The sequence below is a fragment of the Squalius cephalus genome (genome assembly GCF_949319135.1).
Source record: "Squalius cephalus genome assembly, chromosome: 7".
In the NCBI taxonomy this organism is placed as follows: Eukaryota; Metazoa; Chordata; class Actinopteri; order Cypriniformes; family Leuciscidae; genus Squalius; species Squalius cephalus.
In genome coordinates, this window is record NC_137128.1 from 40,495,143 (window position 1) to 40,567,231 (window position 72,089).

Genomic DNA, 72,089 nt, shown 5'->3' on the forward strand with positions numbered 1-72,089 from the left:
AGATCACTGATTGGTCAGGCAGAATCGTCACTACCAGCGTCATTGTATTTGCTACACGAGACACTAAACCCGCTAGATTTAAATAGCCAGTAGACAACTGCCAACGCTGTAGGCTAGCACCTGTTTTTAAAGTATTTGCTCGAAAAAAGAAGTAAAAAACTTCAAAAAAAGAAACGGCTGAATCGTGGTCAGTGGGCGAGAGCTGGATGGGGCAACACGGAATGAAAAATTATCCTCGTCCTTATTATTATATGTCTCATCCTTCCACAGTGTCTCCATTCCCACCTTTGTTCATCTGCCTCATCATCCACCGTATCCTACCATCATCCTCTCCCTTTATTATGACCGCCGCTAGCGTAGCTAGCGAAAGCGGTCATATAGGGATTGTCAAAGTTTTTTTTTTTTTTTTTTTTCGTCACCTTACTGAATTTTTCGTCAACGATACCAGGGACACCGAAGCACCGGGGAACATGAAATTTGGTGGGCATGTAGCCCCACTAGACTTCTAAGGAAAAATTTCGTTTGGTCCCCGGGGGCCACTCCCCCCCCCGCGCTGGGCCCCCCCAAACCCCAAAAAATGCAGTTTTTCCTAAATAACTACCTGAACCGTGGCACCGAGGATGAAGAAATTTTTATGGTATGTTGGTCTACTAGACTTTTACGGAAAAATTTCGTTTGGTCCCCGGGGGCCACTCCCCCCCCCGCGCTGGGGCCCCCTTAAATTTTTCGTCAACGATACCAGGGACACCGAAACACCGGGGAACATGAAATTTGGTGGGCATGTAGCCCCACTAGACTTCTAAGGAAAAATTTTGTTTGGTCCCCGGGGGCCACTCCCCCCCCGCACTGGGCCCCCCCAAACCCCAAAAAATGCAGTTTTTCCTAAATAACTACCTGAACCGTGGCACCGAGGATGAAGAAATTTTTATGGTATGTTGGTCTACTAGACTTTTACGGAAAAATTTCGTTTGGTCCCCGGGGGCCATTCCCCCCCCCTCGCTGGGGCCCCCTTAAATTTTTCGTCAACGATACCAGGGACACCGAAACACCGGGGAACATGAAATTTGGTGGGCATGTAGCCCCACTAGACTTCTAAGGAAAAATTTCGTTTGGTCCCCGGGGGCCACTCCCCCCCCGCACTGGGCCCCCCCAAACCCAAAAAAATGCAGTTTTTCCTAAATAACTACCTGAACCGTGGCACCGAGGATGAAGAAATTTTTATGGTATGTTGGTCTACTAGACTTTTACGGAAAAATTTCGGTTGGTCCCCGGGGGCCACTTCCCCCCCTCGCGCTGGGGCCCCCTTAAATTTTTCGTCAACGATACCAGGGACACCGAAACACCGGGGAACATGAAATTTGGTGGGCATGTAGCCCCACTAGACTTCTAAGGAAAAATTTTGTTTGGTCCCCGGGGGCCACTCCCCCCCCGCGCTGGGCCCCCCCAAACCTAAAAAAATGCAGTTTTTCCTAAATAACTACCTGAACCGTGGCACCGAGGATGAAGACATTTTTATGGTATGTTGGTCTACTAGACTTTTACGGCAAAATTTCGTTTGGTCCGCGGGGGCCACTTCCCCCCCCGCGCTGGGGCCCCCGTAAATTTTTCGTCAACGATACCAGGGACACCGAAACACCGGGGAACATGAAATTTGGTGGGCATGTAGCCCCACTAGACTTCTACGAAAAAATTTCGTTTGGTCCCCGGGGGCCACTCCCCCCCCGCGCTGGGCCCCCCCAAAACCAAAAAAATGCAGTTTTTCCTAAATAACTACCTGAACCGTGGCACCGAAGATGAAGAAATTTTTATGGTATGTTGGTCTACTAGACTTTTACGGAAAAATTTCGTTTGGTCCCCGGGGGCCACTTCCCCCCCCCGCGCTGGGGCCCCCGTAAATTTTTCGTCAACGATATCAGGGACACCGAAGCACCGGGGAACATGAAATTTGGTGGGCATGTAGCCCCACTACACTTCTACGTAAAAATTTCGTTTGGTCCCCGGGGGCCACTCCCCCCCTGCGCTGGGCCCCCCCAAACCCAAAAAATGCAGTTTTTCCTAAATAACTACCTGAACCGTGGCACCGAGGATGAAGAAATTTTTATGGTATGTTGGTCTACAAGACTTTTACGGAAAAATTTAGTTTGGTCCCCGGGGGCCACTTCCCCCCCATGCGCTGGGGCCCCGTAAATTTTTCGTCAACGATACCAGGGACACCGAAACACCGGGGAACATGAAATTTGGTGGGCATGTAGCCCCACTAGACTTCTACGTAAAAATTTCGTTTGGTCCCCGGGGGCCACCCCCCCCCCCCCAAACCCAAAAAAATGCAGTTTTTCCTAAATAACTTAACCGTGGCACCGAGGATGAAGAAATTTTTATGGTATGTTGCTCTTAAGGGCCCACATCAACCTAGCCCATAATCACTCATTTGTGATTTGCGCCCCTCCCATAAAAAATGAAAATGCAATATTATTCTGCTTTAATCGCCCCTATCTTCAGTGGAGATGTTCAGAACTGCACCATATTTCATGTGTATGATTAACTTGACATCCTCTGGGGGTATCCTCTGCTAAGTTTTGTAGAATTTCATCCATGGGGGGGTATAAAATAAATTCATTTATGTGCACATTTAGTGACTGTACACTCATCGGCCTGTAGATGGTGCTGTTGAGCGAAGGGTTGCTGGTTTAGGATGATACTGTCACACACACACATGCAGGAATACAAACAAACGCAAGCATGCACACACACTGACATCCACACGCACAGACACACACCCATACACACACATACAAATCCACATGCACAGACACACACACACAAACACACACGCGCACACATGTACGCACACATACATACACGCACAGACACACACACACACACACACACAGACACACACATACACAAACACACACACATACACACACACACACACACACACACACACACACACACACACAGACAGACATGCACATACTATTACTTTTTTTAGGTATATACATAAACACGCAATACAGCCAAATTACTCCACTCCATTTTTGTGGAAAGCCAGTGCAGGCCTGAGCGGCGGTCATATTTTGTACCGCGATGCGGTACATCTAGTTATCAATAAACTTCCTGTTAACCTTCCATCTTTCTCTCCTGTGTCTGCATTCCCTAACACCAGCTTAAGTAAGTTCAGTGATAGTTCATTTTTGTTGTAAAAAGTTTTTCTCTGGAGAAAACAGTGATTTCATCGTCCAGCTCAGTTCAGCTCTCATGTAATGGTGTCAGTGCAGGCAGATCAACAATATTGTTGAAAATGTTATAATAATATTGTACAAAATATTTTAGTTGCGTGAGGTAAAAGAAGTTAGAAGAAAAATGAAGGATAAACTGAAATGCACAGCATTTCAACACAACTTCTGCTCACATATTTAAAGGCTGCTATTGGATCATTGAGGGTGAATGTCATATTATGCAACTACGCATTACTTTACAGAGAGCTTACAACCTACTACGGTGCAACCAAATAAAATACAAAATTAGTTACAAACTAGCTAGTAGTTTCTAATCTTTTAATGGGGACTTATTTTCTTCACAACAACAATCATTTTCAATGCTAAAGACTTATTTTAGTATTTAATACCAAGTGCAGAAGTGCATACTATACTTCTAGTGTTCTCCAGTGTAATGACCTAAGAGGTTGTGGAAAAGAGAATCTGAAATGGATTGTATTGTCATTCGGCCATTGAATAGCAGCAAATAAATTGCATTAGCCAACAATATAATAAAATGTGACTACTGTCTTTTAGGATTTATGTATATTAGGATCAATCCCTAAAGTCTATGGAAAAACAAACTTTGATTATGCATGTCATGCACAATTCAAAAGCTAAGACGGATAAGCATTGTTTTTAAAAGTGTTTAAAATCTTTTTATTAGGGAATCCAACAATTTGACAATCATTGTTACATCGCTTTTTATGATTCCTCATTTTAAACATAAAAGGCAAAGAAAATAATAAAATAAAAACAAAAAGCAAAACACAATAAACAAAAAAGAAAGAACAGTTCCCATTACCACCCACCCCCACCCTAGGGACATAAGACATAATAACACTATATAACACTATATAACACTTTGTGAATACAGAATCCACTGTAGAAGGAATAAATGATGGATTCCCTCCAATTGGTATAAGAAGAGATAAGGACTTTATTACAAATTTTGCTTTAATCTGCTTCCAAATGCAAATAGTACTATGGATTATACAATTATAACTGTAAGCCAATTTCTTTGTTTTTAAAAGTTATGCATACTCATTTTTGGAGGCAGTAAATAAGATGTAAAACTTTATTTATATAGCATCTTTTAAAACATAGTGTTTACAAAGTGCTTTACAGTAGCACTGTAACTGTACGTATGGAAGAAGAAAAATAAAATCTTCACAAAATGTTTTAGGTGATGTGCATCTAGATGATCTTTCTGTGTGATGAATAGAGATAAAAAAATAAAAATAAAAATCCCATTACAGTTTTTTCAATTGCTAACATTTTTTTTGTCCAATCTGTAGTCACATTTTCAAATATCTAAACTCAATTAGTACGACATCTGTCTGTTGTAACCATGCTAGTAACACAATTAATGTTGTTTTTACACAATACAGTCAATTAACATGTTTCTAAAATACTTCAAAAAAAATTTTTATTACCAAATACCCAATACCAAAATCTTCTTATTTACAAATGCTTAAATACAGCATAACAGAAATGAAGACCTAATGTTCCAAACCTTAAATATATTTTGAAACCTCTACTTCTGCAACAGCATCAGTTCAAAAGTACTGAAACAATATATATATATATATAAAATATTTAAACAACTGAAATGCATTTTTAGGTAAGAGATTACTGAAATATTGAGAAGTAGCTGATTCCTATCTCAGCTGGAGGCATAGTCAGGTGTTGAAGTTCTTTCCATCACTTGGACATACACAGTGAAATAGGACTCTTTGAGTTGGTTTTGTTCAGTGTGGATGCGGAACAACACAGAGGAGCAGAGAGAGAGAAAAATAATGTCTGGGTGAGGGAGAGAAAGAGTTGATGGAGGGAGAGGATTAGTTGGATCAGGAAGAGGGAGAAGAAGAGGTAGAGGAGAGGAGGAAGAGTGTGTGCTGGACTGCATCTTTGTTTTTCCCCCTGCATGTGGAACCTATAAAAGCTTATTTCTGCCATGGAATAGAAAATAAAAAAGGTAATTGTGACTTTTTATCTCACAATTCGGACTTTTTTTCTCTCTCTAGTTTATATCACAATTCTGAGATAAAAAGTCACAATTACCCTTTTACACTTTTTTTATTCTGTTGGGAAAAAAGTTTCCAAATGGCATCAATTTCATATTTTCATTTCAGTAAAACACACCTCCCCCAGAAAGAGATTTCAACTGAAGTTCTGGGTAGGGGACGCATTTGACCAGTGGCTGCCCTGAGCAAATCTGTTACTTTCTTCTTTCTTTCTTTCTTTTTTTACTGTACACTCTATAAAGTAATGCTCATTTACTTTTAGATTGCACACATTCAACATTCAAACAACAATATAGAATGGCTTACAGTAAAAGGAAACAATGGATAACAATGGTAAAAAAAACAATGGATTACATATTGTCTGCAGGTAGAACTCAAACATGACAAGTAATGCAGTTTTCACAATGCCATCAATTGTTAGTATTTTGAAAGTTGTTCTGCAATGATTGACAATATGTTCATGTTGGATAGAAAACCTGTGCTAGTGTTTTGACAGAATGATTACATTTTGAGTCAGGTTTGCTGTGATTTGATAGAGTTAGCATATAGAAAAAAGTTTTTAGCATTTTGAAATGTAGAGTTTGTATTTATTTAACAAAATGTGGTTTTGGCAAGAAAATTAACTATTTGTCCAATTGTGATGTTGCTGTGTTTCTGTGTTAAGAGTTTAGAAAAAGTACTTTAAGTATTGGTAAACGCTTGTTAGCAATTGTAGAACATAAAAACCCATAGCCATCAGATCTTTTTACTGTCATCTTTTTGTGCATTTTGCTTCTCTATGTGAATTCTTTTCCTTTCTTCTTCTTCTTTACATCTGTTCTCCATGTCGATTTTCTTCTTCTCTTCTTCTTTCAATCTCTGTATGTTTCTCTCATTTTCTATTTTATCATATTGTTCCTGGAGTGCTCGTTTTTCTGCTTCACTTCTGTTGCGCTCCTCCGCTGCTTTTCTCTCCTCTCTCAATCTCTCTAATTCACTTTCTTGTCTTAGTCTGTGAAGTTCTGCCGCCATACTCGAATTTTCCGCTTCAGCTCTGGAGCGTTGATACTCTGCTGTTTCAGCTCTACTACGTTGCTTATTTTCACTAGAGTGATCGCTTCCCATTTTCAAAGTTTTGAAGATGGAAATCTGTTATGCAAGATTAGTGAGAGAGAGAGAGAGAGAGATAGAGAGAGAGAGAGAGAGAGAGAGAGAGAGAAAGAAAAAGAAAGTATATTAAAGAATTAGAAATATACAAAGTAAATTCATCACAAATGTCCTGTTAATATGCTGTATGTAAGGGGTGTAAAATATTTACTATGATGACATTTCAGTAACGATTATGAAATTTGGTCAAGATTCGCAGACACTTTGTCATGGAAGCTATGCTAACTTCATAGATTTTCTTAATTTAAAAATTCTACTTATATTCCACAATACCAGAAAATTGTATTTGTTTTTTTGTAGAAATATTGAATGTATTTAAAACTTTCAGTCTTTATCTTGCACTCACAGGCATATATTTTATTGTGGTCAATAGAATTGTTATCCGTCAACACAAGAAACAAAACTGCATTTAAGACATTTCATTTGTGCATATTTTACTGTTCCACGTATCTCGTGAAAGTGAGCATATAATCTGAGATTGTCACTGCAGCACTTTTTTTTTTCTTTTTCTTTTTGCATTGCAAAATCTATAGATTTAGCAATGTCTGAGTTTTCATTGTCAGATTGATGCATACGAAAAACATTTTTTTTCATATTTTCAGAACAGAGAAAGTCTATAAAAAGCATGTTGGGGTTCTTTGTACTATAAGTTGCAAATTGTATAATAAAATCCATTATAAAAAAATCTATTAGAGCATAAGTTCTAAATGTAAAAAAAAAAAAATAATAATAATTGCAGAACTCTGTAAATAACATACCTATATTTTTTCTAGATTCTTCAGTAGTTTTTGTGTCTTAGCCCGTCCAGTTCTCAGGTACAGCTGCTGTGTGTAAACTATACTAGAGTACTACAGTTTTATAGAGGGTTGAGGTGGGTGTGGCAATGCTGTGATTGGACAGATCTGTCACGGATCAGCCAATGAGAAAATTGCCTCAATCTTTCACTTGTATGTCAAACACTCATATTTTGTTGTTTCAGATTCACATTAATAGTGTAATCAAGTCAAGTCTTCTTTTTATTTAGAGCATTATATAATGCAGACTGTTTCAAAGCAGCTTTACAGGGATAAACAGGAAAATAATGATCAATGATGCAAACTGAGTTCAATTCTAAAAAAGTCAATAGTGTCATTATTCAGCTGAAATCTGTTCAGTGTTGATTCAGTTTGGTTCAAGAATAGTTCATCATGGAATGAGTTTAATTCAGCTATAATCAGCTCTGCAGAAAACAGTGATATCAACATCGTCAATTCAGTTCTCATCTAATAATGTAAAATACTGCTGAATATAAAGTTTCCCAGCTAAGCAAGCCAAAGGCGACAGTGGCAAAGAAAGAACCAAACTCTTGGCAGAAATGGAGAAGGAAAGAAAAACAGATTGGACAGATTTTATTTTTTTTAGATGTGTAGGTTCCTCTGATCTTAATGTTAAAAGTTAGTATTAGTTAATGAATAATTTGAAACCACTGTGCATTTGTGGTATTTTCCACTTAGTTGATTTTGGCCAAATATTAGTCTAGTGCTAATTCTCCAGCTACTAGAGGGTCATGTTTAAAAAAGGTTGAAGCGTTGAAAGACTTTGGGCCACTAAAGGGTGCCAGTTCCAACTGGAAAATCGATTGTTCCCTTTCGTGGTCACTACGAGTTACGTCAGTGACGACGAATGGGGTTTCGCTTAGAAAGCCTATCACCTTCGAGTATATAAAATGAGCCAATGGCAATGAAATGCCATGGGTCTGCAGAATTTGCATATCGTAACCAAGGTTATTATAGTTTTGCTTTTTTAAATTAGTTTTTATTTTAATATCGTTTTCAATTTTGCTTTAAATTTTAGTTTAGTTTTAGTTAGTTTCATTAATGGTTTTGTTAGTTTAAGTTTAGTTTTTATTTTGCAAACACATTTCTATTTAGTTTTTATTTTATTTAGTTTCAGTTTTAGTTTTAGTAATTATAGTTTAGCAGAGCAAACAGAACACTTCCAAAGCGAGACGCAGAGTGACGCTTTTTTCAGAGTGACACTGGTACATACAACAAAAAAACAGCTAAATTAATCTGACAACCTGCTGTGAAGCCAGTGTGATTAAATAATGAAGTATCTATGCAGTGTGTGAGTGTGTACATGTTTTTCTAACGTGGTGGGGACTTACACCTGAATGCACAAACACTCATGGGGACTTGTGTCACTGTGGGCCTAAATTAAATCCCACAGAATGAGTTTTTTTGAAAATGTGTGTGATGGGTCGGGTTAGTGTGTGTGTGTGTGTGTGATGGGTCAGTTTAGGGGTCGGGTTAGTGTGTGTGTGTGTGTGTGATGGGTCGGTTTAGGGGTCGGGTTAGTGTGTGTGTGTGTGTGTGTGATGGGTCGGGTTAGTGTGTGTGTGTGCGCGTGTGTGTGATGGGTCGGTTTAGTGTGTGTGTGTGTGCGTGTGTGTGTGTGATGGGTCGGTTTAGAGGTCGGGTTAGTGTGTGTGTGTGTGTGCGTGTGTGTGTGTGTGTGTGATGGGTCGGGTTAGTGTGTGTGTGTGTGTGTGATGGGTCGGTTTAGGGGTCGGGTTAGTGTGTGTGTGTGTGTGTGTGTGTGATGGGTCGGGTTAGTGTGTGTGTGTGTGTGTGTGTGTGTGTGATGGGTCGGTTTAGGGGTCGGGTTAGTGTGTGTGTGTGTGTGTGTGTGTGTGTGTGATGGGTCGGGTTAGTGTGTGTGTGTGTGCGCGTGTGTGTGATGGGTCGGGTTAGTGTGTGTGTGTGTGTGTGTGATGGGTCGGTTTAGGGGTCGGGTTAGTGTGTGTGTGTGTGTGATAGGTCGGTTTAGGGGTCGGGTTAGTGTGTGTGTGTGTGTGTGTGTGATGGGTCGGGTTAGTGTGTGTGTGTGTGTGTGTGTGTGTGTGTGTGTGTGTGTGTGTGTGATGGGTCAGTTTAGGGGTTGGGTTAGTGTGTGTGTGTGTGTGTGTGTGATGGGTCAGGTTAGTGTGTGTGTGTGTGTGTGTGCGCGTGTGTGATGGGTCGGTTTAGAGGTCGGGTTAGTGTGTGTGTGTGTGTGTGTGTGTGTGTGATGGCTCGGGTTAGTGTGTGTGTGTGTGTGTGTGTGTGTGTGTGTGTGTGTGTGTGTGTGTGATGGGTATGTTTAGGGGTCGGTTTAGTGTAAGGAGACAGAATATACAGTTTGTACAATATAACAACCATTACATCTATGGAGAATCCCAACAAAGATAGTGAGAGAGAGAGAGAGAGAGAGAGAGAGAGAGCGAGAGAGAGAGAGTGTGTGTGTGAGTGGACATGTCTCCACATGGATAACAATATTATTAGCAGAAAATCTTTTGTAAAAACAAAGATAACAGCACCTTTCAGCCTGTCAACCTTCATGAAAGCATGACATCACAACATTAAAGGTATTTTTGTGCTTGACGGACTTGTTTTGCTGTTGCACCCGCGTCTCGCACGCAAATGAAAGGACATTCTAAAAACGCTTTGCTCAAGTTAAAAGAAGTTCAACTTGCGTCTCATTACCTTGAGTTATTATTTCCCATTCCACTGCCACGGACGCATCCTTTAAGAACAGCCACTTAAGACTAGTGATGTGTTCGCTGGTCCTTCATTGAGCGCGTCACAGGACAGCGGTTAATCGCCTCAGCAACTTCACGTGTGTGAAGCGCCATTACAGGCATTTCCCTAAACAGCCACAGGTCAGACTTTCCACCAAAGTAAAGAGCTTATTAAATACGAAAACGATTATTTATTTTTGCTAATTCTTATTTTATTTCAGTTAGTTTTTCAGTAACTGTTGTTAGTTTCGTTTAGTTTTAGTTTTTCATTTATTATTAATTTCTAATTTTATTTCAGTTTACGAAAATGTTTTTTGACCAATAGTTTTAGTCTTAGTTTCAGTTTTCGTTTACGAAAATAACCTTGATCGTAACTCCGCCCCACCTCGTGGGTATATAAGGAAGTACGCCGGCAACATGCAGATATGTTTTCGCTTCGGAGCCGAGAGCTTTTCTTCACTCCACAAAGCCAAAGCCTGAGTTTACTCTTTCTCTACATTCGCTTCGAGATGAGCGACTCTCCGGTGTTGGTGTGATGGCGATCTCCAGCAAGTGCACATTGCCTGCTGATCTGTGCAGTGATCTGCCAGTAAGTGTGTTTCTCCCTGGTTGCTTCAACATCCGCAGAGTTTTCCTCTCACAAAAAGAGCTTGCACGTCTTTTCAAAGATGCCTCGCCCGTGCACTTCTGGTTGAGGTCGCAATGTATCTAATTCTGATGGGCACAATCGCTGCTTTGTGTGTTTGGGCATTGATCACGCTAAAGCAGCGCTTGTGCGTTGTTCATGTTCTCATTGTGGGAACATGACCATCTCAACGCTACGGTCAAGACTCAATGAGCTCATTTGAGCGAGAGTCCCCTCATCCACACCCCGATCTCCCCGAGAGGCTGTACTTCGGCTGGTGGCCAGGGTGACCTGAGGGTGACGGTGTGGAACAAAATACCGTCGATTCGTCCGTGGTCTACACCCCCCTCTCCAGTGTTGTTACCCGAGAGTGTTCAGATTGAGACCGCTGGTCCCTCTACGGAGGCGTGTCTCTTTCGGCGCTCCAAAAGAGGATGCAATGTCGATCGCAGCATCACAAGGTGGGCAGGAGTCCTCGGGAAGTGACGATTCGGCTGTGCTGCCACCTTCGGGTGTTCCAGCATTGCCCGAGTCAGATCTCGAGTTGACGGCCATGCTTTCCCGGGCAGCCGCGGCCATTGGGCTAGAGTGGTCCCCGCCACCCGACCCTATGTGCTCGCGGCTGGACGATTGGTTTTTGGGCGCAGCCGCTGACCCCCGTCGGCGTCCAACCCCAATACCATTCTTCCCGGATGTGCATGAGGAGGTCACGAGGTCCTGGAAGACTCCCCTGTCTTCCCATGATCGTTCGTCGGCCTCCTCCGCCTTTCCTCCCCTCGATGAGGCCGCTGCCCACGGGTACACTGGGGTTCCCCCGGTGGAACGCTCTGTCGCGATGCAGCTGTGTCCGGCGAGTGCTTCCTCTCGTGTTGACCCTAAGCACCCATCCAAAGCCTGTAGATTTAGCGCCCCTGAGACGGGCTGCTCAGGGTTGGCAACCAGTTTTTCTCAGGAGATGGTAGCAGGGCCACTCCTTCCTCCGGTGGAGAGCCGGGGGAGAATCTTTTCCACTTTTCCACTCTTCTCCACTCCCCGCTGCTCGTCCCACGACGAGCAGTACCCTAATGTGGTCAAAGAAAGAACTGGTTCCCCCAACCCTGAGCACACAGAGTTCTCGGACGATAGTGCGCGCCACCCACGGGTCCAGCCACTATCATCCCCCCTGTCACAGAGGTCTCGGATGACAGTGTGCGCCGCCCACGGGCCACGCCGCTCTCGTCCCCCTCTGTCGCCAGACCCCTGCCAGAGCACGCCCCTGTGGGATGCTGGTCCTCCCCTGGACTCCTCTGGCAGGACGCGGCTAATGACCGTACCCCCGCACCGGGCCGCTATGCCACCCACGTCTGGGCCGGTCATTCCGCCTCGCTGCACCACCGACGGTACGTCTGTGGTTCGCATGACCCCGCTGGCACAGTTTCTGGGAGCCTGGCTAGAGCTTCCCAGGCTGTAGGAGAAAATAGTATAGGCAAAAAGTCATTTACTAACATATTGAGAGTGAAAAAATATGAATATCAAGGAAAGACAGTTATGTTAGAGATTTCGTGCACTGAAAAAAGAAACAGCAAGTGACATTGAATTAAGTTTAATGAAATTTTGAAGTAAAAAATGAAATGGTGTTTTGTATTTTGAAAGTGTGTGTGTGTATACAGTATGTTTACAGGGTGGGTCTCCATGCTGTTAGTATCAGATTTACAAATATTAATATTACATATCTCTGTCAGGCAATGCAAAGGCAGACAAATCAACATTATAGTGTTCCGACCTAATGTTTCTGAGTGGCACAGTGACTGCAGGGCCAATTCTGTAAACCATTATAGAGAACAAGACTGTAAAACCCCCCCGGTAATGGCAGAAAAAAACTGAAAATAATAAACGAAAAAAATACAGTAATTTTCCTTTCCTAAAATACAGTTTATAACTGTAATTTTACATAAAGTCTTGTTTTTTTTCTTTAGCTTTTTATTGTTTAATGAAGGATCATATTTACTTGCATAAAGACAATAACATTTTCTATAAATAAGGTTAAACACTGCTATATACAAATAAACAGCCTCTTAATTGCAAAATACTGTTTATTAGTTTTTATTTAATAAAAACAGTATAACAGTTTTAAAACTAATAATGGTTTAAAAACAATTGCAGCAGTATATTTAATTATAACAATACAACAATTGGTTAAAAAAACACACACACACAGTTGAATAATAATTAAACAATTATTAAGTGGATGGAGGGAGATTGGACTCTCTTCTGAAGAATGTTCTCCATGTATGCCTTCTATTCATAGTCTGTCATTTTGGTTCAGAGTGAAAGAACCTTTCGAACACATGAGTCAAACTTAGGGTTGAAGCCAAACTCTGTTGGACAGTGGCCCTCCAGAAACTAATTAAACACACCTGAACCAGCTAATCAATGTCTTCAGGATTGCTAGAAACTTCCAGGCAGGTGTTTTGAAGCTGGTTGGAGCTACACTTTGCAGGACAGTGGACCCCAGAAGCGTAGTTTGACACACATGACCGTCAGCTGCTTTCTTGAAGTGCTCTTCTCCACTTTCATTCTCTTGGGTTTTATCTTGAAAAGGCATATGTCAAACAAGCAACAAACTTAAAGAAACAGACTCTACTATATAACTATTTGAATAAATGAAAAGTAAAAATATCAGAATAGTGGAAATTGGCACAGAGCATGTTTGTGGAGGGAATTTGCAAGAGAGATACAAGAGAATGTTATGAGTGAGTGCTAGTGTGTATGCGACAGGGGCTATGTCTACACTAATTCAGATACTTTTGAAACAGATTTTTTTTAATTTTTTTTTATGTTTTGGCCTTCCTTCCATGCAGATTTTTTTTTGTTCTGAGAAAACATAGCTATTTCCCGTCTCTCTGTATCATCACTACCAGCTTTTATTACATTTTATAGCATGCGCAGGAAGATGAATTAAGAGTTTTGTGTGAATGAGATTGTGAAACTTTTGGAAAATGCAGAAAAGATAGTGTGGTCTGAGAACATCTTAAAATTAAAGCAATGTTTTCAAATGTGTCTGAATTAATGTAGATGTAGCTAGAGAGTGTTTCATTACTGTATCACTGTGCTGCTCCATTCACCTTGTGCTCAGAAGAGACTGTTGCACCGGGCAGGAATTTCTTCAGTTTGAATATTTGAATTCTTCATAGTTTGACATGTCAGCGACATTTCAACAAAGAATGTATGATATTATGATATGATATTATGAGAAGAAATTTGTTACGAAACGAAACATTGAACCTAGCAGAACTACTTTGAAAAAGCAGAACAGTCAGAGTATGGGAAGTAAAAAAAAAACGTTTTTTTTTTAGTTTGTATACAATATAACACTAACTAGATGGTCTACAGATAGATACAGTGGGGAAAATAATTATTTGATCCCCTGCTGATTTTGTAAGTTTGCTCACTTCTTCTAATGATTCAGAGAAGAAGGTTTTGGAGAAAGTGCTGTGGTCAAATGAGACCAAAATTGAGCTCTTTGGCATCAACTCAACTCGCCGTGTTTGGAGGGAGAGAAATTTTGACTACGACCCCAAGAACACCATCCCTACAGTCAAGCACTGAGGTGGAAATATAATGCTTTTGGGCTGTTTTCTGGATGACTTCACTGTATTGAGGGGCCGATGGACGGGGCCATGTACCGTCAAATCTTGTACGAGAACCTCCTTCCTTCAGCCAGAACACTGAAGATGGGTTGTGTATGGGGTCTTTCAGCGTGAAAATGACACACACAATTATTATTTTTTTTGAGTATTTTGAGAGTATCTGTAAAGAGGAGTGGACCAAAATCCCCCTTGAAATGTGTGCAAACCTTGTGACCAACTACAAGAAACGTCTTACCTCTGTGCTTGCCAGCAAAGGTTTCTCCACCAAGTACTAAGGCATGTTTTGCTTGGGGATCAAATTCTTATTCCACTTACTGAAATGCAAATCAATTTATAACCTTTATATAATGTGTTTTTTTCTGGAATTTTTGGTTGATATTCTGTCTCTATATGATGTTTTATTAACAAGGTTCGGGAGGAGCACGTTCAGATAATTAACACAAGTGGAAAGCACTCAGCAATCAATGGTGAGAGGTATAAATACTCAGCAGTCTCACCTCATTCCATTGACAGTTTTTGCAGCATCCCTCCACCACCCCTTCTCCACACTTCTAGTACTAAACACTTACATACGGGGGGAGTACTCTGGGTTCGGGCTAAACTCCGAGCTCGGAGCCCTCCCTCCGGACAGCACGCCATATACGCATTAAACTTACCCATTCAAATTATATGTAAGTGTGAACTCGTGAAACGTTAAAATATCCCTACCATAAAATGTATAGACCCTTCATTTCTTTGTAAGTGGGCAAACTTACAAAATCAGCAGGAGATCAAATAATTATTTTCCCCACTATACTAAGCTTTAACTGTTAAGATTGTTGTAGCAAACAAAAGTGTTTGGTCAAATGTCGCCTTTTTTGACTGTTTATTTCAATTCTTCACATGCCATTTGGTAAAAAACAAACAAATATGAAAATATGTAATGATTATTTAAATGGATTTAAATCTCACTGCTGTGTTTAAAATAGTCTAGATGCGCGATCATGTAATCATAAATGGCAAATTTGCAGTTACCATCATACCCTCACTAACGTTACTTCAGATGCACAGTTTTGTGTGCAACAACCTGTAACAACATTGGCTATCGAATCATTCGTCGTTGGTCTGAATTAACAAATTCGGACTCTCTGTGTTTTCTAAGCACATTCCTGCCCAAAACGTTCTTTGCTAAGCTTATCAGAGCTTGTAACCTCCTGACTTCGAAATTACAAATCATACGCCAGGCTCCATAAAGACTGGAACAACTTGACTTTTACGATCTAAATTGCACCTTGGAGAATAATAAAAGTCAATACATTCTCTTCACTTTGCAAAGTTCTACATTCCAAACCCCCCCTTCCCCTCTCTGGACCACAGAGAGATAACAAAACTTGAAACCTTCTACACACACACACACACACACACACACACACAAACATCCTCCTATAGAAATATAGTTTTAATGTATGTAACTCAGATTTGGGTTTGATCTTCCTGTACGCATGTTTTATTAATTCGTTTGACCATATAATTATGATTTTCTAGAGGTGTGGTTTTGAAATGTATTCTTTAATCAATAGTGTTTTAGTTAGAGAGGGTTCACTAACATTCTCTGGCAATCCCTTCCCCCCTGTGTGGAACTGTGTTTTATTACCTAACGGAATGTTAGCCAGAAGAGCAGAATTAGGTGTTCATCCTAGATATGTTATATGTATAACCATTGAAGAAATATGTAAGCCTGAATGTAATTTCTCTTTTTCATGATTGTTCTTCTCTGTGATGGGTTTTTGTATTCTTGTAAACCGTAAAGGAATAATGTTGCAGATGTGCACCCTTTTTAAATCATAGATATGCCATGTGGATCTTTCTAAAGTCCAATCTTCAATGCCCACTTATCAATGTACACCACATGTTGGGTTCATTTTATTCCTAGGTTGTTAGTTTAACTTTTAAGCTTATTTTTACAGAATAATAATCTATCTCGACGTGTACCTTCGAAACATATCTAATTCGGTATCCACGTAAAGCTCTCCTTGTACTGGAACCAAATGTATGCATCAGGATCTGGTAAAATGTATGATACTATTTTTACCCTCGTTAGAGTATAACTGATCACATAATAACGCTGCCATAAAACATGCAAATTAAACTGGGAACTAAGACAAAGACATTTTTCCCGCTTCAGACCTTTGGACGTTCATTGGTCGTTCGCGCGAACAGAGGCGTCAACCCATATTGTCCATAAAAGACCGACTCAGAAAACCCTTCTCACTCTCATGCCTACGCCTCTCCTTCCTCCTCCAAAACCCAAGTCCGGACCGGCTTCGGCCTGCTTCTCTTTTCTTTTTATTTATTTCTTTTATGTTTTTCTATAGTCTAGTTTCGTTTTCCTCTTCGCCTCTGTTCATTCATGAGCTGAATGAACTTAGCCTGAATCATTCCCGGCAACTCTTTGAAGCTCCCGCGCTCGCACGCGCGCCGGAAGACAGCACGCGCACGCCTCCCCTCAGACGACTCGCGCTGCTTTTAAAGACACGCAGAACCCTGCGGTCCTACACACCTCATACAAAGAGAACCATATGCCATGCAAGTATCGATTATTGAATTGAACTTATGATGTGATTTCTTTGTTGTGTCTTAAGGGTTACTGTCTGTGATTTTGCCATAGCCAACTGCGATCTCTGATCGCAGATTTTTGCTTTCACTTCCGATCTCGTCCCCCATCCTTCTCTCCATCTCTCGCATCTTCCGATCTCTCTCTATCTATCTATCTCTCTCTCTCTCATTTTCGTTATTCGTTATCTTGTATTGTTTAACTGTATTTTATGTACATAGACATATAATCCGTGTGTATTGTGTAGTTTGATATATTCCTTAGTTCGATGTATTGGTCCAATTATTAAATTCCATATGCCCTTGACTGACTCTGATTTAATTGCCCATGTTACTTAGTCCCTGAAATGTTCGATCTTAGCTATATGCTTTATCTTGGTAGGCTACGATTTAAGTAACCTAATTTTAGTCTACAAACACCGAGAGTGTCTTTTCAAGGCCTGGAAAAGATACTCTTTCTCGTGTTTGTAAGAAGGATAATTTTCCTTGAGAGTTAAGTTAATCTTACGTATATGTTTGCTGGACAAACAGATTGTTTGATAACTAAATTAATTCCATTAAAGTTATCCCATAACTTCGAGCTGAAATAAGCACAATTGATGTATTAATGACGAACCATAACCCGTTATGGTAATCGTTCATATATCAATCTAGTTCAGCTGCGCTAAATTAATGTAACTGTAACATACAACATATTAATCATATTCATGATTAATTATTAAAATTCCCAATAGATAATTTGAGCTAATATTAATATTAATATTAATGTACAACCCATTGTTTTTACAGTTTTGGTGGAGAACGCGACGCATTTCAAACCTTGTTTATGAGCAATAGTCAGTTTCAGTCTGTTTATATGGTTATTAATAATTTTTGCGCATTATGAAATTATGAATTTGTGAGTTAAGTCGCTAACGCGAACTCACTCCTAACTGTCCAAGGCAAAAAGCCGAAGTCAGTAGGCCTAACGTACATTTTAACAAGTTGCTAAAATATGCCTAGACGATTTTAGCACTGTTAAATGCTACGTACACTGCAGTATTTAATATTACAAATGTCCTGTTAAGAGATGAAGAAATATCTCTGCAGTTGATACATTTCTAATATTTGTTTTAAATCGCTGTGAACGAAGAATTCTCACGTGCGTACTACCGGTATTAATAAATATGTTTTCTAAGCGAGACTCCTTATTAAACATAGGCTTTGCATGCATGCTATATCGTTATTGAATTCGTGGTTAGTCCAGTGATATTCAACAAAACGGTGAACTCCTGGTTAACATTGACCTAGCTAATCAATCGAAAACCTAAATACACAAATCATAAAGTGCTATTTTGATAAATGTGTAATATGGGAGTCTAGCAACAGACGGAAAATTCCTGTTGCCCACATTTGAGTATTTGCGGCAAAGAAACCCCGCCATACTCTCCTGTGCAGTATTAATAGCACCAAAAGGTCCGCCGAGACCTCTGTCCTATTTGTGAGTGTTGCAGAAATCAGCGCGTGACGCGAGCTGAAAAGCTCTTAGCGTTTGAATCACATTGAAGTTGTGTAATTCCATTTACTAAACGCCAGAGGGCGTAAGTGTTTAGCAGCCTCAAATTACCCCTTTTGCCCCCTGATTTCCGCCTGCATGAGCGCAACAACGCCATCGCGTGGCCAGTTATCAGATAACGCTCTCTTCACGGCTGAATTCATTTCCCTGTGAATTAATGTTTAAACTCTAAATAACTATTCGCATTTATAGCTTTGCTCGTGCGTTTATTATTTTGTGTTAGACAATTTTCCTGCTTTTGGACTGATACATTTACTCTGAGTTTGGTTCAAACAAGATTTGGATTAAAACTCAGATTAAATCTCAGCCATTCCCTTAGAGGAAACAACGGCACCTAGTGGCCGCCACCCGCGAGGTCGGTTCACTCAGCTCGCGTTTCTCTCTTTTCAAATCCTGTCATGAATTGTTTTATTTCTACTTTTCTCTTTTGATTATTTTTATAGTTATTAATGATACTTCACTGTTATCGTTAATTTATTATAGGATATGATTATGAGCTCCCTTTTTAGACTTTCTTTACATGCTCATTTAAATTTTATTTAAACTAGTTTTGAATTTCAAATTTAAATTGAGTTTCTATTTCAGCCACTGATATTCACTTGGAGGAAACAGCACCATCGTGTGGCCTTGTGGATACTAAGTCGGCATCACTATTTTCCTCCCTTCACTCTTTTATATCGTCTTTCTCTCCTGATTATTTTTATAAATAGGACTGATACTTTAGTGTATCTGGATTATTATAGGATATCATTCCGATTTTTTTTTTTTTGTTGTTTTTTCAGTTTTGAATTTTTAATTTGAATTAAGTTTTCGATTTGCCAGGTTGAGCACAGAGAGGGAGCACGCCCCCTTGTGGTGAAAACCCACTACTGCGGCCTGCCTCTTCTCCTGGGTTCATCCTGCCATTTCATTTTGAATTTGATTTTCAATTTTTATTTTTATTTTATTTTTCCTCCCTCTTTCGGGTTAGGGCATTTTGATAATTAACATTATCATAACTTCCTATTGTTTTATCATTATTTAGTAAAACCTTTGACTCTCCTTTCTACATACATAACTACTCAATTGGTTTTAAACAAGCAAGCCTTAATTCACTTTAAGTTTCCCTTGTTCATCCTTCTGTGTATTTATTGTAGTACTCCCTTTGTGATCTGACAGCCATCTCTGCTTGGTCTCCGGCAAGCGAGCTCACCTGTCCGACGCTACCTGACGCTGGCCGTGCGTGAGTCTCGGACACCTCCGAATCTCGTACCACCGAATGTGCCACGCCACACCAACATCAGCAATTTGGCCCGCCAAAAGGTTAAGTCAACGCCAGCGGCACACAAGGCAATTTTGAGACAATCACTCGAACTGGGGTCTGCTGAAAGGACCACTCCGAAAGGAGAGTTCCGAGGAAAACTCAATTTTTCCGTACCGTCTGATGATTGACACCTTGGCGTTGCCACTTTGTGTTTAAAGTCGTGAGTGGTTTGAGTGGGCACACCGTGGTACCGAGAGACGAGGCTGCCCGAGGGCACTGCGGTCAAGTGTTGGAGAACCGTCGGAGAGGTTGACCGAGCCACTGGTTTCCACCTGAGTGGCCTCAATTCACATCAGGTAAACTAAATGTGATAAAACCCATTCTCTTAGTATAAGCCCCAGAATATTAGATATTCCCCCGGATATATTTTAAGTGTTTTGACCCACCTTTCCTCTCCAAGCCACACCCTCTTCCTAGGCTTCCTGCCCCGATAGCCCCACTCACCTGTTGGCCCTATCCTAAACCCTAACAGTGGTAATAGCTTAGGTCTCTTTATCCTCTTGAACACGTACTGTGTTACTATTCTGTGTATTTAATTTCAGACCTAGTCATCACTAGTGTTTTGTTTTACCTCAGTCTTTTCTATCCTTTGTTCGGTTGTGATTTGTTTCTTTCATTTTCACCCAGAGACAAGTAACCTGTGAGAGCCACCAAAGAAAACTGAATAAGTAGAGCGACAACCAGAGCCGGCGTCACAACACGTGACCCGCCAGGCTACTGCCTGCCAAAATCTCTAGTTCGGGTCCTTCGACCCAAGTCAATTGGCTCCGCTAACTGTCTAACTGTGCATCAGTTAGCCCAAAATTCTCATAAACGGCATAGCCCGTATGAGTATAGCTCTTTAACCTTAGAACAAACTTGCATTGGTCTCTTTGTGTGTGTGCTGTGCTTCTCTCACCTACAGTGAGCCAGGATGTCCCATTCATCCAGTCCAGCAGTCCACGGGGGCAATCTCTCGACATTGTTGAAAGCAATGACTACCCCCTTCCTGCCCAAGGACGCCAGTGACCTGCAGCATCTGAGCCAAACGCAACTGGACACCGAGCTAGACGAGCTGATAACACACGATCCTACCCAAAGCTACAACTACAAAGACTGGGCCAGGATCGTCAGCAGCGTCACCCACAACTTCGTTGTCCAGGCGAGGCTCAGTGAACGGCGCAACATCGACCTGGAGCAGAAAGCAGCAGCGCTACAGCTTCAAGTGAAGGAGGCCCGGAAAGACCAGGCTCGAACCCAGAGTCGTCTAGATCAGCTCCTCCTCGAGACCCAGAACCAGCGTGAGAAAGAGGACGCCACAGATCCAGAGCTACAGAAAGAAGTAGAAAGAACTCAAAATGCCCTGCAAGATCTGCGCCTCGACACAGACCAAAGAGAACAGTTGGAGAGAGAAACCAGAAAAGAACTCGACGAAAAACTCCAACAAAGTGACGCTCTCCTAGAGAGAGCCGAGACTGAACTAAAAGAAGCAGAAGCAAAAGCCAGGGCCTGTGAAAAACATTTGCAAACGGCCCGAGCTAAAATCGGCGAGCTTACTCTGCAGAGAGACGAGCTCCAAGATGAACTTGACACTGTTCATGCAGAACTGAGACATTCTTACAGACTGCAGAGTGGCTGGAACGGAGAAACGCACATCACAGAGTTTCCCCTGACCAGCTGGTCCGCACCTTTCAGCCAAGAACCCAGAGCTGAAAAGGGAGATGTAAGCCCACGGCTCAAGACATCACCAGCCAGCTTTCAAGAACACCTGTCAGCAGCAAAAGGGGGAGGACCCCTTCAGACAAGCCCCGACAGAGAGTGGAACCACTCTCGACACGACACTGGTAAGCTCAAGCCTGAGCTCACATCAGATAACCACAGTGCATCCACGTCTGAGACAGCAGAGATCCTAAAGGTGCTGAAAGAGCTTCTTCACCAGAAACGTTGCAAGAAAGACAAGAAGGACGAGCCAGACATCTTATGCCTAAGCATAAGAACTGAAACCAAACCGTCTGTCCGCCATCTGACTGAGCCAAGCACCTCGAACACTGCTCATCATCCACAGACCACAGAGCTAACTGTCACATCACAAGGTGACAGCATCACCAAAGCTCCACAGCTGACAGCTGCACACCATGAACGAAACAGCACACCTCCTCACACCAGGTACCAAAATACCAAGGTACCAGAAAACGCTGTTCTGTCTAACTGCCTCCACAGCAAGCTACACGAGACCGGTCCTAACCACCCAACGACCGTCACACCTGCCATGCCAACATTCCTGGGCAACCTAATCAAAAAGGGGGTGGCCCAAAAACTCTACCTGAACATCACGTTGGAAGAGGAAGTGAGCATGGAAGCCCTGATAGACACAGGATCGGACATTACGGTGATCTCAAATCAACTGTTCCAAAGACTCCAAGTTAAAGCTAAGAGACAAGACCGAACTCTTACACCTCAAACTTGTGAACTGAACGTACAGTCATACAGTCAACATGACATCCGGCTCGAACAGGTAGCCCACATTCACCTGACGATTGGTCCTTTGAGTCTAGTCCATCCCGTGTTCATCTCAAAAATGGACACTTTTCCGTTCCTCATCGGCAGAGACCTTCTAGATCGTTTTGAACCGTTACTGGACTTGAAACAGCTCAAAGTCTGGGCTCAAGTACGAGAACTTTGCCCCCTCCAGTCACAGCCAGACGGTCAGGTCACAAAGGTCACAGAGTTCATGGGAACTCCCACAGCCAGCCAGCAAGACACAGACTCAGCACCAACTGAAGGTTCGAATCCGCTACCCTGCACCTTACAGCCCACCAAAGACTTTGACACTTGCTGCCTCAATGTCATGACTGACCTGCAGCGACATGACCTCATTCAAGCCAGTGCCAAGCCTGGTGCATTAAACAACAAGCTGTGGTCACTTTCAACCCACCCACCCACCCTAGAGGTTGAAAACCTTACACACAGCATAAGAACTTTACAAGATCAACTGCCTACTTCAGAGCCGCTTACGCTGGCTCCGCTGTTTGCAAAGACAACCATAACTGACATGCGGGTTTCTGACATCCACATAAAGACTTTAAATGCCCACCTCTCAAAACCCTCCAACCACCCTAGCATGCCGTCTGACCTCACTGACAACCAGTGCCTCAGACCACTGCATAACACAACGCACATGCTGCGCGTACAGAACAACATTATGAGTTGTGCACCGATTGACATCACAATGCCAAGGCTTGTACTGCCACGGCGCACAAAGGGGGATAAACTGCTAATGTTCGTCTATAACGCATCATGTGCTGCACAACGCAACACCAGAGACACTGACGAGACACTGAAGCAAGCGACAAGCCGACAGCAAGATGTGGCAAAACATGGGCCAAGGCGAACTAAACCCAGTCGCCGCCCACGAAGTAAAAAGACTGCCCTGTCCAATCAAAGACAACCCTTGCTGGCTTCTTCCTCCCCTTTCTCTCTCTCTCTCCCTGTTGTCTGTGCCAGGTTGCTGCTGTGGTTCGCCATGCTGTACTGTTTGCCAACCAGAGGACAGCTGCCACCGAGAGAACGACCGAGACCCCAGATCACTGACGGCAGGACCTACCCCCAGCAAGTGCATGTTCGACTCATCCAGCCCCGCCCGGTCTACAGAGCACACCACCCCAGCTCCGTAGCCCAATACATCTGGACAAGTGTCCGACGGACAGAGGACTCCCTCTCTCACGCCGAGGCCAAGGTCGAACACATGTTCAACCAACTTGAGAAAGTGACTGTTGCACAATCGGGACTCCTAAGCACCAACCACCACTCCAGCCAGTTCCTGGGAGCATTGCTCAGAACCAGAGCTGCTGCCAGAACTCTGTTTAACATTGGTGTGTCCAGTGTAAATGCAGCGAACCAGACCGCAAACTCCATGAAGCCGCAGTTTACTGTCTTACAGAGTGACTTTGTCCAGACTCAGCTGGTTACAGTGCCAACGACAGACATGCTGTGGGAGGTTAGCTCCTCCAATGACAGCATAGCCACAGGTGTAATCCCACCATACCTGATACTAAGCCTGATGCTAACTGTGCTGGTTTCCGCCATCAACACGCCAGCTGACTTTCTACAAAAACACCTGGCCTACTCTCTGGGTAGCACCATCTCACTCTGCGTCGATCCCGAGCAGAGAGAAGTGGGCCTTCTCCTAAATCCGCCTATCATCGAGTCAAGCCAAGTCTACAGACTTACAGACATTTGCAAGGTCAGGTTTTGGGAAAACAACACCCACCTCAAGATAAGCCCTCCAGACGTGGTGGCCTACCACGATGGCGACACACAACGGTACTCAGCTCCAAACCTACACCTGTGTACTATGACCAAAGACATTTGTTATCTCTGCCTTAGCAAACCCTTACTCAGAGACAACGCTGAAGAAATCTGCGGGTTGCACCCCCTGGTCAGCAAAGTCACCCACACACAAGCAGAGATAGCAGGTGAAAGGTGGCGTGCTAACGCACCTGTGCACACCGCCACTGTCACTCACGACCAGCATGACACAACCAGCCGTGTCAACATGCTCAACCAGAAAATGGGACTTCAAGTACTGAAAGGTGTCATCCTACACCTTGATGGCCTGACATGGTACCAGCTTCCCAGCAAAGAGTACCAGACAGCACTGAAACTACCATCCTCCAAAAACTTCAACGTCACCTTGAATCCAGGACTGGAACTCCGTAGTGAGAAAAGGGGGTCCCAACTCATGGACATTGCTCCTGCCAACAAAGCCCTCCGAGCACTGGCTCGACGGCCCGTTCTGAACACTTCATCTGCGGTCCGAGGCTGGAACGCCGCCGACATTGGGCTGTGCACCTTTGCAGGTTTCAGACGGAATCCCCAGAAGGGGGGTGTCAAGTCAGAGACCACGCCGAACCTCATCGAGCTGAATCCTCAGCTCCAAGCACCACCTGCCTTCCTACCGTCATGATCCACCTGCTACACGACTGTCATGATTCACCTGCCATGTGACCATTGTGATGATTGTCGTCCGACGATGTCCACACGGACTTCACCGGACGAAAAGGGGGAATGTAACAACATTGGCTATCGAATCATTCGTCGTTGGTCTGAATTAACAAATTCGGACTCTCTGTGTTTTCTAAGCACATTCCTGCCCAAAACGTTCTTTGCTAAGCTTATCAGAGCTTGTAACCTCCTGACTTCGAAATTACAAATCATACGCCAGGCTCCATAAAGACTGGAACAACTTGACTTTTACGATCTAAATTGCACCTTGGAGAATAATAAAAGTCAATACATTCTCTTCACTTTGCAAAGTTCTACATTCCAAACCCCCCCTTCCCCTCTCTGGACCACAGAGAGATAACAAAACTTGAAACCTTCTACACACACACACACACACACACACACACACACAAACATCCTCCTATAGAAATATAGTTTTAATGTATGTAACTCAGATTTGGGTTTGATCTTCCTGTACGCATGTTTTATTAATTCGTTTGACCATATAATTATGATTTTCTAGAGGTGTGGTTTTGAAATGTATTCTTTAATCAATAGTGTTTTAGTTAGAGAGGGTTCACTAACATTCTCTGGCAATCCCTTCCCCCCTGTGTGGAACTGTGTTTTATTACCTAACGGAATGTTAGCCAGAAGAGCAGAATTAGGTGTTCATCCTAGATATGTTATATGTATAACCATTGAAGAAATATGTAAGCCTGAATGTAATTTCTCTTTTTCATGATTGTTCTTCTCTGTGATGGGTTTTTGTATTCTTGTAAACCGTAAAGGAATAATGTTGCAGATGTGCACCCTTTTTAAATCATAGATATGCCATGTGGATCTTTCTAAAGTCCAATCTTCAATGCCCACTTATCAATGTACACCACATGTTGGGTTCATTTTATTCCTAGGTTGTTAGTTTAACTTTTAAGCTTATTTTTACAGAATAATAATCTATCTCGACGTGTACCTTCGAAACATATCTAATTCGGTATCCACGTAAAGCTCTCCTTGTACTGGAACCAAATGTATGCATCAGGATCTGGTAAAATGTATGATACTATTTTTACCCTCGTTAGAGTATAACTGATCACATAATAACGCTGCCATAAAACATGCAAATTAAACTGGGAACTAAGACAAAGACATTTTTCCCGCTTCAGACCTTTGGACGTTCATTGGTCGTTCGCGCGAACAGAGGCGTCAACCCATATTGTCCATAAAAGACCGACTCAGAAAACCCTTCTCACTCTCATGCCTACGCCTCTCCTTCCTCCTCCAAAACCCAAGTCCGGACCGGCTTCGGCCTGCTTCTCTTTTCTTTTTATTTATTTCTTTTATGTTTTTCTATAGTCTAGTTTCGTTTTCCTCTTCGCCTCTGTTCATTCATGAGCTGAATGAACTTAGCCTGAATCATTCCCGGCAACTCTTTGAAGCTCCCGCGCTCGCACGCGCGCCGGAAGACAGCACGCGCACGCCTCCCCTCAGACGACTCGCGCTGCTTTTAAAGACACGCAGAACCCTGCGGTCCTACACACCTCATACAAAGAGAACCATATGCCATGCAAGTATCGATTATTGAATTGAACTTATGATGTGATTTCTTTGTTGTGTCTTAAGGGTTACTGTCTGTGATTTTGCCATAGCCAACTGCGATCTCTGATCGCAGATTTTTGCTTTCACTTCCGATCTCGTCCCCCATCCTTCTCTCCATCTCTCGCATCTTCCGATCTCTCTCTATCTATCTATCTCTCTCTCTCTCATTTTCGTTATTCGTTATCTTGTATTGTTTAACTGTATTTTATGTACATAGACATATAATCCGTGTGTATTGTGTAGTTTGATATATTCCTTAGTTCGATGTATTGGTCCAATTATTAAATTCCATATGCCCTTGACTGACTCTGATTTAATTGCCCATGTTACTTAGTCCCTGAAATGTTCGATCTTAGCTATATGCTTTATCTTGGTAGGCTACGATTTAAGTAACCTAATTTTAGTCTACAAACACCGAGAGTGTCTTTTCAAGGCCTGGAAAAGATACTCTTTCTCGTGTTTGTAAGAAGGATAATTTTCCTTGAGAGTTAAGTTAATCTTACGTATATGTTTGCTGGACAAACAGATTGTTTGATAACTAAATTAATTCCATTAAAGTTATCCCATAACTTCGAGCTGAAATAAGCACAATTGATGTATTAATGACGAACCATAACCCGTTATGGTAATCGTTCATATATCAATCTAGTTCAGCTGCGCTAAATTAATGTAACTGTAACATACAACATATTAATCATATTCATGATTAATTATTAAAATTCCCAATAGATAATTTGAGCTAATATTAATATTAATATTAATGTACAACCCATTGTTTTTACAAACCCTTTGAGTCACAATTCTACAGAGTTCTTCAAGGGCTCGTAATGCTGTTTGGAATTTGCTCAGTATGTGAACAGGTGCTGGTTTGGATTTCTAACTTTCTGATAGTAGTTTGTCGCCATCTGCTAGTGTGCTTGAGGTAATACATTTCATTGAGTTCGTACTGAGCTTATGAGTCTCTCCCTTTCATAAACATGAATTTAAGAGGAAATGCTGAGTTAATCAGGTATTGATGCAATGCAGATATTCTTTCAATGTTCCTTCTTCTATAATTGGCTTCTTTGAAATCTAGGGAGGCCTGAATGGTTTCCTTGGTCAGTGTAGTTTCATCTCCTGAGGAAAACCATTTCTGTCTTTTTTTGAGGAGTCTTGATCATAACTTTAAAAGGTTAGTTCACCCTAAAATGAAATTTCTGTTGTAAGGGTGGATTCCTGCAGTGGTTCAAGCTGCAAGACTGCCGGATGACTAAAGAAACGTTATTAGCAATATGGTAGAAAACTGCACATTTCTTGTCTATTCCACCCACTGCCACTTATACCAACGACGGAAATAAGCGCAGTTACAATAGCTTAATATTTGTGGGAGAGCGTTTGTAAGCTCACGCTCGATCGGCCCAAAACCGGCATCCAACCAGCGTGGAAGGTCTTTACGTGTTACTGTCCTTTTCTCGAGGCAAAGTATTTTTTGGTTAAATGCAATACATTTGAATATGTATTCTCTCGTTATTTAATCACATGGTGAGTTCAAATGGTAATTTCCAGAGAGGTCCTTTGTCCTCGCAAGGTCTGGTCGCTCTTCAAACAGACTCTCCGGCATTTCCTAATTTCTCAATTCCAGTGTTGGGAACGTTACTTTAAAAAAGTAATTAGTTATAGTTACTCACTACTTGTTCCAAAAAGTAACTGAGTTAGTAACTGAATTACTCTATAATAAAAGTAACTCGTTACCAGGGAAAGTAACTATTTGCGTTACTGTTAAAAAAAAGAAAAAAGTTGCTATATGTCAAATAATTTGGATTTTTTTTTAGCAGTTTTCACAAGTCAGTTGTAATGAGTAGAACAGACAGGTGTTTGTACATAACTTTCGATATTTATTGCACGTCGACGGACAGCAAGAGGTTTATCCTGCACTTCAAGCATTATCTTTGTAAGAAAAGTAAACAGTTACACCATATAAAGTGCATTTAACTCTGCAAATTAAATCAACCTCTCTCAACTTTTCATTAAAAGTTTTATTAATAAAGTAAAGGCATTGAACCAGTTTATTTGTAGTGCACTGACTGTGCACATTATATAACATTATGTTTTATATAATTAGTTAAAGACAAAAAGACCTTGAGATATGTTTGGTAATTGTACCTGAATGAATTGAAAATTAATGTGCTAAATTTCAGATTAATATATTTGTTTTCCTTAAAATTTTAATTAGCAGTAACTTAAACACTTTGCAGTTTGAATGTCCTGTATAGACAAAATTACGGATTATGTTTTTATGTTTACAAATGTAAACACTTTGCGACTTTTCGATCGCGCCCGCGCCTCTCTCTCTCTCTCTCTCTCTCTCTCTCTCTCTCTCTCTCTCTCTCTCTCACACACACACACACAAATGTAAACACTTTGCAACTTTTCGATCGCTCGCGCGCGCCTCTCTCTCTCTCTCTCTCTCTCTCTCTCTCTTCAATACGAATACATGTACCGTTCCATCCCTAGTTTTGCCTTTGACCTCAATGAATTTGAAGTAGTGCTTATATCTCCACCTTGAAAATGCCAACTTTTCATCGGATTGCTCCTGACTCACCATCTCTGCTGCTTCATCGAATCTCTGTTTAGCTGTTGTGTCGTGTGTGTGTGTGTGTGTTGCGCGTGTGCTGGCATGTGTGTAAAAATACTGGCTCTGATTGGCTACCATGAAACACATGACTCTGCCTTAGCCAATCATAATCGCTTACCTTGTTATTAACCCACCTCCTCACTAGCTGTGCGGATTACACAGTTTATTCAATCAATAGTAACGCACCGCATTTAACGTCCAGTAATGTTAACGGCGTTGTAACGATGGGAAAAGTAATTAGTTAGATTACCCCGTTACTGGAAAAATAACGTCGTTACCTAACGCCGTTCTTTTAAACGGCGTTATTCCAAACACTGCTCAATTCTTACACGTTGCTATAGAGAGTGACGATATTGTATTGCAATATGTAGCACTTCAAAGTCAATACCAAATCAAGACTAGTTAGCACATTAGTTGTAATTGAAAAGGTTTAATGACAAAATATGGTTATGGTTACACTTAAAATAGTTACAAAATAGTTGTATGAGATGATAACTTATACCATTAATCTTACCCAGCATGTAAAATGTTACCTGAGAGAGAGAGAGAGAGAGAAAGAGAAGAGGAGGCAAAAGGAGAGAACCCCAAGAATAAGAAGAGACCCCCAAGAAAGGGACCCAGAGAAGAAGAGAGCCAGAGCATCAAAGAGACAGAGCAACAGTTCCAATCTTCTTTTATCCTTTCCCTGACCTTGTGACTAAAACCCAAATGTGAGACATTCAAACTGTCAAATCAGATAATTACACTGACCCCACCGTACTAAAGGTGTGACAATTCATCGACCCCCAAAGTACAAACATTGGCCTACAGGCCTAGATCACTATCAGAAACCTCTGTGCCTTTAGGAACTCCAAATCAGGGCCGGAGTGGGGCCACTTTTCAGCCCGGGAGTTTCAGGCCAAAGACCGGCCCACTTTTTCCATGGTGGAATTCCAAATTAGCACTTTTTCCAAATTGGATAAATGAAGCAACAGTTATAGTATAATGAGAGATTTATAAGCTATTTTTTGTAGGCCGGTCATTTTTGACCAGGAACACAAAAGGTGAAGGTGTTACAAGGTTTTGAACACAACCTGAGGGTTAAATAACTTTAATTCATAGTGTTTACTCTGGTATCCTCTCTACCTGTCCCTGTCATTATGGCCTCCTCATTTTCAGCGGGGGACTGGCTTATCTGTTGCTCAGAAATTACAAAAAAATTATTAAGAGGTCATTTTACTGCATACACATTACACAGAACAAGCTTGAGTTTTGTTATCAATATTAAATTGCATAATATTTGCAAAGACTATGAATCGCCATGTATTGGGTGATGCAAAAAGGCTAATATTTTAATAAAATGTTACATTTTGCTTGTGAATAGGTTGACAACGCTACAACGGTATTAGCCGAATAATTACGTTGCAGCGTTGCTAATGCTAATCATTACTAGGCCTTTCTCTCTTTACCTGTTGCCACTTGTGTTTGTCCTCTTGAAAATAAATCTGTAAGCTTGGCACATTTGGCAGCATCCTCCTCCAATGCCTTTTTTTCAACCTGGCTTTTTCAGCCCCTCCTGGCCTCTTCCTTCCATCCATCCTCCCTGACGCATACCGTTACGGTAGGGCCGTCCCAGCTATCGGTAGTAGGCGGTGCCGCGGTAGCCTACCTGAGAAAACGTTTTGGAAAAGACATGCTATGGACCCAACCAACTCTATGGGAGGGGAGGGGAGAACTCCCTAACATGGTACAAGCCATGCAGAGGCTGCGCGCTGCGGTGTCAGAATGCGGAACGTCTGTAGCCTGATGTAACTAATGGGACAAATGTGGGGAAAAAAATGGCCCAAAAGTGAGGTGGCCCACCGGGAATTCTCCCGATTCTCCCGATTACCCACCCCGGACCTGCTCCAAATGGTCCTTGTGGTGGAAAGAGGGGGTGGAAACAGTAAAGCAAATATCTTTGTTCATTTAAAATATCTTGGATTATTTTCAACCCTACACTGTCATTAATTACTTCGTTCCAAAACCATAAGACCTTTGCTTCTTTCATCCTAGGAACACAAATTAAGATATTTTTTATCAAATCTGAGAGGTTTCTAACCCCACATAGGCAGCAACGTCATTTCAACTTTCAAGGGCCAGAAAGGTAGTAAAGACATCGTTAAAATAGTCCATGTGACTACAGTGGTTCAACCTTAATGTTATGAAGCGACAAGAATACTTGTTTGCAAAACCCCCCAAAATAATGACTTTATTCAACAAATGAATGTTTTTCTTCTGGGTTTGGAACGACAGGAGGGTGGGTAATTAATAACAGAATTTTCATTTTTGGGTGAACGAACCCTTTAATTGCACTCCATTGTTACATGATTGTTTTTTCAGGTACAGTAATTCTCCAAGTCTGAAAAGTACAGTTCCAGAGTGCAAAAGCTATCACATAGTCATTGGACGCTTTCAAGACAACCTTGTAGGCCTACAAGTCATTGCTGGTTGAAAGAACAGGGAAATCTTTCAGGTAGACCGGGTACAGTTGATAGTATAGTTCGTAACCAGTAGGGGTGTAAATCGGACAGTTCATCACGATACGAAACGATATCGATTCTCTCAGCCAGCGATACGATATTTTCCGATACTTCAAAAAATTCCACGATACGATTCGATTCGATTCGAGTCAGGGCTATATCGATCGATTAATCGATATTTAGATATTATGTTCACACAACCAGTTACATTTTTATTAACTCACAAATGCAATCAAAATATATAACATGAACATTTAATTAAACTCTTTGAAAATTGCACACCCTCTCCCAATTGGGACATTTATAACAGAAGAGGTCATTTGCAAGTACCGTTCTTATTCATTTGCATAAATCATGTTTTTTATTATTATTGTGCATTCCAAGTAATATCAATCAAACTGCAGCTGGGTTGATTTGATTAATAATAATAATAATAATAATAATAATAATAACTTAAAAAATACAGGTAACGTTAAATTACAAAATTAAAGTTAATTGAAAGTAAGCTTTAATATGTTAAAAATATATATATATATATATATACATATTTTTAGCAGAGCAGATACATTCACATTTCATCTTTCTGAGTCAAACAAAACGAAGTAATTGCTATGATAAATAATACAACACTCGGTTAATCTTCATAACGTTAATCTCCTCAGCTGACATAGACGCCCGACAAACTTTGTTGTTGTGATAACGTACACGCAATACAGTGAACATTTCCCTCATAAACGAGCTGCTTTAGTAAGGGTCCGTGAAAATGTTTCAGGTTTTATTTTCCTTTTACGCCCTGAAGAAGATATCACGAGTTCATTGAAATTATCCATCCTCGATCACTTTTAGTCAGCTTTGACGAAACTCCTCTTAGCCAGCGCGTCTTTTCAAAGTGACGTCTGACTTGAATACTGCGCGCTGAGTCGCTAAAACGGATTTATCGTGTTGTGTTCCCCAACAAGGGTGCGAGTGCTTGTCTGTTTCTGCTGTAAAACATGAACTCGCGATGCCTTGACAGCGGACAATACCGGCTTTTGTGAAAAAAACTTGTTTAGGGTTCAGTCAGTCTTGTCAGGCGTCTTTTTCAGATGAGGAGATTAACGTTACACACCGGCAGGCGGTTGGTGAGTAAATGAAAATGTGCGCATTGGCGGAAGGATGTTACGTGAGAATGTGGAGAGTGTCAAAATAAAGGTGTATATCGATATTTTAAGTGTGGAATCGATGCATCGTATCGTTAGACGTTATATCGATGCATCAATCCATATCGATGTATCGTTACACCCCTAGTAACCAGTAAGTTGTAAGTTCGTAACCAGTTGTTCTGTTTTTGAAGCAATACTTCTGATATTTAAATGTCCCATAACAAGTAATCCTTTGGGCTTGAGCGTGGATCCCCTAAAACTTTTGCATGATTTGTTGTTTTACACAGATGAAAATTGCACTCCTTAATCTTGTTATGAGCACACAGTTTGAAATGACCTTGTCGTCTGCTAACTCAAACGGGCTGTTGATCATCAAGGTTGAAATTAGGTCCAGAATTGGATAAATGTATTGAGGCCTGTGCGCTGTATGTGTTTATGAGAGGAGTGCTGCTGCCTGACTCTTTAGCATGTGTCTTGGCATTATGCCTTGTACTGTGTGAATTTCTTCAAGTTTTAGTATAAAAAGCTGTTGTATTTTATTGTGCTGTGACTGTCATGGGCCGAGTATTCCCAAAAAAGTTTTTGCCAGCTGAAATTATTAACTTATAATGCCCATAATATTAACATTTCATATCACAATGTATTTTAGGTCTAATTCTTATGTCAGAGTACCTTTTATTTAGCCTGGTCCTACCAGACTCTCGTACATTTCTTTTGTACTCCCCATTGGATCTGCCCAGCATAGATATCATATAAAGGCTAGATGTCTCGTACGCGCTGCTGGCCAATGGAGGTCGACGTCCGCACACGGCGGCCATCTTGCTACAGGGAGCTCGCTCACTCGTAACATTGTGTTTTATGGTGCATGTACTTTTTAAATAACCATAACTTGCTCAATTTTCTACCGATTTTCAAACGGTTTGGTTTGTTATAAACGTCAGAGATGTAGTTATGACACTGCATACATATGAATAATTATAACAATGGACTTCCATATGAAAATATCATTGAACAGAACCAGATAGGTGCAATGAATATTACACACACAAAGTATTTATGTTAAATCAATATATAGGCTACTAAAACTAAGTGTACAGAATGGCAACATGACTATAATATATATATATATACACACACACACACTTTTGTAATATGAATATTACTATTATAATAAAATAAAATAATTTGAATTATTACATGTTTTTTCTCTCTGAACTGACCATATTTCAGCCCTCTAGGTCACTTGATATGACTTTAGAAACACAACTGAGCCCTAGCACCAGGTCTTGTGAAGCTGTGTGCAAAAGCAGATCAATATAGAATGAAAATGAGTACTTTAGACTATTATTTGCCAAGGTATGATCATGCGTATTGTAAAATGCCCTATGGAAACTCCCCATATAGGACTTTTGGTTACCCAAAATGCATACTGACAATAAAAGGCTTACTGTGTGGCAACCTCTTCGTGTAGAATCATAATGAAATGAAATCAAATGAAAGGTAACACTCTGATGTTACTTGTAGACTATTTGGATTGTATGTCAGGGGACATAGGATATAGAATATAGAATGAATACACAAAATATGGAATAATTACACAAAAGTCTCTATTTGTAAACTATTATACAAGTGTCATTTATTTGCAAAAAAAAAGCCTCCATTGTTTTTTAAAGTCAGCAGGTGGTAGCTCTGGTCCTTGATGGCAGATGCAGCATCTGTCACCAGGCTGGCACGGCAGACATCACAGGACAGCTTCGTCAGAGCCCGTCGCACAACAAATCCTGAAATTTGAGTTAATATAGTAATATCATAACTTATAACAATGATTAAGAATAAGACAATCACACTAAACAAGTTATAAAAAGGTGTGCAAAAGAAACATTCAGCGATTGTGTAAACAAACTTTAAAAAAGCTTTGGGTCAACAACAATACTATTATGTCATAGCCCCGCTGTTCCTGTGTAACAGGACCTGTATTGTACATACACCCACTAAGCAACTAACGATTATCCCAAATATAATCATAATATTGTCATATCTTACAGGTGAAAGGTGATCCCATGGGCTTCTCGTTTTGAGACTACGTTCATTGGAGCATCCGTAGGCTGCACAAAAGTCTGCCATCTTCTCTTATAAAACCAGCAATTTCCTGTATCATAATGCAAGATGTTTTTAACAAACCAACCTGATTGAAAATCATGTGCAACTTAAGTTATATTGAAAAAAAAGAAAAATTCTGCCTCTCCCACTGATGTAAAATTGCTGGGTAGCAGAAACTGTAACGTTAGCTGCTATAGGTCTCACTCAAAGCTTATTGTTAGCCAGCAACTAACTACAACCACATCCACAAATATTGTAATTTAGACAAAAGATTAATTGTCATAAAATCGTTATTGGTGTCAGTAAAACCTTTATAATCGAACAGCTCGATTGTGATCTCTGCCTTGATAACTTGCGCAAGTAGCCGTGATACACAACTATGTTGCACGATTAAGTCGCTTTTCGAAAAGAAAATCTGCAATTTCAACATGTTCCAGCATTCAGAATTATAGCTACGTTAATAACGTTTGTAAGAAACCAAACCGTTTGTAAATCCGTCAATATTTCAGCGAGATAAGAGGATTTGTGTTCGTGCTGATCACTCACCTTACTTCAGATACCACAGAGCTCGCCAGAAAGCTTCCCTGTGGCAAGATGGCCGCCGGTGATGCCGGAAGTGACTCCGTCTTAAGACCTGGGGGGCAGGGTTTCATAAAATATTGAAGCTTTCCCGGGCGCCGCCATTGATTAGCGGACCCCCACCTGCTGTTAGCATTCCATTGACTCCCATTCATTTTGGCGTCACTTTGACAGCGAATAACTTTACATCTGAGGCGTTTAAAGACTCCATTTGTCCATTATTTATTTCTAAAGAAACACGAAAATGTATAAAAGGCTCCATTGCCTTGTATCTTGCGTTATGGCCCCGTCTATGCAGTTTTTGTAAAATAGGCTAACGATTGCGTCATAACCACGCGACTCTCTGTCGCACAGTAGAGAAATTACCGTATGGACAGGAGGAGAAACTCACGGGCAATCGGGGGGACGTGGAGCCAAAATGACAAAATAATTAATCAGAATACTTAGCAAAAGTTTCTCCTGCTCCTAGCTCATGGACACCTCCTACTCACACTCTCCGTCTCTGCAAGTTTCGGAAGGGAATGATTCAGATTTCTCTTGGCACAGCCACTAGAAGACAGACGGGTTGCTCACGTCACATCTACATCGTCAAGCTCAGTTTGAGTCTGCGCACTACGCTCGACCATCAGGAAGTGAGTGCTTCTTTATGACTTCACTTGTCTCCGTTGAATCCAATGGGGTCGCTGTGTCCAGTTTATATACTGTCTATGCTTAAGACATCTAGCCTTGAGCCACTCTGGATCTGCCATAACCAATCACTAACGTTTGGTCGTGACGAAACTTCAACTCAAACTAGCGCACGACCTCAACGTCATTGTTCTCAGCCACTCCCTCTGTTCGCTGATTGGACCAGTAAAAATTGGCCTGAGAAAACCCACGAATATACCGCAAACCCAGACGACGTACTGAAGGAAAATGAAAAATGAGCGGAAGTACGTAGGAGGGCGGAGTCAGGCTACCTTTTATTAGATTTATTTTTTCTTTTCTTATAATAATTATGTAGCCTATTTAATTAATTCACCATGGAGGGTAGGCTACAGAATATCATTACCTGTCAATCTGACATACAGAGTTGTAAAGGTTGTGCCATAGTCTATTTTTATTTGTCATACTTGTTTTTACTGCACTACATTGCAATATTTCGTTTTTCTGGAATTATATATTGCAATAAAAAAAAAAAAATTGATGTACATGAATTGTTCAGGAAATCAAATGTTAAATAAAACTATAGTCTTGGCTGTATAAATTAAATATTATTAATCTTTGTTAAAGCTACAAAAGTGATCTTCTCGTTGTCTTTTGTTGTTTGATTAACATGAATGACAGACAGTCATAATGCGTAATGGCAATAATTGAGGACATTGTTTACAAGTCGCAGTCCATGTTCAGGACCTGGATTTTGCAAAACAGGCTTCAAACTAATTTAAACTTCACAAAGGTTTAAAAAAGTAAAATCATGAATTGACAATTAAGTTAAACAGTTAAGATCTTTTTATTAATTCACAGAGTTGAGAAAATTACTTTTTTTAAAAACAATATTACTACTAATAAAAATAATTATCATTTTAAAACCCATAAGTATAATTAATTATAATACAATTGCTGATAACTTTTAAACAGTAGTAAATTGTCAGGGAATTGGGAAAATTTCACATGCGCATTGCGGCAATACACTATAAGCTCTACCAAATCCATATTTCTTCATTTTAAAATGTTTTATGCCATACTAATACAACTTATAATTTCTTAAAACTCATAATTTCTTGAAAACATAAAGGAAGTGTTTGCACAGAATCCTCTGCAGGGAGGAAACAGTTGGAGTGACATGTGAAGAAGCAGTTGTTGCAATTCATGGTAAAACAGTTTACAGGGGTTCTGATTGCTTTCATCACCTCTACATCTTGCTCAAAATCCTCATTTTGCTTCATGCTGTCACTCTCATTTTCCAAACATTGTTTGAATTTTTTTATCTCACTCATTTTAGAGAGACCTGCAGTTATTTGAGGGGTCAGACTTTTCATGGCTTTCTCAAGGCGCTCTCGTTCCTCCAAGACCTTTATAGTCATCGTCAGATCTTTACTTTCAATGGCCCCCAATGCCTTGAAAAAAGCCTTCATCTGTTTAAAGGTTTTGTCCCAGACAAGCTCGGTCAGTTTATCATCTTCATCTTCATCATCGTCATCTGAATCATTGTCAGAGGTTGTAGGCTCTTCTACTTTTTTGTCTGCATACACAGATGAATTGTTGAAACTGAAATGGGTGGGTTGTCCCTTTTTATTCTTTTGACAGGGCAGATCTGCATAGATCATCAAAGATTGATGTTGTGTCACTAGTCAGACTTACTCCTGGACGACACACCGCCTTACAGTTGAAACTATATTCTTTATGTGGTTGTAACTGCTTGACTGTGACTTGATCAGAAACCCCATCAGTAAAGACATCTGTCCATTCAGTGTTCTGCGCTGACTGATATGAAATGCAGTACGAGTTCACACAACTAACACCGTGAACAGGAGGTTTCATTTGCAGATGTATGCAGTCATGCTCTGCACTCAAGAAGACTGGTTTTGGGGGTTTTGAGGGGAGCTCGTACTGTGAGCTTATGAGTCTCCCCCTTTCATAAACATGTACCGTAAAACTTCAAATAATAGCCGAGTCCCAAATAGACGCCTGTCTCTTTTAAACGCCTGGTGTGACGACAGGTTTGGGTAAATAAAGGCCGGTCTCAAATAGAGGCCTGGTCTGTTTTTTAGTATCGGGTTGTATTTGATCTTCTAAAACCCGTCAGATCGTCTGTTCTATGTTTTGATTAGATTTCACGTGACAGACGCAACAGTTCATGAACGACTCATCACTATTCGCGCGCGCGTGCGTGTGTGTGTGTGTGTGTGTGAGGGAGAAAGAGGAGATAATATATTTCATTAACTTCGGGATGTTATCCTTAGGTATGTGGCCTGACAGTAGCTTCTGATGGAAGCGTGGATCACCTTATCCATTGTTTCAAAGAGGGAGAGCCGTGCGCATCTGGGCGGGAGCTGTTAGTGCAAGCAAGGCAGGCAGAGTTAGCGGAGGCTGGAGAGGGAGTGCGAAGTGGAGAGGAGCGACGTGGAGGAGGAATTCGCCAATGAACTTGTAATTGAGGATCGCGGGGATGATGATAGTGATGAATAGAGTAATTTTCTATCACATGATTGCAGTTGTTTTACAGGGTAGCCTTCATTCTTTCTTGTTGATGTGTTTCGGTCAACAAGTTCATATGCTCGATGTATTTTAGCGGTAACTTGTGTTCTGCCCATTGCTGTCACATCGTCTCGTTTTTTATGTTTTTTTTTTATGCTGCCAATAGCCAAAGACATTTCTTACATTAAATGATTTTGTTAAACACATTCGAATTAATTATAAATAAAACATAATATAATGTGGTAACCTCCTACTGTCATGCTTGAACATCTCAAAACTAAATTAAAGGCCTGTCTCTTATAGACGCCTGTCTCAAATACAAGCTGGTGCAGTTCGGCGATTTGGCGATTTGGGTAAATAGAAGCCCGGGCTATTATTTGAAGTTTTACGGTATTGAAGTGGCAGTGATGAGTTCATCTGGGATTGATGCAATGCAGAATTCAATGTTCTTTCTTCCTTTATTGGCTTCTTTGAAATCTAGAAAGGCCTGTGTGTTTTCCCTGGTCAGTGTAGTTACATTTCCTGAGGAAAACCATTTATCTGTCTTTTTTGAGGAGTCTTGATCATAACTCACTTGCTCTCCTTTGTCACGCGATTGTTTTTTTCAGGTAATTCTCCAAGTCTGAAATGTACAGATCCTTTTCATTTAAGGAGGAAAGTGCAAAGGCTATCACATAGTTATTGGATGCTTTCAAGACAACCTTGTCCAAGTCATTGCTGGATGCAAGAACAGGGACTTCTTTCATGATTTCGAGGTAAGATCTAATGACATTCATCTCTCGCTCTCGCTCATTGAGGTACTTGTGTACCAGAGCACCCTGAAACGGGGATCTTTCTTTGTCTTTGAGAGCATCAACAAGTTCTTGTTCGTCTTTTCCTCCACCCATTATGGATGGAAGAAGCCTGCAGAGATGTTTTTGAAAAACTATTTTGTACTCTGAGCAGAGGTCCTTAAATTTTCTGATTTTAGTTTTGATTTCAGGGAATTGAATGGCAACATTGTCCCTCATCAGGTCTTGACATTGAATGTCACAATTATCCAGTTCATCCATGATCCGTTGGGCACGTCGTACTAGGCTTACACTGATCTCCCTGACTAACTGAGCAGCTGTTGAATCTAGTTTTTTCAAAGGGTAAAGCCACACAGTCATGGGCACAGCATTCTCTCCATTTTCTCCCAACAGTTTTGGCAGCTCTGAGTACACCTTGATGGCATCTACATAGGAAACTGGATTGTTTTCCAGAGCAAAATCTCCATGAAAAGTGCAGCTGAATTTGTTCATTTTCTCTTTTTTCTGATTCACTCATTTTCAAAGATGCTTCACCTTCAACTGATATTAAAGGTATCTTTTTGATTGATGCTTGGAGTTCTCCTTGTATCTCTTGATGATTTTCATTGGATGAAACTTCACGGTCAAAAATAAAGAACGCTTGAGCTCCATACAGTATAGCCGTAACAACATGTGTGGCCGAGCCCTCCTGAAATACATTGCAATGCTTTACGTTCCCTGCTCCAAGATGATCCATAGTTAACTGCTCAAAACTTGAAGTTGTCCGATATTGTAAGGTGACTCGAGATTGATGTTTGGACTTCTTTTTATCTTTTAAAAAGTCAGCTGACCCTTTCACAATAAATAATCCACACAAAAAGCTGGCTTCAAGAGATGCAGAAATATTCAAAGCTTCTACTTTGTCTTCGCTTGAATCTGAGGCAATGATTTTGAAGTCAGTGTTTGGCTGTGTCCGTACATTAATATTCTTCTGCAGCATCTCAGCATCCCAAAGAGTTATTCCTTGGAAAAGAGGAATAGAGGTAAAGCATAAAATCTAACAAAATGATAAAATAGAACATTTTAATTGTTTCCTACCCTGTGTTATCTGTTAGTGTGTCCGTATGCTTTTTATTACCTGGAATGAGGACATCTCTTCGGCAGTCATAAAGCATTCCCAACTGAAAAGGTCGGCCAAGACAAGCCAGTTCAATGGTTTCAGAGTCCGACATCTTTCTAGTGGAAAAAGTCTTGGATTGTAATTGTTTTTTGTATATATATAAGTATGTATGTGTATGTATATGTGTAGGCCTATATATAACTGTCTTCCACAGCATATCTGTATTCACTTTTGGTATCATCTGTAGCCTAATACAATTATAAAAAACAAAGGCACACTTAGTTCCATATAAAAACAAAATGGTTCTTTTCTTTGTATTTCTTTATAACTACAATATTACATTTCATTTTTTTATAAGGAGCTGTTTTTGTTTTGGTCGACGGATATTGTAATTCATTTAATTGTATAATATTACAGCATTTAAAACACATCTGACAGCTTGGCCTGACCTGACATTTATGAAAATACTTGTTTCCCAGGAACACAGTTCAATGGTGTGTTTAAAATATTCATTATTATATATTTTACTTTTGTCTTAAACCAGTGTAGTTTTATTGTGTTCACTTGTTTACCCAGCAGCCATTACAAATAATTATGATATCTGAATTTTGATTTGGAGGACAGAATTGACAAAAATATTTTAATTTAAGCAACATACCTTTTTCCCCCACTATATTACTCCAGAATGATTTGTCCCTTTCAGGTTTAGACACTGTTCATTTACATCTAAACACTGTCATTTTATAGAGTAAATCAGGGCCACTCCTTGCAACACTGTGATTGGGCAGCAACAAGTCACAGTCAGTCTACCTTCTTGCAGAGTTTAGATCTGTAAATATGCTGTAGAAGCACAGTATTGTAGTGTTTAGGATATGCAGTATGAGGTTTACGACAGTGATGTTTTACGTTATGACGCACGGGGGTACGCCTGCCGTATTACGTTGTGTAAACAACAGAGCACTAGCATTAAGCCCATGAGGGATGACGGCTGTCTGTGTAATAACTGTCTGATATCACAGTAAAGTATACTGAATGCACACGTCTGTTTTCTTGTCAAATACTCAAATGAGAACATCACATTGGCGATGAGGATAAACAAAAACAAAAAAAAGAGATGTCACTGGGAAACACCGTCGCTCTGCAAGCCTTCGATACCTAAACGGATCCGAGCTCAGTAGGACCACGCTGGACAAAATGGATACAAAGGTTTGAAAACTATATTACAGCAGTGAACATTACCGGAGATGCAAGGCAGAAGGCATTATTACTACACTTGGCGGGAGAGCGCGTGCATGACATCTATGACACGTTAGCAGCAGAGGAAGATAAGTTTGCTGATGTTAAGCTGAAGCTAAGCACGTATTTTACGCCTAAAAAGAACGTCCAGTATCAAGTGTATATATTCCGAAAGGCAGTACAGCAGCCGGGCGAGAACCTAGACACATACTGTACCAGACTACGCATGCTAGCAAAGAATTGTGAGTTTGCCGACGTAAGCCATGAAATAAAAGCACAGCTGATCCAAAGCTGCAGTTCAACCAGGCTACGTAGAAGAGCACTCAGAGAACCCGAAAACAGCCTGGATGACCTTCTCGAATACGGGAGAACTTTAGAACTGTCCGAGCAACAAGCAGCCGGCATGGAGCAGAGTGTAGCTGCATCAGTGAATGCAGTGCATCAGAATAGGTGAACAGCTACCAGCCGACCGGCCGGGAGAGCAAAGCCCAACGTCCAGTGCAGGAATTGCGGTGGAAATTATCCACATGAAGGAAACTGCCCAGCAAAAGGAAAAGACTGTAAAGCATGCGGGAAACTAAATCACTTCGCCAAGCAGTGCAGGGCAAAACAAAGAACACCTGGAAAAGACTTTGAAATAAAACACAGAGACAACAGTAAGCAACACAAAACACACAAGAAAGTGTATAACATCACCAGCACAACACAGAGTACCACACATGACTCGTCTAGTAGTGATGAAGCTTATGTATTTGCTGCCAGTAGCAACAAAAATATCACTCAACCACGCACACACATTTGGCTTAAAGGTGCTCTAAGCGATCCCGGGAGTCGAAACTTCTTGTTGACATTCGAATTGTTATCAAACAAAACGGAGGCTAGCTAGACCCTCCCTCCTCCTCATCCCGTCTCCTCCCTCCTCCTCTCCCTTCCGGCATAAAGGAAAGTCAAAGTAGCCACAAACAAAGTTAAGTTTTACTGATACTTCATTCAATGTGTAATGTCGCCAAGTTAGATAAATGCTTTTATATATTGCAGAACAGAATGCAGAAAAAGAGAAACATTATCTTAAAATCATTTCACCACCTGAGGTTATAACTATAGCTCCCATACAAGGACGCAATAATAACAAGATAACGTTAGCTTCGCGTTTCCCAGTGTGCATAAACAATGGCGGCGTCGTAAACAAATTTAGTCAAAGTTGTCAACAGCCTATAAATGAACATTCAAATTCATATCAAAACAGTGGATGAAAACAATCATTCACACAAATTGTCGCTCTACTGTGAATTTGCTTGATCATTTACAATAGAGATTGATCGCTAGCTGCTAGAAACATAACGTTATGTTGTATTAACCAAAGTTAACGCTGACTGCATGGTTCTAGCTAATTACATCCTTGTGTTGGTTTGGCGAACATGAACGTCAGTTTAGAAAGAAAGATGGATTTACCTGTTCTGCAAAAACAGAGCGACTGAATGTCGGATCGGAAGCCCTTCTGCCAGCGGAGTTCTCGCCACCTTTAAAAGGTTTGTCCGATGTAAATTCGGTATTTCGCAAGTTTCTAATCCTTGTCCCTCTTCTTTGCAATTTGTTCATCAGAACGTCGTCTCTTATTTGGTCGTGTTTCGGCCATAATTCAAACTTCCCTCTTCATGCTTCTCTCTCCTCCACACGCTCCACACCCACTTCATGTGTACGCGCACTAACCCCCAAAACCCCACCCTCAAATACCTCTTGTCGGTGATTGGCTGGAGCACTGTTTGTTGTGTTTCGTGGTGCGGGTGAGCCCAGTTTTTTTTTTTTTTTGTCGTTTGTGGAGCCTGTGGTGTCTAGAGAGACCGCGTTTTTTTTACAGTGTGTTCAGGGGACAGGCAGCTAGCGGATAGTGAGGAGATGTTTGCTGTATGTGACAAAAAATGTTTTGGCCTAAAAAACGCGTGGCATCGCTTAGAGCACCTTTAATGGTGTAAAAATTGCAGCAATGATTGATTCCGGAGCTGCAGTGAACATTATTAGTGAATCAGTCCTCCGTACACTGAGACCATGCCCACAGCTCAGCCCAGCTGATATAAAGATATTCCCATATGGCAACACTGAACCACTGCCCATAACCGGTGCATTCACATGTAGCACAGAGACGGATAATAAGAAAACCACAGCCGAGTTCTATGTAATGAAGGGTGATAGCTGTTCTCTGCTAGGCTACAACACAGCTAAAGAGCTAGGCCTCATCAAGATCATCAACACTGTGTCTGCTACAACAGGTCAAACAGTAGCTGACGAGTTGGTACAGAAACACCCAGAGCTGTTCGAGGGCATTGGCATGCTGAAAGACTTTCAGGTAAAGCTTCACATCAACACTGACATTCACCCAACCTGTCAGCCACATAGGCGAGTGCCTTTTCACATCCGACAGAAGGTCGAAGAGGAGCTGAAGCGGCTTGAGGATGACGACGTCATTGAGACAGTCACAGGCCCTACGCCATGGGTCTCCCCCATCGTGACACCACCCAAGCCAAAGGATCCGGACAAGGTTAGAGTCTGTGTCGACATGAGACAGGCCAACACCGCCATACAACGTGAACGCCACATCACTCCCACCATGGATGACGTAATTCACGAGTTGAATGGAGCTAGTCTTCTCCAAGCTTGACCTGACTGCTGGTTACCATCAGCTAGAACTCCACCCCGACAGCAGGTACATCACGACCTTTACCACACACCTTGGTTTGAGACGATACAAGCGCCTGAATTTTGGGATATCTTCAGCAGCAGAGGTGTTCCAGAATGCGATCTGCCAGACGCTTCAGGGCATCAAAGAAGTAAAGAATCTGAGTGATGACATCATTGTGTATGGTAAAACACAGAAAGACCATGACGACAGCCTCAGACCTGTGTTCCAGAGACTGAAAGACAGAGGGCTCACACTCAACAAAAAGAAATGCGAGTTTAACAAAAGTAAACTTGAATTCTTTGGATTTATTTTTTCAGCTGGTGGAATCTCAGCCGACCCGAAAAAAAATGCTGCCATTCAGCAGGCGAGTGATCCACAAGACCAGACTGAAGTCAGGAGTCTGCTGGGCATGGCGAACTACAGTGCTCATTTTATCAAAGACTTTGCTTCCATCTCTGCACCACTACGTGAGCTGACCAGAAAGACACACCATGGCACTGGACCCCTGAGCATGCCAGAGCACTACAGACGATCAAAGACAGCCTGACCAGCAACATGGTAATGTCATACTTTGATCCAGCCAAAGACACAGAGCTTGTGGTAGATGCTAGTCCAGTCGGTCTAGGCGCTGTTCTCTACCAAAAGGATGGAAAGGGAGAGAGGCATACCATTGCATACGCCAGCCGTGCTCTCAGCGACGTAGAAAGACGTTACTCACAAACGGAAAAGGAGGCACTGGCCATTGTGTGGAGCTGTGAACACTTCCACTTGTACCTGTATGGCAACCCGTTTATCCTCGTCACTGACCACAAAGCTCTAGAGGTCATATGGAACAACCCTCGTTCAAAACCACCTGCATGGATCGAGAGATGGGGACTGAGACTACAGCCCTACAACTTCAGGGTAGAATACAGAAAAGGTGCAGACAACCCTGCCGATTACATCTCCCGTCACCCCATCCCGATGCAGATGAGCGAAAGCACAAGAGCGGTGAAAGTGGCAGAGGAGTATGTCAACTTTGTAGCTGAGCATGCCACACCAAAAGCCATGACTCTCCAGGAGATAAAAGATAAAGCACTAAAAGACCCAATCCTGCAAAAGGTTAGTGCCCACATCAGAGACAACACATGGCACAAAATTACAGGCGACACACAACATGCTGAAACACTGAAAAAGTACAGGCAGATTAGTGGGGAGCTCACGGTGTCCCACACCGACGACATCATCCTGCGAGGTACGAGAATTGTCATCCCTGCATCCCTCGAGCACAGAGTGTTACAGCTAGCCCATGAAGGACACCAGGGCATTGTAAAGACTAAGACACTGCTCAGGTCAATGGTCTGGTTTCCCAACATAGACCAGAAAGCAGAACTGACGGTCAAGAACTGTTTAGCATGTCAAGCCAACACGCCTATAACACAGTCCGAGCCACTGAGAATGTCTGAGTTGCCAGAAGCCCCCTGGTTTAACATCAGTGCAGATTTCTACGGGCCACTTCCAACTGGAGAATATCTACTAGTTGTCATAGATGAATATTCTCGCTACCCAGTTGTTGAAATTGTAAGATCTGTCTCAGCCAACACAGTCATCCCAATCATCGACAAAGTGTTCTCTCACAACGGGCCCCCTTTTAACAGTGACCAGTTTTCCAAGTTTGCAGGCCATCTAGGTTTCCACCATCGGAAAATAACACCTCTCTGGCCTCAAGCAAATGCAACAGCAGAACGTTTCATGCGCACGCTTGGAAAAGCAATCCGTGTGGCAGAGACACAGAACACCCCGTGGAAACAGAGACTCAACACGTTTCTCCGTGAGTATCGCGCCACACCACACAGCACCACAGAAGCGTCACCTGCTGAATTGTTGTTTAAGCGCAAAATTCACACCAAGATCCCATGAATCACCACAACCTGCGAATGCAACAATGATCACATCATCAAGGAGCAGGATACTAATGCAAAAGCAAAGATGAAATCCAACTCAGATGTGCGCCGTCGTGCTAAGCCAATCACATTCACCCCTGGTGACAAGGTACTCTACCAACAACCCAAGCACAACAAACTCACTACCCCATACAACATCAAGCCATACGCTGTGGCAGAGGTCAATGGCTCCATGGTCACAGCAACCCGAGATGGACATTACATAACAAGGAATTCGTCTTTCTTCAAAAAAATAATCTCCAAGACAAAAGATGTGCCCACAGCTCTGGATGAGGAGGATGAGAGAATTGTTGATAATGAGGATATTGTTGCTGTGAAACCAAGGTATCCTTTTCGAGTTAACCGCCAGCGTCCATCATACCTCAAAGACTACAAGCTTGAGTGAAGAATGTTTACACCCAATACAGCAATAGATTAGTCTAAAGGTTTCTGAATGACTGTTCTGTCTAAAAGACTAACCTAAAGGTTCCCAAAGGACTGTTCTTTCTTTTTTCAAAACCATTTGCACAATGCATAAGAATGTACTTCAGTGATTATGAAGTACTGTTGCACTTTGCTACTGTTCATTCTAAGCACACTTGATAAGTTACCTGAATGTGTTTGTTCTAGCACAGGTTTGAATTATATGTTTACATTTGTACTGCCGAGCTACGTATGACAAGTAATGTTGTTGTTACAGACGACAAGTAAGTAAGTCACATATGTCCAAAGTAGTGGATCTAGTTGTTAAAAAAAAAAGGAGTGATGTAGTGTTTAGGATATGCGGTATGATGTTTACGACAGTGATGTTTTACGTTATGACGCACGGGGGTACGCCTGCCGTATTACGTTGTGTAAACAACAGAGCACTAGCATTAAGCCCATGAGGGATGACGGCTGTCTGTGTAATAACTGTCTGATATCACAGTAAAGTATACTGAATGCACACGTCTGTTTTCTTGTCAAATACTCAAATGAGAACATCACAAGTATTACTACACTAATATGTTTTTTTTTATATAAAATTCTTTCATAAAAAAAGTTTGTAGTTTCAGCAATCAGTGACAAGTCCTGATGAAACAATGTCTGATCAGGTCATATTAGTATGGTAATATGACCAGATAACTAAACAATAGCTTATGCAGCAGTGACCTTTGGTAATGTTTTGTATGAACTCACATCCCCAAAATTCCATGAAAGAAATGGGATCAGCAATTTTTCCTTCATTCTTAAATGTCACTCCAACTGGTATCTTATCAAAATAACCTATTTAGGATATATTAAAAGTCCTTTGTAGTGTTGTCACGATACCAAAATTATGACTTTGATACGAGACCTGACTAAAATACCATACCGATACTAGCTTGATACCATGGCAAAAAAACGGTAAAAGTAACTGAATAATATGACAGAACTTACAATTCATTGTTTTATAAATTAATAAAAAAAACAACAACTATAAACTCACTTGATCAGCTTGTTCCTGTCTTGCTTTTTGACCATTTCCTCCTCTTTATTTAAAGAAAATACGTTGAGTGTGAACATTCTCACAGAGATGTTTGCAACAAACATTATTATCAATCATATTAACATTTGCTAACCTTTCACCATTCTGAACCGGTTGGGATAGGGGTTGGATGACCAAAATCTTATTTCATGACATGAGTAATTTTATTCATAAAATATAGATATTTAATTTAATTGTACCTTTATTAAAAATGAGCAAAAATGCAAATTACAAACTCTATGAAAAAAAAAATTATTAATAATTGACAAGCAAATCATCATAGAATGATTTCTGAAGTACAGTGAGGAAAATAAGTATTTGAACACCCTGCTATTTTGCAAGTTCTCCCACTTGGAAATCATGGAAGGGTCTGAAATTGTCATCGTAGGTGCATGTCCACTGTGAGAGACATAATCTAAAAAAAAAAAAATCCAGAAATCACAATATATGATTTTTTAACTATTTATTTGTATGATACAGCTGCAAATAAGTATTTGAACACCTGTCTATCAGCTAGAATTCTGACCCTCAAAGACCTGTTAGTCTTCCTTTAAAATGTCCACCTCCATTCCATTTATTATCCTAAATTAGATGCACCTGTTTGAGGTCGTTAGCTGCATAAAGACACCTGTCCACCCCATACAATCAGTAAGAATCCAACTACTAACATGGCCAAGACCAAAGAGCTGTCCAAAGACACTAGAGACAAAATTGTACACCTCCACAAGGCTGGAAAGGGCTACGGGGAAATTGCCAAGCAGCTTGGTGAAAAAGGTCCACTGTTGGAGCAATCATTAGAAAATGGAAGAAGCTAAACATGACTGTCAATCTCCCTCGGACTGGGGCTCCATGCAAGATCTCACCTCGTGGGGTCTCAATGATCCTAAGAAAGGTGAGAAATCAGCCCAGAACTACACGGGAGGAGCTGGTCAATGACCTGAAAAGAGCTGGGACCACCGTTTCCAAGGTTACTGTTGGTAATACACTAAGACGTCATGGTTTGAAATCATGCATGGCACGGAAGGTTCCCCTGCTTAAACCAGCACATGTCAAGGCCTGTCTTAAGTTTGCCAATGACCATTTGGATGATCCAGAGGAGTCATGGGAGAAAGTCATGTGGTCAGATGAGACCAAAATAGAACTTTTTGGTCATAATTCCACTAAACGTGTTTGGAGGAAGAAGAATGATGAGTACCATCCCAAGAACACCATCCCTACTGTGAAGCATGGGGGTGGTAGCATCATGCTTTGGGGGTGTTTTTCTGCACATGGGACAGGGCGACTGCACTGTATTAAGGAGAGGATGACCGGGGCCATGTATTGCGAGATTTTGGGGAACAACCTCCTTCCCTCAGATAGAGCATTGAAGATGGGTCGAGGTTGGGTCTTCCAACATGACAATGACCCGAAGCACACAGCCAGGATAACCAAGGAGTGGCTCTGTAAGAAGCATATCAAGGTTCTGGCGTGGCCTAGCCAGTCTTCAGACCTAAACCCAATAGATAATCTTTGGAGGGAGCTCAAACTCTGTGTTTCTCAGCGACAGCCCAGAAACCTGACTGATCTAGAGAAGATCTGTGTGGAGGAGTGGGCCAAAATCCCTCCTACAGTGTGTGCAAACCTGGTGAAAAACTACAGGAAACGTTTGACCTCTGTAATTGCAAACAAAGGCTACTGTACCAAATATTAACATTGATTTTCTCAGGTGTTCAAATACGTATTTGCAGCTGTATCATACAAATAAATAGTAAAAAAATCATACATTGTGATTTCTGTATTTTTTTTTTAGATTATGTCTCTCACAGTGGACATGCACCTACGATGACAATTTCAGACCCCTCCCTCCATGATTTCTAAGTGGGAGAACTTGCAAAATAGCAGGGTGTTCAAATACTTATTTTCCTCACTGTATCATTTGACTGAAGACTGGAGTATTGATGGTGAATATTCAGCTTTGATCAAAGGAATAAATTACATTTTACTAGATATTCACATAGAAAACAGCTTTATTAAATTGTAATACTATTTCACAATATTACTGTTTTTTTTTATACTGTTTTTTTTGTTGTTGATTATTTATCAATGATTCAAATACTTAAACTCAGGGTTTTTCCTGGCTCAAAATGAGGCGGAGGTGGTTAAATCCTAATAATGTATTTTAATAATAAGGTAATTAAATTTGTATTTTTCGTAGATCATCATATAGCCTAATGTGTTTCCCACATTATTTTTGTGGGTGGAGCCTGGTACCCCTAGGGTACCCAAACCACCCATATTCTTTGATTTAGATATCTGCATCTGATCATCACATTACAATTATTCAAATTCTCAGTGTTAAGCATGATAATATGGTAACACATCACACTGAAGTTAGCTAATTAAAATATAATTTATTTAAAATAAAATAAAAGTTCTTCTTTTGGCAAAATTACATTTCCTTAATAGCCTAAACAGAGGCTTTACTCCCTTCAAACTTAAATTGTCAATGTTTCATTTCATCACTGTTTGAAAACACTCAAAGAATAATTTTTTGTACCTTTATAAAGGACATTTATTTCCCTAAATGTTTGCTCCATCTTTTCAAAGTCTTAAATTTGATCAATATATTCAATTAAAATAATAAGACACTAGGCTGTTACCAATCAAATTAAATAATTTACATAGAAAAATTATAACTGTATTAAATGAGATTATTTTAAATATTTTTGAATAAACAAATAAAGAATGTTGAAAAGAATGATACTTTGAATCTAGCCCGCCAGTAGGTGGTGGCAGGCGACCGTCTTAATGAGCGAGTCATTCAGTCATTAATTCAAACGATTCGTTCAAAATGCTGATTTATTCAGAATGAGATAGTTTATGAATAGGTAATTGAATCTTTGACTCAACCGATTCGTTCAAAACGCTGAATCATTCATTAATGAAACATGGCTGAGTGTTGCTGTGAGATGCGCTATGGTTCTGCTGTGATGTTTGGAACTATTTTTCACTGCTGAAACAGAACAAAAACAGTCATTGCGTCTAAAATGTAAGTGACTTAAAAAGTAACTATTTGTTTATTGAACTGTTATGAAATCAGTCTCGGTTTCAATCTTGATGGCATTCAGGAAAACATAACTCTGGTTGTGTGTAGCCTAGGCTATAATGTTTACTAACGTAACCTCGGTTCCCTGAGATGAGGGAACGAGTATTGCTTAAGTAGCTTACGCTATGGGAAAACTCCTTTTCTCGAGAATATTGAAGCCATTCTTTTAAAACGCAGTTTAGCAGCACAGCACACACAGATGAGCGGTAAGCACGGTCATTGGCTGTGCTGCTTTAACTGCATGAACCTATGATGGGGCGGCTCAGATGCGTAGTCCAATCAGGGCAATTCGCGCCCTGACACGTCAGAGCCCGCCAAGATGGGCGTGGCCAGAGGCTATAAAATGAGCCTATCGTGCGTCAGTTTCTTTAGGTTAAATCGACTGAAGCGATCCTAGACCAAAGCACAAGCACGGCAAGTTACGCAATACTCGTTCCCTCATGTCAGGGAACCGAGGTTACGTTAGTAACAGAGACGTTCCCTTTCGAGAGGTCTCTCCTATTGCGTAAGTAGCTTACGCTATGGGAACCTCATTCAAAACGCCGTGCGTGCTTAACTTTGCTCCAATAAAAGCCTGAGGCAGATGCCTGAAGCTTAAGAGTAAAGTATGAACCCAATAAGCCGGTCAGTGATTGGCTCCATAAGGGAAAAATGAGGAGTGGGCCTAAAAATGGCCAAACCCATGACGATATTTAATGTATAGTGTATATCATATATATATATATATATATATATATATATATATATATATATATATATATATTAATATATATATATGAATATATATGAACTATTAGTCAGTGTAACAGGACCGGACAATATCGGGCCCATGTTAACAGAAAGCCCCTTATATATGATGAATGGTATAAGATATGAACCATAGTTCGTGTAAAAACAGGACCGGATAGTATCGGGCCCACGTTTTATGGGGGTTTTGTGCTTATACATTTCATACTGACAGTACCCTGGAATGCAGAGCAGGGACCTGTAGGTTATAAAACCTGATAAATGTGGACGGTGAGGCCCACTCTTTTAACGGAGGCGAACGCCAGTAAGAGAGTGGTTTTGAGTGAGAGATGCTTCAGTTTGGCAGACTGAAGTGGCTCGAACGGGGCGCCCTTTAGTGCTTCCAGGACCGTGGAGAGGTCCCAGATAGGCACGGAGGGGGGCCGGGAGGAGTTTAGCCTTCTCGCCCCTTTGAGGAAGCGGACAATAAGGGCGTTCATTCCTAATGATTGTCCGGCCACAGGAGCATGTGATGCCGTTATGGCCGCTACATATACTTTGAGCGTGGATGGGGTGCGGCCCGCATCCAAAAGCTCTTGTAAAAAGGCGAGTACACTCGGTATCTCGCAAGAGTGGGGGTTCAGGCTCTTAGTGGCACACCAGCCAGAGAACACTCTCCGTTTCTGGGCGTAGAGGTTCCTGGTCGAGGGCGCTCTTGCCTCAGTGATGGTTCTCAGCACTCTATCCGGGAGGCACCCGGGTACCCGTTGAGGGGCCATACGTGAAGGGCCCATAAGTCGGGATGGGGATGCCAAATCCTCCCTTTCGCCTGCCTGAGGAGGTCTCTCCTCAGTGGAATTGGCCACGGGGCTGATTTCAGCATTTGTGTCAGCTTGGCGAACCAGAGCTGGGTCCTCCAGAGAGGGGCTATAAGGAGCACTGCACATTTTCTCTCCCTGATCCGCTTGATGACTTGAGGCAGCATCGTGACCGGGGGAAAAGCATACAGCGGACTCTTCAAGAAAAATATTCGGCAATGAGCGTTGTCTTTGGAGGCGAAGAGGTCGACCTCTGCCTCGCCAAAGATGCTCCATATTAGTTGAACTTTCAGAGGGTGGAGAGACCATTCTCCTGGGGGAACATTGTCTCTGGATAACATATCCGCACCCTGGTTCAGAATGCCTGGTACGTGCGCCACCCTCATTGAGTGCAGGTTGTGCTGAGCCCATAGAATGAGGCTTTTGGCCATAGCGTGCAAGGTGTTCAACCTGAGGCCGCCCTGGCGATTTATGTAAGACACCACCACCATGTTGTCCGTTCGGACCAGGACGTGTTCGTCTTTTAGATATGGAAGCAGGGCTTTGAGCGCTAGTGCGACAGCTCTCATCTCCAGACAATTTATGTGTAGGCGCTTCTCTGGGCTTGACCAAAGGCCAGAGACGGGCCTGCCCTCATAGAGGGCTTCCAAACCTAGGTTGGAGGTGTCTGTCGTGATCATTTTTCTCCTCGAAATCACACCCAAACTCATGCCAGACTGGTACCAGTCGATAGCTTTCCAGGGAGTCAGGGCTTTGACACAGCCGTGATTCACTCTGATCAGTAAGTGGCCGGAGCGCCATGCGTGAACTGGGACACGGCTCTTTAGCCAGCGTTGGAGAGGGCACAGTAATCCGAGCTGTAGAGCCGCTGATGCTAAGGCCATAAGACCCAGCATCCTTTGGAATCGCTTGAGGGGGGCGCGGGCGCCTGCTCTGAAGGATGCCGCAAGGCGCCAAATAGAGAGCGCGCGCTCTGAAGAGAGGCGCACTCTCATCCGCACAGAGTCTATTACTATCCCCAGAAAAGAGATATTCTTGCTGGGAGATAGTGTGCTCTTGGAAAAGATGATCTTTAGACCCAGGCATTCTAGATGGCTGATAATCCAAGATCTGTGAGTTAATAATTGTGCCTCTGATTGTGCTATAACCAGCCAATCGTCAAGGTAGTTCAGTATTCGCACTCCCCGCTGTCTCGGGGGGAAAGTGCTGCATCCATACACTTCGTGAATGTACGGGGGGCCAACGATAGGCTGAACGGTAGTACTGTGTACTGGTAAGCTTGTCCCTCGAACGCGAATCTCAGAAATGGCCTGTGATTAGGCGATATCGGGATATGAAAATAAGCGTCTTTCAGATCCACTGAGAAAAAACAATCTCCCAGGCGAATTTGCGCGAGAATGTGTTTGGTCGTCAGCATTTTGAGTGTCTGAGATCTAGGATGGGTCGGAGACCGGCATCCTTTTTTGGGACGAGGAAATAGGGTCTGTAGAAACCCGACTCACTCTGTGAGGGGGGAACTGATTCGACCGCGCCCTTCTCCAGCAGTTTGAGCACCTCGGTGCGGAGAACGTGTGAAACATCTTTTCTCACTTTCGTCTCAACCACAGCTGAAAAGCGCGGCGGTCTGCGGGCAAACTGTAGCGAGTAGCCGTATTTTATTGTGTTCAACACCCATTTTGATATGTCGGGGATAGCTTCCCAGGCTTTGGCTCCTACCGCTAGGGGTTGAATAAGGGCTGGGGGCGGGCCGCTGTGAGGTAGGGACCCAGCCATCCTGCCATCTAGAGCTGTTAACGCCGCGTGTACAGCGCTTATAGGCGGGGCGCGCGCTGTGCAGCGGACGCACCCATAGACACATTTGCCGCATGAGTTAGAGTGAAAACTGATGCGGGGACAGTTTTTATGTGTAGACGCACGAGCTGAGGAGTGGGCACACTGTCTATTTTCATTGTTTCTCTCACACTGGTTGGGGGGAGAGTGAACGCCGAGTCGATAACACTCGTGTGTAGGGGTGCGTGCTGTGAAGCATGCGCGTGCGCTACATTTATGAAACTTCCCACTTGAGCTGGGGGAGTGTTTGGGACTGTGGGAACAGTGCTTGTGTGCAGGGGTGCGTACATGACAGTAGACACATGCTCTACATTTATGAAACTTCCAGCATGAGCTGGGGGACTGTGGGAACAGTGATTGTGTGTAGGGGTGTGTGCGTTATCGCGGGCACATGACCTACGAGAGACACAGACAGAAAAGGGCTCTTTTTGTGCTTTGTGTGTGTCGCCGTTAAAACGGCGTTTGTTTGCAGGTGAGCGTGTTTCATAACCGGCCCATTGACTGCAATATAGACATTTCCAGCTGCCTGTGAGGAGGGGACTGGGGAATGTTTGAGAAGCTTTGGGGAGATCGGTCCGGCCTCGGCAGGACTCAAACTCTCCCTTTTTCTTCCTGTGTCTAGGGAGTCTTGCGAGGCTGGCCCGAATAGCCCACTCTAGGAGATAGGTGAGTCAAGAAACGCCGCTTTATCTGTGTCCTTCATGTCCGTCAGCGTGAGCCACAGGTGTCGCTCGAGAACAGTCAGGTTTGCCATGCTGCGGCCCATGGACTGGGCTATCGACTTTGTGGCTCGCAGGGCCAAGTCAGTGGCACTGCGTAGATCCTTAAATGCCTCTGGGTCAGGTCCAGACTCGTCCATAGAACGGAGAAGCTTGGCCTGAAACACTTGGAGGACATCCATTGTGTAAAGCGCCAATGCAGCTTGACCGGCGGCGGCGTATGCGCGTCCGGCGAGAGCTGAAGTAGTGCGGCAGGGCTTTCCATCCAGCAGCAGTGGGTGGGCAGAGGTGGGCGGCCACGGCCTCTTTGAGGGGGGAACAGCATCATAGCCTTTTTTCTTTCGCGCCATCCACAGAGGAGAGCATCAAGGAAAATTAATGTTTCAGGCGAGCTGAGTGTGGTGCCGTGGTGTGAGTTCGCCGTGAACTTCCGGAAAGAACGGGGCGGGTCTCTGCTGAGGGGCCTGCCGGCGCCCCTGCAGGAACCACTCGTCTAACCTGCTGCGTGCAGGCTCTTCCGGGGAAGACCAATCGATCCCGAGGTCTTCGACAGCTCTGGAGAGAACACGGATGATTTCAGAATCTATGTTCGACCTCACGCTGGCCTGTGCGGACGGCACGCGGGGAATGTACCGGTGTGACATCGCTCGTCTCCATGTGCTCAGGCATCCTTTGTGAACGGTGCTTTTTCTTGCGCGGCTCGAGCAAAGGGAAAGAGGGAGCGGGAGCAGTGGGGTCATCCTCGGTGAACACGGCAAGGCGAGCCCCCAGTGTGGGGAGATCCAACACGACGCACTCAGGGCAGCCGCCCTTGGCGAGTGCAGCTTCTGCGTTTTCCCAGCCCAGGCATGAAGCGCAGAGGATGTGGCGATCTCCTCTAATGAGAGGGCCTCTGCACGAGGCGCAGGTGGTGCGAGGCATTTGCAATAACGCTTGCTGAAATTTCTTAATGTGTCGCAGCGGCGAACATAGCAAAAAAGTATACGGCACGCCGGATAGGCGCAACAGAACAGCGGTGGAAGGCGGCGAAGGAAGCCGGCGTCCTCAGGCCTGCGAAGCAGGGGGGCTGGTTCCGCTGGATGTTGTCAACAGCGGCGAAGGCTTAATAATCCAGAGGTTCAGCGAAGTGGTGGTTCGCTGAAGGAGATTTTAATCTAAAGAAACTGACGCACGATGGGCTCATTTTATAGCCTCTGGCCACGCCCATCTTGGCGGGCTCTGATGTGTCAGGGCGCGAATTTCCCTGATTGGACTACGCGTCTGAGCCGCCCCGTCATAGGTTTGTGCAGTTGCCGCAGCACAGCCAATGGCCGTGCTTACCGCTCATCTGTGTGTGCTGTGCTGCTAAACTTTGTTACCGTCAGTACATTAGGTAGGCCTATATTATTATCAACTATCAATCGCCACTTACATTAAATGAAATAAAACAGAATCATCCTCACGTTTTCCCTAGTTATTTTTATATTAAAAATTGTTTTAATCAGGGCATTTGTCCGGAGGGGATACAATTCTCTCTCACTTTTCCCTTAAAAAAAAAAAAACAAAAAAAAACATGTGTCCCGGACACAGTCTATGGTCCCGGACAAGCGTTATCGTCGAGTCCTGATATGTTTTCCTTGATTTGTTTTCCCTGAAGAAAATTACGTTGTTGAAAACGAAAGTAGAGTGATGCACGTTCATTGCGTTTTACCGTGATGAGAGTTGTGTCTTTGTTAAACTCAACAGATTATAATGATTTATCTGTCATCCACCCTCGAATAATTGTAATGGAATGTTTTTTTATTACTTGGCCCGCCCGACCCGCGGATTATCCGCGCAGCACTATACAGTTTGAGAACGGACACAAGCGGTAACCGCAACAGAACCATCACGGTGGAAAAAGTGTATCTGACCATGGGAGATGGGACGATAATTATTTGCATCTGAAGGCTCTCCACCTTTTAATTATTGAATGAATGTTGCCGATTTCCACATATGGTGTTGTATTAGTTAAGCTTAGTTTAAAAATAGAAGCAGTTGGCCCTGCCACAATACCAGCAGCCATTTTTAGATAATAAGCCTAATTTTATCAACGACTTTTTTTAATGTCTAGTTTAACTAAAAAGCATTGTAAACTTGAGAAGTTGTAATGGGAGAAAAATTAAACGGTTGTTTAGGGAAATGTTTAGCAATAGATTTCATAGACGTATAGATACCAGAATTAATAGACTCAGAATTTAAACTAACAGAAAAATAATTATTAAATGTATCAGTAATATCTGCTCTTCCCTTAATTACAGTTTGGTTGACAATTAAGTGATCTGAAACTTTGATTAATAAACTTTCAACATAGAAAATTCCAAAACTTTATAGGATTACTTACATTTTATTTTACCATAGAAAGATAATATTACGGTTTGCATTTTTTATTAATTGATTGCATATGATCAAGAAAGTAATCAGCCACCCCCCTAGACATGTCACTGCTACAATTTGTTTATTTTGTTTTTATATTTATTCAGCTGTTGACAAAGAAACTTTCCAGTATTTCTTGCTCGGTGTAAGGGAGAAATAATTTGTTTTGTTTACAAAAAAGAATATGCGAGTTCTGTACCTGTATCAGCAAAGTTCGCATCGGCTATTTGCTCAAAAAAATGATTGGAACATTGACATGATCATATTGCTTACATGTATGCATGTTAGGTTAAAAAGCAGGGGGAATGTAAATGTACAATCAAAGGTTTTTACATTTGTGTTTGTCAAAAACGTAACTATTTTAGCTCAAGGCATGCAGCAAGTAGCCTATGGCCTATATTTAAACAAGCAAAACAAACGCGTTCGTGTGGGAACCCGACCCACAGCAACTGCACTGTAGGTTTAACTCAGTTGTTACATGTATTAAATAGGCATGCACTGATACCACTTTTTCCAGAACGAGTCCAATATCAATAGCCTACTTCTTTTAGTACTTGCCGACACAGAGTACAGATACCTGTATTCTCATAAAATGTTTAAAAATATTGGGCATAGAAACCAAAAGAATATGAATCAAATTAGTTGGCTAAGCAGATTTCCTTCAGTTATTTTATAATTATGCCTGTTTAAAATGTATTGTAACAACTGTTACTTTCACTGTTTATATTATTGCTCTGTCAAATTTTATCTTTACTTTAAAAGCACAGTGAATATGTGGATGTTTCCATCCACATCCAAAACTTCTTGGAAACGTCATGTGATTATTGTACCCCCTTCCTTAAAGGGTTAGTTCACCCAAAAATGAAAATTCTGTCAGTAATTACTCACCCTCAAGTTGTTCCAACCCCGTAAGACTTTCGTTCATCTTCAGAACACAAATTAAGATATTTTTGATTAAATCTGAGAGCTGTCTCATTCCTCCATAGGCTTCTATGGGATCAAAACTTGCCGGCCCAGAAAGTTAGTAGGCTAAAGACAATGTTTAAAATAGTCCAAGTGACTACAGTGGCTCAACCTTAAGTTTATCAAGGAATGAGTATGAATAAATCCCATGATTTATTTTATCCTGCATGAAGTTTTCTTTTTTCCTTTCTTTTTGTCATGCGGTTTTCTATGAGTGTACGTGCGCTTCAGATCTGAGCCCGGCAGCGCGAGAAGGTCCCATGATTTATTTTATCCGGCATGAAGTTTTCTTTTTTCTTTCTTTTTGTCATGCAGTTTTCTATGAGTGTGCGTGCGCTTCAGATCTGAGCCCGGCAGCGCAAGCAGATCCCATGATTTATTTTATCCTGCATGAAGGATTCTCAGTTCCTTTCTTTTGTCATGCGCTGCGCGTTTTTAATAGCAGGGTATCACAATACCTTTTTATTGATGGTATATCATGCAACACTATTGTAAACCTATACTTTAATGACCGATGACCCACCTTCCATAAATGGAAAATAACTGATTTAATAGTATCAGGGAGCATGACATTTCTGAGACACTTTTAATATCTCCTTTGACTCCACATTGAAACATATATCTGAATCTTAATACATTTTGGAAACAGAATTGAATTATGTATGTTTGTTTTATATGATTTGTTTTGTAAGACTTTCTACACACAGTCATATAAAAATCATGTTCAGTATTTGGTTGTAAGATTTTATTTAGCATTTTTTGTATGATTAATTGAATAACAAATTTCTCCCTGTAATACATTTTTTTGATGGCCCTTAAAGGGTTAGTTCACCCAAAAATGGACAACATGAGGGTGAGTAATTACTGACAGAATTTTCATTTTTGGGTGAACTAACCCTTTAAGAACTGTTGGTTGGAATTTTACTTGATAGTGTCTTTTTGTGAATTATCCTTTTCTATGTGAATTCTTTTCTTTTCTTCTTGTTCTCTGTTTCTGTTCTCCATGACAATTTTCTTCTTTTCTTCTTCTCTCAATCTCTGGAAATCTTTTTCTTGTTGTAGTCTATTAAGTTCTGCTTGAACTTGATTGCGCTGTCGCTCTGCTTCATTGCGCTCTTGCTCTGCTCTTTCTCTTCCAGCTCTTTCCTTCGCAGAGTCATTCCCCATTTTAAGTGAGTCCTTCTATTGAAATACTGCTTTGATGATTTTTTTATGTGAGACTTAAAAGGAAAAAGACAAAGAGAATTTTTATCACAAAGTAAAATAATGTTTTTCACAAAATTCAAATTTATAGCACAAATGATTTTTGCTGTTGTTAATAATATATATTCATCGGATTCAGAAGCATGTGGTGATCTTCTAAAATGAAAAATGCTGATTAATACGGTATACATTTTATTTTATGTGTAAATAGCTTCTAGCTATGTGGAATAGAATTTATGTACATTATTAACTGGAAAACAGGCTAGAAAAACTAGAATAGTTTTGATATATTTTATTTGTGTACAATGTTTTTTAGCAACATTACTTTTATTTAAAACAATTTTTAAATAAATAGCAATGTTTTTTTTTTTACATTGCTTCAAAAATAACTATAAAGTAACAAGAATATTTGCAGCTTTAATTTACTGCCAAATATGGTATGTGGAGCTTGTGACTCATTTACAAAATAACTATTAGAACCTAATTTTTAACAAAAAGAGAATAAATTGAAATAAATATGTACTAACAATGTAAGCAACATACCCAGTTCTCCTTGATACATTAGTGGTTTTCAGTGTCTTTGCCCCTTCAGATCTCAGCTGGAGTTTATAGACTGCTAGAACACTGCACCTTTATAGGGTGGTGTGGTGTTGCAATGCTGTGATTTGATAGATGATAGTTCAGACCAGCCAATTGGACTGCAATGTTAAAAGATTAGAAATTGTACCATATTTTCACAGAGAACTCATTTTTATTAATTTTATGTGTTTTGCATAAACACTGTTAAATCTTGAAGACTCAAAAACCTATTGTTAGATATCATACTGTAATGATTCCTGTCTTGTGTTCCCCTTGTCTTGTGTGGACTTTTGTTATTTCCTGTTCTGTGCCATGTTTTGTAGTCCTTTGTAGTTTTTCTTGTTTATTAGTCTCCCAGGTGTTTCTGATTAACCACACCCTCTTGTTATCTTGTTTAGCTTGTTTGCCTGTGTATATCTCTCTGCTTCAGTTGTTGTTTGTCGGTCGTTGTAGCTGTTTCAGGTCCTGAATTCTGTATTCTGTTGTCTACCTGGTTTTTCTGTTTTGTTTGATTAAAGTATGCTTGCATATGGATTCTCTCTCCGCTTCTTTCGTGCCTCATCGTAACAGAACGACCGACCAAAGATGAATCCAGCAGCATTAAGCGGGAATCTCCAGCCAAGTAGGTGGCCACGCCTGATTCTGATTCCCAGGATGGCCGCCGCCATGACGCCTGAGTGTCTCCAGCCAAGAAGGCAGCCACGCCTGATTCTTATCCCAAGGATGCCTGCCGCCACATCTGCAAAGCTTGAGTCTCTTCGCATCATGCCTGCAAAGCTTGAGTCTCTTCACGTCACGTCTGCCGATCCAGAGACTGTTCACGTCACTTCTGCCGATCCAGAGACTGTTCACGTGACTTCTGCCGATCCAGAGACTGTTCACGTCACTTCTGCCGATCCAGAGACTGTTCACGTCACTTCTGCCGATCCAGAGACTGTTCACGTCACGTCTGCCGATCCAGAGACTGTTCACGTCACGTCTGCCGATCCAGAGACTGTTCACGTCACGTCTGCCGATCCAGAGACTGTTCACGTCACTTCTGCCGATCCAGAGACTGTTCACGTCACGTCACGCCCGCCGCCGAGCCAGTGTTTCCGGACAAGATGGCCGCCGTCGAGCCTGTGTTTGTTCCAGTGTCTCCAGACAAGATGGCCACCGCTGAACCAGTGTCTCCGGACAAGATGGCCGCCGCCGAGCCAGTGTCTCCAGACAAGATGGCCGCCGCCGAGCCTGTGTGTGTTCCTGTTCCTGTGTCTGTTCCAGTGTCTCCAGACAAAATGGCCACCGCCGAGCCAAAGTCGGCTTAAAGCCCTCTTCACCGCTGGTCCTGCCCAGCTCAAAGCCCTCTTCGCCGATTAAAGTATGCTTGCATATGGATTCTCTCTCCGCTTCTTTCGTGCCTCATTGTAACACATACGGTCACATTTTTAGGGTCTTTTATGCATTTTGGGAAGAGTTGTCAATATATTTACCTCTGATCTTAGTCTGGTTGATTAAGGATTGCTACATGTAAATAGAGTTCCCTTTCGTGGTCACTCCGAGTTACGTCGGATGACGACGATTGGGGTTTCGCTTAGAAGCCTATCACCTTCGAGTATATAAAACGAGCCAATGGCAATGAAATGCCATGGGTCTGCGGAATTTGCATAGCGTATCTCCGCCCGCCGCAGGGGGTATATAAGGAAGTACGCCGGCAAAATGCAGATATGTTTTTTCGCTTCGGAGCCGAGAACTTCTCCACTCCTGCAAGCCAAAAATTCTGAGTTATTCTTCTCATCCCTTCGAGACGAGCGAACTCTCCGGTGTTGGTGTGACGGCGATTTCAGCGAGTGCTCACTACCCTGCTGATCTGTTCAGTGATCTAACAGATAGTGTGATTTCTCCCTGTTCGCTTCAACATCCGCAGAGTTTTTCCTCTCACAAAAAGAGCATTGCACGCGGCACGTCTTTTTAAAGATGCCTCGCCCGTGCACTTCTGGTTGTGGTGGCAATGTATTCTTTGCTGATGGGCACGATCTCTGCTTAGCGTGTTTGGGCGTTGATCACGCTAGAGCAGCGTTCGTGGATGACTCATGTTCTCACTGCGGGAACATGACCATCTCCATGCTGCGGTCGAGACTCAATGAGCTCACCAGAGCGAGAGTCCCCCTACCCACACCCCGATCTACTGACTCCCAGAGAGCTAGTACATCGGCTGGTGGCCGGGGTGACCTGAGGGTGACCGTGTGGAGCACACCGCCGACACGTCCACGGTCCACACACCCCTCTTCAGCATCGGAACCCGCGAGTGTTCAGACGGAAGCCGCTGGTCCCTCTACGGAGGCCCCGCGTATTTCGTTTGGAGCTCCAGCAGAGGATGCAATGTCCATCACTGCATCACAAGGTGGGCATGAGTCCTCGGGAAGTGAGGATTCGGCTGTGTTGCCGCCCCCGGGCGTGCCAGCATTGCCCGAGTCTGATCCCGAGCTGACTGCCATGCTTTCCCGGGCAGCCGCAGCCATTGGGCTCGAGTGGTCCCCGCCACCCGACCCAGTGCGCTCGCGGCTGGATGATTGGTTTTTGGGAGCGGCCGCTGACACTCGTCGCCGCCCAACCCCAACACCATTCTTCCCGGAAGTGCATGAGGAAGTCACGCGGTCCTGGAAGGCTCCCATGTCTTCCCGTGATCGTTCGTCGGCTTTCTCCGCCTTTCCTCCCCTCGATAAGGCTGATGCTTGTGGGTACACTGGGATTCCCCCGGTGGAACGTTCTGTCGCGATGCAGCTGTGTCCGGCAAGCGCTTCATCGCGTGGTGATCCTAAGCACCAATCCAAAGCCTGTAGATTTTCGTCTACCATGGTGGCGAAGTCTTACAGAGCGGCGGGACAGGCAGCTGCCTCTTTGCATGCCATGGCCATCTTACAGGTCTACCAGGCCAAGATGCTCCGTGACATGCACGAGGGTAGGACAGACCCAGGGCTCTTTGATGAGCTGCGCGCCGCCACCGACCTCGCTCTCCGAGCGACGAAGGTGACCGCGCGCTCCCTGGGTCTGGTGATGTCCACAGCTGTGGTCCAGGAGCGACATCTTTGGCTGAACCTGGCCGATATGCGTGAGCCCGAGCGGACTCGTCTGCTTGACGCTCCCATATCCCAGGCCGGCCTTTTCGGCGGTGCCGTCGAGGACTTTGCCCAGCAGTTCTCGACTGCCCAGAAGCAGACTGAGGCCATTAAACACATTCTGCCCCGACGCTCCGCTGCTCAGCCGTCGGCTCAGAATCCTCAGCCTGCTCGCCGCCGAGGGCGCCCTCCTGCGGCTCCCGCCCCTCCCGCACGGCCCCAGCAGCAGCCTCCATCTGGGCCGCGTCGTGGAGGAAGCCGCAGGAAGGCGCCACAGCCCTCTCCAGCCCCGCAGCCCGCTAAAAGACGGGCCGCTCAGGATTGGCTTTCTTTTCTGTTCAGGAGGTGGTAGCAGGGCCACTCCTTCCCCCGGTGGAGAATCTTTTGTTCTCCACTCCTCGCTGCTCGTCCAACGGCGAGCAGCACCCTAATGTGGTTAAAGACAGAATTGAATTCCCCAATCCTGAGCCAACAGAGTCCGAGGGCCGCAGTGCGCGCCACCCTCGGGTCCCGCCACTTCCGCCCTCCTCTGTTCCAGAGGTGTGGGATGACAGCACGCGCCGCCCACGGGCCACGCTCCTCTCATTCCCCTCTGTCGCCAGACCCCTGCCAGAGCACGCCCCCGTGGGACGCGCGCCCTCCCCTGGCCTCCTCTGGCAGGACGCGGTTAATGACCGTGCCCCCGCACAGGGCCGCTATGCCACCCTCGCCGGTGCCGGTCATTCCGCCTCGCTGCCCCACCGACGGTACGTCTGTGGTTCGTATGACCCCGCTGGTGCACTTTCTGGAGGCCTGGCTAGAGCTTCCCAGACTGTCCCGCTGGGTCGCGAGAACCATCAGATTCGGCTACGCGATTCAGTTCGCGATATCTCCTCCCCGCTTCAGGGGAGTCCGCTTCACTATGGTCGGTGGCAATGCCCCTGTCATGAGAGCGGAGGTCGCCACCCTACTGGCGAAGGGTGCGATCGAGATTGTCCCTCCAGCCGAGATGAAGTCCGGCTTCTACAGCCCTTACTTCATTGTACCCAAGAAGTCCGGTGGGTTACGGCCAATCCTCGACCTGCGCGTCTTGAACCGCTCCCTTCACAGGCTGCCGTTCAAGATGCTAACGGCCAAACACATCATCCAGTGTGTGCGGCCGCAGGATTGGTTTGCAGCGATCGACCTGAAGGACGCCTACTTCCATGTCTCCATTTTACCTCGACACAGACCATTTCTACGGTTTGCTTTCGAGGGGCAGGCATACCAGTACGCGGTTCTCCCTTTCGGGCTAGCCCTGTCTCCTCGCGTCTTTACGAAGGTCGTCGAGGCAGCCCTTGTTCCCCTCCGGGAACACGGGGTTCGCATCCTGAACTATCTCGACGACTGGCTGATCCTAGCTCACTCTCGAGACCAGGTTTGCGAACACAGGGACCTAGTGCTCCGGCACCTAGCTCGTCTGGGCCTTCGGGTCAACTGGGAGAAGAGCAAACTCTGCCCCGCGCAGAGGATCTCTTTTCTCGGTATGGAGATCGACTCGGTCGCCATGTGCGCGCAGCTTACGAGCGAGCGCGCGCAGTCACTGCTGACTTGTCTTCGTCAGTTCGAGGGCAAGAGTGCGGTTCCACTGAAACTTTTTCAGAGGCTCCTGGGGCATATGGCATCCGCAGCCGCAGTAACGCCGCTGGGATTGCTTCATATGAGACCGCTTCAGCTTTGGCTCCGCGATCGAGTCCCGAGGTGGGCATGGCAACACGGCACGCTCAGAGTCCCAGTGACTCCAGCCTGCCGTCAGACCTTCACCCCGTGGTCGAACCTCAAGTTTCTACGGGCCGGAGTGCCCCTAGAACGAGTTTCCCGGCATGTTGTTGTGTCAACAGATGCCTCCACCACGGGCTGGGGCGCCATGTGCAATGGACATGCTGCCACGGGCTCCTGGACAGGACCCCAGCGCCTTTGGCATGTCAATTGCCTCGAGTTGCTGGCTGTACGTCTCGCCCTGCACCGCTTCCATGCGCTGCTCAAGGGTCAGCACGTACTAGTCCGTTCAGACAATACCGCGACAGTAGCGTACATCAACCACCAGGGTGGTCTACGCTCCCGCCGTATGTCGCAACTCGCTCGCCACCTCCTCATATGGAGTCAGAAGCATCTGAGGTCGCTTCGAGCCATTTATATCCCGGGACACCTGAACCAGGCGGCCGACGAGCTGTCTCGAGTTCGGCCTCTCGCTGGAGAATGGCGACTCCATCCCCAGTCGGTCCAGCTGATTTGGGATCAGTTCGGCGACGCACAGGTAGACCTGTTTGCCTCCCACGACTCGTCCCATTGCGACCTGTATTATTCCCTGACCGAGGGCACGCTCGGCACGGATGCACTGGCGCACAGCTGGCCGCGGGGCCTACGCAAGTATGCGTTTCCCCCAGTGAGCCTTCTTGCGCAGACCTTGCGCAAGATCAGGGAGGACGAGGAGCAGGTCATTTTGGTTGCCCCATATTGGCACAACCGGACCTGGTTCTCCGAACTAGTACTCCTCGCGACAGCACCTCCCTGGCCAATTCCTCTGAGGAAGGACCTCCTTTCTCAGGGACGGGGCACCCTTTGGCACCCTCGTCCCGATCTTTGGAACCTCCACGTGTGGCTCCTGGACGGGACGAGGCAGGTTTGAGTACCCTACCACCTGCGGTGGTGGCTACCATCACTTCCGCTAGAGCATCGTCCACGAGACATGCCTATGCGTTGAAGTGGAACCTCTTCGTCAACTGGTGTTCTTCTAAACATCAAGAACCCACGAAATGCCCGATCAGTGTCGTGCTTTCCTTCCTGCAAGAAGGGTTGGATCCCTCCACCCTGAAAGTGTATGTTGCCGCCATTGCCGCACATCACGACGCAGTTGATGGTAAGTCTCTGGGAAAGCACGACCTGATCATCAGGTTCCTGAGGGGAGCGAGGAGACTGAATCCTCCTCGTCCTCCCCTCGTACCCTCTTGGGACCTCTCAGTGGTTCTAACTGCCCTGCAGAGTGCTCCATTTGAGCCTTTGCAATCAGTAGAGCTTAAGTTCCTGTCTATGAAGACAGCGCTCCTGGTTGCATTGGCCTCCATCAAGAGGGTAGGGGACCTGCAGGCATTTTCAGTTGACGAAGCGTGCCTGGAATTCGGGCCGGCTAATTCTCACGTGATCCTGAGACCCCGGCCTGGATATGTGCCCAAGGTTCCTACCACACCCTTTCGAGACCAGGTAGTGAACCTGCAAGCGCTGCCCTTGGAGGAGGCAGACCCAGCCTTGGCACTGCTCTGTCCAGTACGCGCCCTTCGTGCTTACGTAGACAGAACGCAGTGTTTCAGGACCTCAGACCAGCTCTTTGTCTGTTATGGTGGGAAGCTGAAGGGAAAGGCTCTCTCAAAGCAAAGGTTATCTCACTGGATAGTGGATACCATTGCTTTGGCATACCAGCAGCAAGGTCGTCAGTGCCCCCTTGGTGTGAAAGCCCACTCCACTCGTAGTGTGGCTTCCTCTTGGGCTCTAGCGCATGGCGCCTCGCTAACAGACATTTGCAGAGCTGCAGGCTGGGCGACACCCAACACATTCGCGAGATTCTATAATCTCCGAGTAGAGCCAGTTTCTACTCATGTACTCGCTCAAACCAGCCGGTACTAGATTCTGCTCAGGTGTCTTCGCTTGCTCGCCATTCCTCTCCACGGACGGGATACGTGCGATTTCTTCTCAGGTGAGTCTGATAAGCTCTGAGTTTCCTCTAGCACCGGTGACATCAGCGCCTGACTTATGCCAATCTGCCATAACGCAGCTTTTGCGCTTGACTAGGTGCCTCCATGTGCATGGTCCCCCCTCTGGGCGACCCCCACATGTCTATTCCACTGTAAGTCTCTTTGAGCGTGTGTCTTTCCCTTGGCAAGCCACCTTGCCACCCCTGGGGTTTAAATATTCCACCTGCGGCTGGACACCTCAGCGATACTCCATATGCATCCCTCTGGGTCATATGTGTCTCTCAAGTCCCCCCCTTATGGTTGGGCATAATTGCATATTTCTCCTGAGATATGCTTCCCAGTGTACCTTGGTATTCCTGTGTTAAGTAGGACTCCTTCGTTAGTGCTAGTCTCACAACAGGGAGATCAGACTTACGCAGGGCACTGGATGACAGCCGAGGTGGCGTGATTAGACTGGAACCCCAATCGTCGTCATCCGACGTAACTCGGAGTGACCACGAAAGGGAACGTCTCGGTTACGTATGTAACCCTCGTTCCCTGAGTAGGGAACGGAGACGTTACGTCTTCCTGCCACTTCCGCTGTATCGCTGAAAAACGCCTGGGTCCAGTCTCGACTCCTCAGCGAAGACATATCTGCATTTTGCCGGCGTACTTCCTTATATACCCCCTGCGGCGGGCGGAGATACGCTATGCAAATTCCGCAGACCCATGGCATTTCATTGCCATTGGCTCGTTTTATATACTCGAAGGTGATAGGCTTCTAAGCGAAACCCCAATCGTCGTCATCCGACGTAACGTCTCCGTTCCCTACTCAGGGAAACGAGGGTTACATACGTAACCGAGACGTTATTGGTTCCATTTACTCTAGGGGTATTTATTGGCACACTAATTTTAACACAGTGTCTGTAAAATTAACTGTGCAGATTTTTCCTTAATCATGATACAAGAGCACTGATGTTTTAATGGCCAGTGAGTGTTGTATTTCCCAAGGGGTATATAAAATGCATGTTTAAACAAAACAGTTGATGGCAGGTAGTTTATAGACTACTACAAAATTGCTTTCATTTATTTAGTTAGTTGTTTTGCATTCATAATTGTCTTAAAGGCCTAAACATTTGGTTTAAGATAAAATAAAAGTCATGGGTAAAATAAAATGATTAAAGGGTCCCAATTATGGATTTTTGAAAATTACCTTTCATGTAGTGTGTAACATAGCTCTAAGTGAATGAAACCATCCTGCAAAGTTTTAAATTTGAAAGTGCACCGTATAGTTATTGTCTTTCAAAAGTAAGAGTCGACTCTGAGTCAATTACATGAATCGTTTTTCAAACGAGTCATAATCCGTTTCGTTGTGACGTCAAGATGAAACATTGACATATTTCCCGCCCACTTATTGCATGCAAAGACACCAGGGAAAACTTGAATCTCTAACATGCAGTTGATTCCTGTGGATACTGGACAGCATCATGTCGAGAATACTCTGTGCTCTATAATGTGAAGGTAAAGCCAGTTTTTTTCACAGCCCAAGGACGAGCATGTGAAGAATCAGTGGTTTAAAATTAATCTTTACCATGATACCACAGCAGTATAATCCTAAACTTTTGCTGTGTTCCCTTTATTTTACTGACAACTGCTTCTCAAATCTCGGGGTTCAATGCAGGATTCACAAAACGCTTTCTCTAGAAAGATGATGTTAAAAATACTTAGTTTTGAGTATTATATTGTGTTGGTCTCCTGCTAACTGGCTAACTCTAGTTATCACTGTCTTACTGAAATTCTTAATCAGTTTGTGGACCACTATTACCTAAAACTGTGTAGATTATCTGTCGTTCTCACTACTTTAAGTAGTGAGGAAAGATTAAGCATGGAGCAAGATCTGTTTTACCAATGTTTGTTACATCAGTCATTCACATCATATCACTCACTCTAGAGCTCGGTTAATGTATACATTGCATACAGTACATGTCATGCACTGTTATTGAAACAGTTTACACATGTTCACCGCAATATATTAGAAAAATACTCTGTAAATAAATTATTATAAGTAAAATAATCGGTTTGTTGATGGACATGCTTTTGTTAATGCTGATGGTGAGGAATTACAGTTGCAACATCTCATAATGTACCTCAAACTGAGTAGTGTATCACTGCGAAACGTCCTGCTCGAGTCGTCCTTGCGATGGAGGTTCGGGTGCAATATCTAGGCCTAGTTCTTCCAGTGTTTCATCATCGGACTTGCGCTCGGATTGATATGGTAAAATCTACGACATTGTTCATTACTGCCTTTAGTTTACGGTCTAGGAAGCCTCAGGACACGCAGAGCTGACGTTGTTATGGCAATGGGCGTTTTTGTTTTTCGACGCAAGCACTGTACACTGTAAACCAATCACAACAGACTGAGCTCTCTGGCCAATCAGAGCAGAGTAGCTCGCGGAAAGGAGGGATTTAGAGAGAGTGATTCATCTGACGAGTCGTTTGAGAATTATTGAAAATGTGGTGATGTGCAAATGTATATTATGAGGAAATTAAACAGTTTTTTTTACCTTTGATGCATGTAAACCTGTTGTAGGAGACTCCAAAACAACATTAGGAAACTTTAAAATAGCATAATAGGGGCACTTTAAAAAATGTGTGTGTGTGTGTGTGTGTGTGTGTGTGTGTGTGTGTGTGTGTGTGTGTGTGTGTGTGTGTGTGTGTGTTTGTACTTGCAATCAAAATTATTGACAACCCCCCCCAACCTATCCCCCCGCCCCCAAGATATTCTGGATACAGAACTGTGAAAAAAGCTTAAACTAAGGTCATCAATAAACCGTCAAAAAGTTTATCAATACAGATTTGAGTGATTCTGAGAACGTAAAGTTGTTATTGATGTCATATGAAAAAAAAATCTAATTAACTCTAAACGTGTATATACAAAATGATTAAACTCCAAAAGTGTAGGGAATCCTTTTCTCTTTCTAAACTCAAATAAATGTTGCCTGTCGGTGCTTACAAGCTTCTGACACTCTTTACTGGAAACTTAGGCCATTCTTTGTGTGCATGCATAAGATTTTAGCTCACTGATGTTCTTTGGTTTCCATGCTGCCACTGCTTTCATCAAATCTCACCAAAGATTTCCAATGGAATTTAAATCTGGAGACTGAGCTGGGCACTCAAGATCATTCCAGGCCCAATCCCCGAACCAAGCTTTGATAGATTTGGATGTATCACTGTAAAAAAATAAATCCCGTAAAAAAAACGGTAAAAGTCTGGTAGGAGAGTTTCCAGATGATGCCGTTAAATTACAGCAAATAACCATTTCACAAAATTACATGCAAAAACATAAAAATAAAGAATTGACTTTACAGTCAAAATTATTTTACTGTTGTTAATGGCTTATTAATAGCTTATAAAAACAGATAAATTATATCAAATTACATTAAAAAACATTTAACTTTCAGGTTAAACTGTAAATTTAGGGTTTTATAAAGTTATTTTATAATAATGCTGTCTATCCACAGTAATTTTCTTTTAATATATAGTTTTTCTGTGAAAAATAACTAAGAAGTTATGCAATAAGTACATAAATTCAAATACAAAGTTTGTATATTTCATTTTTATTTTTTATTTTTACAGATTCAATTTCACAACTTTGACCAATCTCTAATTAAGTACTTAATAATAGCAACTTTACAGTCAATTTCTGTTAAATTAACTAAATGTATAAGTTCAGAATACCTGCACATTTACAATATTAGTTATTAAACATAAACACTGAACATCAATATACATGAATGATAAGAAATACAAGCTTAGTATATAATTTAGAACATGTAAAAAATCCACATTAAAATGCAATTGCTGCATACCTTTTTATTCTAATATAACTTATTATTTTATACATTTACAATTATATTTTATCCAGAGTGACTTACCAATTAAGAGAACAATAGAAGGAACAAGTGCAGTGACAAGTCCCAGTTAGTTTAGCACAGTACACATAGCAAGTTTTTTTTTGTTTTTGTTTTTATTAAAACAAAAATGTAGTATTATTGGGTCAAGTGTTTATGAAAAAGATGGATCTTTAGCAGTTTCTTGAAAATGTGTTGAGTTGGGCAGGTCATCCCACCAGCAGGGAACAGTCCAGGTAAAGGTCAGAGAAAGACATTTTGTGTTTCTTTGGGATGATGGCACCACAAGGTGCCGTCCACCTATGCAGATCTAAAGAGTGACTTGGAACATGTTTAGGCATGCAAGAATGGAGATTGTTCATTCCTTGCAACAGTTTTGTGTTTTTGTGTTTGTGAGAGCGAGTGTGTGTGTGTGCGCGCATGTGTGTGTTTGAGTGTGTGTGTGAGTGAGAGTGTGTGTGTGAGTGAGAGTGTGTGTTTTGTGTTGACTAAGTCACAGTCGATGACAGGGTTAATTTGTAAATTTTGTAATTGATTGAAGCGCTCACACTTCAGATCTTATCTGTTTTTTATGATGTTTTTGTTAGTGGTATGTTGGGAAATCAGGGGACCTCTGATTTTCCAATCACCCCAATAACAATCGGAAAGTTTGAACATTTTGAAATTTGATAGCAGGTCTGTCTCTGCTTGATAATTTGCATCATTGACTTGTGACTGTAGCCATTCATATGTGTATTGCAGTGTTTTCCCATGAGTTGGCAGTGTGTTGAGAATAGCATATGCTATGTGTGTCTCTGTTAGACCGTGATCATGGGATCAGCTTTACCATCCTATGTGTGTGAATCTATCTGGATCTGTTAGTGTGACGATGGACAGTAGATCTTTAGTGAAGTGACACTTTTGGACTCTACGTCATCTTTATCTTCTTGTTCAGCCTGGATAGACTTGATTTATTCCAGGTGATGATGTTGTGAGGGTGTAGTGATGGAGGTGTGTGTTCAGTGTTCATGTCTAGGAGATGAGTGGAATCTAATCTATAACAATTGTGTTGCAAATTTATTTCCTGTTCTATACTGGGAGGCCATATTTACGCAGTGATGTACTATTGTGAGATGTGAACAGCCTCTTGAAGTGTCTTTTCACCCATCTCCCGAGTCTCAGTTATGTTCTAACAATTCCGCTGTCCTGGCTCTGATCCAGGTGGTGTCCGGCCCGTCCTGGCATCTGTCCTCCGAGGAATTTGCAGAAGTAAACCTGAGACAGAAGCAAATGCAGAGAGAACCACAGTTAATTCTGATATTTTCAACAACTTAAAATTCAGACATGTGGAATTCTTTTACTTGCTCCATTATCATGTCCATTGCAATTTTAATTCCAGTTGTCACATGAAACCGAGTTTCATTGACCAAGTCTGAATTATTGCTGTTGTTTCAGTGCATTGTGTGACACCTGAAGCTGCTCTTGCAGTTCAGCCTTCA

General features: G+C 42.7%; 1 protein-coding gene across 1 annotated transcript; it reads right to left on the reverse strand.

Annotated features, from left to right (window-relative positions):
• Window positions 1–34,140: 34,140 nt before the first annotated feature.
• On the reverse strand, window positions 34,141–58,143 carry LOC307161846 (stonustoxin subunit alpha-like; the record flags this gene model as incomplete). The annotated part of the gene is made up of 7 exons (XM_079876782.1): window positions 58,060–58,143; window positions 40,276–40,373; window positions 39,989–40,160; window positions 39,069–39,636; window positions 37,518–37,653; window positions 37,178–37,411; window positions 34,141–34,289 (listed from the first exon to the last, which is right to left on the reverse strand). Exons 2-7 carry the CDS (start codon window positions 40,367–40,369, stop codon window positions 34,141–34,143), a joined length of 1,353 nt encoding a protein of 450 aa, XP_079732908.1. The 5' UTR covers window positions 40,370–40,373; window positions 58,060–58,143.
• Window positions 58,144–72,089: the final 13,946 nt, after the last annotated feature.